This window comes from Mytilus galloprovincialis, chromosome 7 (assembly GCF_965363235.1).
Source record: "Mytilus galloprovincialis chromosome 7, xbMytGall1.hap1.1, whole genome shotgun sequence".
NCBI lineage: Eukaryota > Metazoa > Mollusca > Bivalvia > Mytilida > Mytilidae > Mytilus > Mytilus galloprovincialis.
Window position 1 is genome coordinate 32,208,259 of NC_134844.1, and position 72,089 is coordinate 32,280,347.

General features: G+C 31.8%; 4 protein-coding genes across 5 annotated transcripts; 3 read left to right on the top strand and 1 right to left on the bottom strand.

Annotated features, from left to right (window-relative positions):
• Positions 1-612: 612 nt before the first annotated feature.
• Positions 613-27,680, top strand: LOC143082778 (fatty acid-binding protein 1-like). Its single transcript, XM_076258633.1, has 4 exons — positions 613-771; positions 13,865-14,040; positions 14,518-14,634; positions 27,331-27,680. Exons 1-4 carry the CDS (start codon positions 696-698, stop codon positions 27,385-27,387), a joined length of 426 nt encoding a protein of 141 aa, XP_076114748.1. The 5' UTR covers positions 613-695; the 3' UTR covers positions 27,388-27,680.
• LOC143082775 (uncharacterized) lies at positions 17,112-26,995 on the bottom strand. Of its 2 annotated transcripts, none has more exons than XM_076258629.1 (10): positions 26,270-26,995; positions 24,576-24,756; positions 24,215-24,280; positions 23,711-23,794; positions 23,313-23,390; positions 22,503-22,588; positions 21,253-22,067; positions 20,449-20,641; positions 19,786-19,923; positions 17,112-19,264 (listed from the first exon to the last, which is right to left on the bottom strand). In XM_076258629.1, exons 1-10 carry the CDS (start codon positions 26,736-26,738, stop codon positions 18,435-18,437), a joined length of 2,940 nt encoding a protein of 979 aa, XP_076114744.1. In that variant the 5' UTR covers positions 26,739-26,995; the 3' UTR covers positions 17,112-18,434. The 2 variants fall into 2 exon arrangements, with proteins under 2 accessions (XP_076114744.1, XP_076114745.1); XM_076258630.1 differs by lacking the exon at positions 26,270-26,995 and adding an exon at positions 25,843-26,263.
• A 5,207-nt stretch (positions 27,681-32,887) lies between the features above and the next one.
• Positions 32,888-39,112, top strand: LOC143082779 (fatty acid-binding protein 1-like). Its single transcript, XM_076258634.1, has 4 exons — positions 32,888-33,049; positions 34,912-35,087; positions 36,818-36,934; positions 38,738-39,112. Exons 1-4 carry the CDS (start codon positions 32,974-32,976, stop codon positions 38,792-38,794), a joined length of 426 nt encoding a protein of 141 aa, XP_076114749.1. The 5' UTR covers positions 32,888-32,973; the 3' UTR covers positions 38,795-39,112.
• A 2,165-nt stretch (positions 39,113-41,277) lies between these two features.
• On the top strand, positions 41,278-49,006 carry LOC143082780 (fatty acid-binding protein 1-like). The gene is made up of 4 exons (XM_076258635.1): positions 41,278-41,468; positions 44,054-44,229; positions 44,805-44,921; positions 48,688-49,006. Exons 1-4 carry the CDS (start codon positions 41,399-41,401, stop codon positions 48,745-48,747), a joined length of 423 nt encoding a protein of 140 aa, XP_076114750.1. The 5' UTR covers positions 41,278-41,398; the 3' UTR covers positions 48,748-49,006.
• The last annotated feature ends 23,083 nt before the right edge of the window (positions 49,007-72,089 follow it).

Sequence of the window (72,089 nt, forward strand, 5' to 3'; positions counted from 1 at the left end):
TTCCATTCTGAAGCACCCATTCTATTGCTTATTTATAGACCTGGAAGCATACATTTATTATTTTATAGATAGACGAGCATGTATACATAGTCAGATATCTTTCTATTTCGAATGAAAGTATTTTCACCATTTTATGAATGGATTTTTTTTATAGAGATGACCTGACATGCCACGCCGATCTGAATTCTTTTATCAACTCTATAATGATAACAAGGACAAACAAGCACTCCTTACATACACCATTTAATATAGAACGTTAGCATATTGGCTTGGCTAGACATGTCCTGTGCTAGCTCGCCATTCCATGCTTGATATGATTTGTGACAAAACTACGCAAGGAATACTTAGTCTTGTTATCCAAATTATAATTAATATTAAAATCTTGGGTAGATTTTATGTTTCATTTACGCTGTATCTCTATAAAAATTTTTAATTTCAATATAGTATCAATTCCGGTACTTAATGCAAAAGGAAAATATTATAAAGGATTATATACAATTGAATAAAAATTATAAAAGATTATGACCTCACAAGATTTGAAAAACAGAATTGACCTTTGTGCATGTACACATTAAAATCACATAGGAGATTATAAGTACGATAAGTGATGTCGTAATTACATTTAAACCACACATAGTGCAACACTTTGAACGGTCAGCATTGATATTATTATATACAGAAATTCAACTAACAAAATGGCTCAATTCATAGGAACATGGCAGGCTGGCAAAGGTTCAATGTCAAATTTTGAAGCATTTGGTAAAGCTATGGGTAAGTTCTTTGTTCAAATTCAACGGATATAACGTCTAGATGTTTTATTTGTAAATAAATTTATTAACTTGTTCTTCACATTTACTATATCACCAGAATGTCACAAAATAAGATGTTAATCTATATGGTTTGAATAACTATCTGTAAATTGCAAGATACCTTTCAGATCTTTGTTAGAAATTGTTTTTGACATTAATGCTGTATATGTATTTATGTATATACAAACTGTATAAATTGTGTATATGTTTAATCCTATGAGATATATATATACGTACGGAATCAAGTATTATTATACAGAACTTAACATAACTGAAAACTGATTAATTACTTACTCTATTGACTACAAATCCCCTCAATTAAACAAAGGTTTATACATTTTTGTTCAAGGGCTTGCTGAAGGATGCCTCTGGGTTGGTGAGTTTCTCGCTACATTGAAGACCAATTGTTGGCCTTCAGCTGTTGTCTGCTCTATGGTCGGGTTGCTGTCGCTTTGACACATTCCCCATTTCCTTTCTCAATTTTATTGATTATTGGAAGGCTCGCGCTTTAACTAAATAAAATTGCTGTCCTTTTCAACCATTTCCTCAATTTTACATTTCCTTGCTTAAAATAGCGTCACCAATAAACGAGATACATACACAGCAAAGACACTAAAGATTAGCAATACTAATAACAACCACCAAATATACAAATAAAAGAGATACACAAACAGCAAAGACATTAAAGATTGGCAATACTAATAACAACCATCAAATATACAAATAAAAGAGTTACACAAATAGCAAAGGCACTGAAGATTGGCAATACTAATAACAACCATCAAATATACAAATAAAAGAGTTACACAAACAGCAAAGGCGCTTAAGATTGGCAATACTAATAACAACCATCAAATATACAAATAAAAGAGTTACACCAACAGCAAAGACACTAAAGATTGGCAATACTAATAACAACCATCAAATATACAAATAAAAGAGTTACACAAACAGCAAAGGCACTACAGATTGGCACTGATAATAACAACCACCAAATATACAAATAAAAGAGATACACAAACAGCAAAGCCACTTAAGATTGGCAATACTAATAACAACCACCAAATATACAAATAAAAGAGTTACACAAACAGCAAAGACACTAAAGATTGGCAATACTAATAACAACCATCAAATATACAAATAAAAGAGATACACAAACAGCAAAGACACTTAAGATTGGCAATACTAATAACAACCATCAAATATACAAATAAAAGAGATACACAAACAGCAAAGCCACTTAAGATTGGCAATACTAATAACAACCACCAAATATACAAATAAAAGAGTTACTCAAACAGCAAAGACACTTAAGATTGGCAATACTAATAACAACCGTCAAATATACAAAGAAAAGAGTTACACAAACAGCAAAGGCACTAAAGATTGGCAATGCTAATAACAACCACCAAATATACAAATAAAAGAGATAAACAAACAGCAAAGACACTTAAGATTGACAATACTAATAACAACCATCAAATATACAAATAAAAGATTTACACAAACAGCAAAGACACTAAAGATTGGCAATACTAATAACAATCATCTAATATACAAATAAAAGAGTTACACAAACAGCAAAGGCACTAAAGATTGGCAATGCTAATAACAACCATCAAATATACAAATAAAAGAGTTACACAAACAGCAAAGACACTTAAGATTGGCAATACTAATAACAACCACCAAATATACAAATAAAAGAGGTACACAAACAGTCAAGACTTTTAAGATTGGCAATACTAATAACAACCACCAAATATACAAATAAAAAAGATACACACACAGCAAAGACACTTAAGATTGGCAATACTAATAACAACCACCAAATATACAAATAAAAGAGATACACACACAGCAAAGACACTTAAGATTGGCAATACTAATAACAACCACCAAATATACAAATAAAAGAGATACACAAACAGTAAAGACACTTAAGATTGGCAATACTAATAACAACCACCAAATATACAAATAAAAGAGATAAACGAACAGCAAAAACGTTAAGATTGGCAATACTAATAACAACCATCAAATATACAAATAAAAGAGTTACACAAACAGCAAAGACACTAAAGATTGGCAATACTAATAACAACCACCAAATATACAAATAAAAGAGTTACACAACAGCAAATACACTAAAGATTGGCAATACTAATAACAACCACCAAATATACAAATAAAAGAGGTACACAAACAGTCAAGACTTTTAAGATTGGCAATACTAATAACAACCACCAAATATACAAATAAAAGATATACATACACAGCAAAGCCACTTAAGATTGGCAATACTAATAACAACCACCAAATATACAAATAAAAGAGATACACACACAGCAAAGACACTTAAGATTGGCAATACTAATAACAACCATCAAATATACAAATAAAAGAGTTACACAAACAGCAAAGACACTTAAGATTGGCAATACTAATAACAATCACCAAATATACAAATAAAAGAGTTACACAAACAGCAAAGGCACTAAAGATTGGCAATACTAATAACAACCACCAAATATACAAATAAAAGAGGTACACAAACAGTCAAGACTTTTAAGATTGGCAATACTAATAACAACCACCAAATATACAAATAAAAGAGATACACAAACAGCAAAGCCACTTAAGATTGGCAATACTAATAACAACCATCAAATATACAAATAAAAGAGTTACACAAACAGCAAAGACACTTAAGATTGGCAATACTAATAACAACCACCAAATATACAAATAAAAGAGGTACACAAACAGTCAAGACTTTTAAGATTGGCAATACTAATAACAACCACCAAATATACAAATAAAAGAGATACACGCACAGCAAAGACACTTAAGATTGGCAATACTAATAAAACCACCAAATATACAAATAAAAGAGATAAACGAACAGCAAAAACGTTAAGATTGGCAATACTAATAACAACCATCAAATATACAAATAAAAGAGTTACACAAACAGCAAAGACACTAAAGATTGGCAATACTAATAACAACCACCAAATATACAAATAAAAGAGTTACACAACAGCAAATAACACTAAAGATTGGCAATACTAATAACAACCACCAAATATACAAATAAAAGAGATACACAACAGCAAAGACACTAAAGATTGGCAATACTAATAACAACCACCAAATATACAAATAAAAGAGATACACACACAGCAAAGACACTTAAGATTGGCAATCCTAATAACAACCACCAAATATACAAATAAAAGAGTTACACAACAGCAAATACACTAAAGATTGGCAATACTAATAACAACCACCAAATATACAAATAAAAGAGATACACACACAGCAAAGACACTTAAGATTGGCAATACTAATAACAACCACCAAATATACAAATAAAAGAGTTACACAACAGCAAATACACTAAAGATTGGCAATACTAATAACAACCACCAAATATACAAATAAAAGAGTTACACAAACAGCAAAGACACTTAAGATTGGCAATACTAATAACAACCACCAAATAAACAAATAAAAGAGTTACACAAACAGAAAAGACACTTAAAATTGGCAATACTAATAACAACCACCAAATATACAAATAAAAGAGATACACACACAGCAAAGACATTTAAGATTGGCAACACTAATAACAACCACTAAATATACAAATAAAAGAGTTACACAACAGCATAGACACTACAGATTGGCAATACTAATAACAACCACCAAATATACAAATAAAAGAGTTACACACACAGCAAAGACACTTAAGATTGGCAATACTAATAACAACCACCAAATAAACAAATAAAAGAGTTACACAAACAGCAAAGACACTTAAGATTGGCAATACTAATAACAACCACCAAATATACAAATAAAAGAGTTACACAAACAGAAAAGACACTTAAGATTGGCAATACTTGTAACAACCACCAAATATACAAATAAAAGATATACAAAAACAGCAAAGCCACTTAAGATTGGCAATACTAATAACAACCACCAAATATACAAATAAAAGAGATACACACACAGCAAAGACACTTAAGATTGGCAATACTAATAACAACCACCAAATATACAAATAAAAGAGATACATACACAGCAAAGACACTTAAGATTGGCAATACTAATAACAACCACCAAATACACAAATAAAAGAAATACACACACAGCAAAGACACTTAAGATTGGCAATACTAATAACAACCACCAAATATACAAATAAAAGAGATACACAAACAGCAAAGCCCCTTAAGATTGGCAATACTAATAACAACCACCAAATATACAAATAAAAGAGATACACACACAGCAAAGACACTTAAGATTGGCAATACTAATAACAACCACCAAATATACAAATAAAAGAGATACACACACAGCAAAGACACTTAAGATTGGCAATACTAATAACAACCACCAAATATACAAATAAAAGAGATACACACACAGCAAAGACACTTAAGATTGGCAATACTAATAACAACCACCAAATATTCAAATAAAAGAGTTACACAAACAGCAAAGACACTTAAGATTGGCAATACTAAAAACAGCCACCAAATATACAAATAAAAGAGATACACACACAGCAAAGACACTAAAGATTGGGAATACTAATAATAACCACCAAATATACAAATAAAAGAAATACACAAACAGCAAATGCACTTAAGATTGGCAATACTAATAACAACCACCAAATATACAAATAAAAGAGTTACACAAATAGCAAAGACACTTAAGATTGGCAATACTAATAACAACCACCAAATAAACAAATAAAAGAGTTACACACACAGCAAAGACACTTAAGATTGGCAATACTAATAACAACCACCAAATATACAAATAAAAGAGATACATACACAGCAAAGACACTTAAGATTGGCAATACTAATAACAACCACCAAATATACAAATAAAAGAAATACACACACAGCAAAGACACTTAAGATTGGCAATACTAATAACAACCACCAAATATACAAATAAAAGAGATTTACAAACAGCAAAGCCCCTTAAGATTGGCAATACTAATAACAACCACCAAATATACAAATTAAAGAGATACACACACAGCAAAGACACTTAAGATTGGCAATACTAATAACAACCACCAAATATACAAATAAAAGAGATACACACACAGCAAAGACACTTAAGATTGGCAATACTAATAACAACCACCAATATACAAATAAAAGAGATACACACACAGCAAAGACACTTAAGATTGGCAATACTAATAACAACCACCAAATATACAAATAAAAGAGTTACACAAACAGCAAAGACACTTAAGATTGGCAATACTAAAAACAACCACCAAATATACAAATAAAAGAGATACACACACAGCAAAGACACTTAAGATTGGCAATACTAATAATAACCACCAAATATACAAATAAAAGAGATACACACACAGCAAAGATACTTAAGATTGGCAATACTAATAATAACCACCAAATATACAAATAAAAGAAATACACAAACAGCAAAGGCACTTAAGATTGGCAATACTAAAAACAACCACCAAATATACAAATAAAAGAGATACACACACAGCAAAGACACTTAAGATTGGCAATACTAATAACAACCACCAAGTATACAAATAAAAGAGATACACAAACAGCAAAGCCCCTTAAGATTGGCAATACTAATAACAACCACCAAATATACAAATAAAAGAGATACACACACAGCAAAGACACTTAAGATTGGCAATACTAATAACAACCACCAAATATACAAATAAAAGAGATACACAAACAGCAAAGACACTACAGATTGGCAATACTAATAACAACCACCAAGTATACAAATAAAAGAGATACACTCACAGCAAAGACACTTAAGATTTGCAATACTAATAACAACCACCAAATATACAAATAAAAGAGATACACAAACAGCAAAGACACTACAGATTGGCAATACTAATAACAACCACCAAGTATACAAATAAAAGAGATACACACACAGCAAAGACACTTAAGATTGGCAATACTAATAACAACCACCAAATATACAAATAAAAGAGATACACAAACAGCAAAGCCCCTTAAGATTGGCAATACTAATAACAACCACCAAATATACAAAAAAAGAGATACACACACAGCAAAGACACTTAAGATTGGCAATACTAATAACAACCACCAAATATACAAATAAAAGAGATACACACACAGCAAAGACACTTAAGATTGGCAATACTAATAACAACCACTAAATATACAAATAAAAGAGTTACACAACAGCAAAGACACTACAGATTGGCAATACTAATAACAACCACCAAATATACAAATAAAAGAGTTACACACACAGCAAAGACACTTAAGATTGGCAATACTAATAACAACCACCAAATATACAAATAAAAGAGATTTACAAACAGCAAAGCCCCTTAAGATTGGCAATACTAATAACAACCACCAAATATACAAATTAAAGAGATACACACACAGCAAAGACACTTAAGATTGGCAATACTAATAACAACCACCAAATATACAAATAAAAGAGATACACACACAGCAAAGACACTTAAGATTGGCAATACTAATAACAACCACCAATATACAAATAAAAGAGATACACACACAGCAAAGACACTTAAGATTGGCAATACTAATAACAACCACCAAATATACAAATAAAAGAGTTACACAAACAGCAAAGACACTTAAGATTGGCAATACTAAAAACAACCACCAAATATACAAATAAAAGAGATACACACACAGCAAAGACACTTAAGATTGGCAATACTAATAATAACCACCAAATATACAAATAAAAGAGATACACACACAGCAAAGATACTTAAGATTGGCAATACTAATAATAACCACCAAATATACAAATAAAAGAAATACACAAACAGCAAAGGCACTTAAGATTGGCAATACTAAAAACAACCACCAAATATACAAATAAAAGAGATACACACACAGCAAAGACACTTAAGATTGGCAATACTAATAACAACCACCAAGTATACAAATAAAAGAGATACACAAACAGCAAAGCCCCTTAAGATTGGCAATACTAATAACAACCACCAAATATACAAATAAAAGAGATACACAAACAGCAAAGACACTACAGATTGGCAATACTAATAACAACCACCAAGTATACAAATAAAAGAGATACACACACAGCAAAGACACTTAAGATTTGCAATACTAATAACAACCACCAAATATACAAATAAAAGAGATACACAAACAGCAAAGACACTACAGATTGGCAATACTAATAACAACCACCAAGTATACAAATAAAAGAGATACACACACAGCAAAGACACTTAAGATTGGCAATACTAATAACAACCACCAAATATACAAATAAAAGAGATACACAAACAGCAAAGCCCCTTAAGATTGGCAATACTAATAACAACCACCAAATATACAAAAAAAGAGATACACACACAGCAAAGACACTTAAGATTGGCAATACTAATAACAACCACCAAATATACAAATAAAAGAGATACACACACAGCAAAGACACTTAAGATTGGCAATACTAATAACAACCACTAAATATACAAATAAAAGAGTTACACAACAGCAAAGACACTACAGATTGGCAATACTAATAACAACCACCAAATATACAAATAAAAGAGTTACACACACAGCAAAGACACTTAAGATTGGCAATACTAATAACAACCACCAAATAAACAAATAAAAGAGTTACACAAACAGCAAAGACACTAAAGATTGGCAATACTAATAACAACCACCAAATATACAAATAAAAGAGTTACACACACAGCAAAGACACTTAAGATTGGCAATACTAATAACAACCACCAAATAAACAAATAAAAGAGTTACACAAACAGCAAAGACACTTAAGATTGGCAATACTAATAACAACCACCAAATATACAAATAAAAGAGTTACACAAACAGAAAAGACACTTAAGATTGGCAATACTTGTAACAACCACCAAATATACAAATAAAAGATATACAAAAACAGCAAAGCCACTGAAGATTGGCAATACTAATAACAACCACCAAATATACAAATAAAAGAGATACACACACAGCAAAGACACTTAAGATTGGCAATACTAATAACAACCACCAAATATACAAATAAAAGAGATACATACACAGCAAAGACACTTAAGATTGGCAATACTAATAACAACCACCAAATATACAAATAAAAGAAATACACACACAGCAAAGACACTTAAGATTGGCAATACTAATAACAACCACCAAATATACAAATAAAAGAGATACACAAACAGCAAAGCCCCTTAAGATTGGCAATACTAATAACAACCACCAAATATACAAATAAAAGAGATACACACACAGCAAAGACACTTAAGATTGGCAATACTAATAACAACCACCAAATATACAAATAAAAGAGATACACACACAGCAAAGACACTTAAGATTGGCAATACTAATAACAACCACGAAATATACAAATAAAAGAGATACACACACAGCAAAGACACTTAAGATTGGCAATACTAATAACAACCACCAAATATTCAAATAAAAGAGTTACACAAACAGCAAAGACACTTAAGATTGGCAATACTAAAAACAACCAACAAATATACAAATAAAAGAGATACACACACAGCAAAGACACTAAAGATTGGGAATACTAATAATAACCACCAAATATACAAATAAAAGAAATACACAAACAGCAAATGCACTTAAGATTGGCAATACTAATAACAACCACCAAATATACAAATAAAAGAGTTACACAAACAGCAAAGACACTTAAGATTGGCAATACTAATAACAACCACCAAATAAACAAATAAAAGAGTTACACAAACAGCAAAGACACTTAAAATTGGCAATACTAATAACAACCACCAAAAATACAAATAAAAGAGATACACACACAGCAAAGACACTTAAGATTGGCAATACTAATAACAACCACCAAATATACAAATAAAAGAGATACATACACAGCAAAGACACTTAAGATTGGCAATACTAATAACAACCACCAAATATACAAATAAAAGAAATACACACACAGCAAAGACACTTAAGATTGGCAATACTAATAACAACCACCAAATATACAAATTAAAGAGATACACAAACAGCAAAGCCCCTTAAGATTGGCAATACTAATAACAACCACCAAATATACAAAAAAAGAGATACACACACAGCAAAGACACTTAAGATTGGCAATACTAATAACAACCACCAAATATACAAATAAAAGAGATACACACACAGCAAAGACACTTAAGATTGGCAATACTAATAACAACCACCAATATACAAATAAAAGAGATACACACACAGCAAAGACACTTAAGATTGGCAATACTAATATCAACCACCAAATATACAAATAAAAGAGTTACACAAACAGCAAAGACACTTAAGATTGGCAATACTAAAAACAACCACCAAATATACAAATAAAAGAGATACACACACAGCAAAGACACTTAAGATTGGCAATACTAATAATAACCACCAAATATAGAAATAAAAGAGATACACACACAGCAAAGACACTTAAGATTGGCAATACTAATAACAACCACGAAATATACAAATAAAAGAGATACACACACAGCAAAGACACTTAAGATTGGCAATACTAATAACAACCACCAAATATTCAAATAAAAGAGTTACACAAACAGCAAAGACACTTAAGATTGGCAATACTAAAAACAACCAACAAATATACAAATAAAAGAGATACACACACAGCAAAGACACTAAAGATTGGGAATACTAATAATAACCACCAAATATACAAATAAAAGAAATACACAAACAGCAAATGCACTTAAGATTGGCAATACTAATAACAACCACCAAATATACAAATAAAAGAGTTACACAAACAGCAAAGACACTTAAGATTGGCAATACTAATAACAACCACCAAATAAACAAATAAAAGAGTTACACAAACAGCAAAGACACTTAAAATTGGCAATACTAATAACAACCACCAAAAATACAAATAAAAGAGATACACACACAGCAAAGACACTTAAGATTGGCAATACTAATAACAACCACCAAATATACAAATAAAAGAGATACATACACAGCAAAGACACTTAAGATTGGCAATACTAATAACAACCACCAAATATACAAATAAAAGAAATACACACACAGCAAAGACACTTAAGATTGGCAATACTAATAACAACCACCAAATATACAAATTAAAGAGATACACAAACAGCAAAGCCCCTTAAGATTGGCAATACTAATAACAACCACCAAATATACAAAAAAAGAGATACACACACAGCAAAGACACTTAAGATTGGCAATACTAATAACAACCACCAAATATACAAATAAAAGAGATACACACACAGCAAAGACACTTAAGATTGGCAATACTAATAACAACCACCAATATACAAATAAAAGAGATACACACACAGCAAAGACACTTAAGATTGGCAATACTAATATCAACCACCAAATATACAAATAAAAGAGTTACACAAACAGCAAAGACACTTAAGATTGGCAATACTAAAAACAACCACCAAATATACAAATAAAAGAGATACACACACAGCAAAGACACTTAAGATTGGCAATACTAATAATAACCACCAAATATAGAAATAAAAGAGATACACACACAGCAAAGATACTTAAGATTGGCAATACTAATAATAACCACCAAATATACAAATAAAAGAAATACACAAACAGCAAAGGCACTTAAGATTGGCAATACTAATAACAACCACCAAGTATACAAATAAAAGAGATACACAAACAGCAAAGACACTTAAGATTGGCAATACTAATAACAACCACCAAATATACAAATAAAAGAGATAAACAAACAGCAAAGACTTTAAAGATGAGCAATAATAATAACAACCATCAAGTATACAAATAAAAGAGATACACAAACAGCAAAGACACTAAAGATTGGCAAGACTAATAGCAACCACCAATATACAAATAAAAGAGATACACAACAGCATAGACTATACCCTAAAGATTGGCTATGCTAATAATCCCGAAAGAGACATAACTAAAGTGCTAGTCATTATGAAACATCAATCTGAAACCGATCGACCGAGCATCAAAAACGCTGTAGCTATAATAATAGATTAAATACAGTTAACCGTGTCTGAGGATCAAAAGAATAGTAAGTTTGATGAACAAAGGTAATTTATGGATTTTAATAAAATTTAGAATGAAAATGTGACAAACGAAACAATTCTACCAAAGAGCAGACAGCAGCCGAAGGCTACCAATAGGTCTTTAATGCCGCAACACATTCCGGAGGCGTGCTACAACAGACCCCTAAACAAAAACGTATACTAGTTCAGTAATAATGGACGTGAAACTAAACTCTGAAAGAAACTAAAATTTAAAATCACACAAGACTAACGAAGGCCAGAGGCTCCTGAATTGGGACAGGCGGTGTGAAACATGTTTTTTTGTAGATATAATCCCTCCCCTATACCTCTAGTCATTGTAGAAAAAAACAAACAGACAACAATACGCACGCACAGTAAAACTCGGTTCAAAAGAAGTCCGAATCCGATGTTAGAATAGGTAACAAAAAAAAATAACAAAATGACAATGATACATTAATTAAGAAAGGACTACTAACAGTTACTGACCATCTCCAGACCTCAATCAAACTGATTGAAGATTATGTCTTCAACATATGAATGTCAAGTACAATCCCTCCCGTTAAGGGTTTAGTATTATACCATCATAAAATGTTTGAAAAAAAAAACATAACCCGTATCATGTCAACAACTGGTTTTAGAATAAAAGTGTTTTTCCGATGCAAAGACCCTATAAGTGAATCAATATTAAAGCCAAAATAAGTAATCTTTAATGAAATGACAACATTATCGTAACTTTATCCCTTCTAAAAAATTGTTTAAAGGTTTTGTTTGTTTTTTAAGAGAATGCCGGCATTTTTGTGCTTTGTAAAGAATATTACCATAAAAAATTTGATGTGAAATACCTCAACGTATAAGATGTCTGCATGGAGAAATACATTCACGAATGATGTCCTTGTACCGATGAGAAAATTTAGAAATGTGTTGACTAGTTTAAGATATCGGAAACCCTTGTGTAGTAATTTTTTCAGTAATACACAAACTTTTAACTCTTAAATCTAATACGTTGTTACATACACGAACGAATCTTACAAGTTGAGATAAATACACACCATAAGATGGTGACAAGGGAACGTCACCATCTAAATATAGATAATTAACGATAGGAAATGAAAAATCAACTCTTTTATCATAAATATTTTGGTCTTGAGTTTCCCGTTAATGATATATATATATATCAAGATCGAAGAACGGACAGTGTTCTTTATAAGTTATAGCTTTATTTAAAGTTAGTTCAACAGGAGAAATTATTGACAGCCAATATATTCATCCAAATATCTAAAAGTATTGTTAAATGTTTGTATCAGATGTTGTTTCGATAGGTCTTTTAGTCATACATTATAACTCATAACAATATAGAAACATGTCCGCAATTAGTGGTGCACTGTTAATCCCCCATTGGAATTCCGATATTTGACGATGTGCGGAATCACCAAATCGAACAAAAAATTCCAGGGCAGTTATAGTAAAGTTTTGAAATGTATAAATCATAAGGAGACAATTTTGTAACCCGGCGTAACTATCAAAGTATTAAAAGTATGGAAAGTAAAATCTTCAATCACATATTGTATATAGACAGATGAAGATATGGTATAAGTGCCAATGAGACAACTAATTCATAAAAGTAAACCATTATAGATCAAAGTATGGTCTGTAACACGGAGCCTTGGCTCACACGAATAGCAAGATGTAAAGGGTCCAAACAACTGCTAGTGTAAAACATTCAAAAGGGAAAACCAACGGTCATATGTATGTATAATTCGAGAAATGAGAAACACTTATGAACTACATTAACAAACGACAACTACTGAACATGAGATTCCTGACTTACAACAGGTTCAAACAACTGCAGTATCTGTTTTTTTTTATAAAAATTCAGGCCTTCCTGCTGAAATACTTGAAAAGTTTGAAAACGCCACCTGGACTGCTACATTCACTAAAGATGGAGACACTTGGTCAGTTGAATACGGTTCAGATGTTTCACCGAAAAGGACGTATACTTACCAAGAGGGGACGGAACTAGTTACAACAAATATGTTTGGAAAAGGTCTTAAGGTACAAATATATACAAGTTACTGTGTACTTAATAAGAAAAAATCAAAATGCATACAAACAAAGTTTATATAAACAGGCATATGTGAAGGCATACATACTATATGTTCCAATAAGTTAAAAGTTATATAGATCTCAGTATTTAGAAACAATTTGAAAAAAAAAATATATTGCGCATAACATTCTAAACAAAACTTTATAAAAAGGTTGTAACAAATCCATTCAGCTTGGGAATTAACTAGTAATAATAGTCACAATTAGTTTCAATTAATTTGAATGGCATGCTCACTAAAATTTATCTTTTAGTTTTATTTGTAATCCTACAAAAGCTCAATTGTTTTACATTCTTATCAATCAACTGTAGACAATTCATATAATATTAAGATTAGGTAATGTAAAGAGCGAATATTTTCAAGAAATATTTAGCGCGTTTGCTTGAATTTTTACATTCTGTAACCCAAACATTATTTTATATTTTAGTTAACAGCTACATTTGATTCAGATACTAAAATGACAGTTATGGAACAAACTGAAAACGAAAATGGTTGGAAAAGCCTGAAAGTAATCCGAGAAATAAAGGATGACAAGATGATAGCTGTAAGTACATGTATGTCCAGCCGTTACATTTCAGAGGTTTTAGCTGGTGGCTGTTTTTCGTTAATTGTACTTCCATAAATCCGGTTATTATCAGAGATTTGTTTGAATTATTTCATATTTTGTCATGTTAGGGCATTATTCAGCTGGCTTTGCAATATGTGTATTGCTCATCGTTCAATGCTGTGTGGGAATAGAAACATATGTCTCTGATTGGGATATAGTCGCTTAAACCTGCATCATTTGCTGGATATTTGTCTCATAGGCACATGTTCCTATTTTGTCAAAGTATAAACAGCTTGACAATTTATTTTAAAAATTTAACATATTATTACTAGTACTTAAAGCAATTTGAATGTTAATTCTCTTGTAAATGTTTTCCGTTCTTGTTTCATTGTCATTGATAGTAAATACTTCCTATCTATTATATAATGTTGACTCGTTAACATTTCGCATTCTTGATCTAATTTCATCAGAGTGACAAAAATATTGACGCTGCAGATGTAACAAACACACTGAATAAGCTTCAATTATATGATCAGAATATTAGTATTTAATGGAAACAGAATGGGTATATATTTTATGTTTTGGCTTTTCAAAGACGTTGGTAAACTAAAATTCAATTTGTTGGTATGACATGATGTTTATCAACGTAATAGGTATTAGAACGAGTCTGCTTACCGGACAATTTATTTTCATTTCATGTAGACTAATGCATGTTCTTATCAATCAATACAGTTATATTTTCAATGACTTCCAATTCAATTATCCGATGAATGAATCACGATTCCCTGTGTTTTAAGGTATCCGACCCATAATTAGAAAATAAACAACATGCAAGATAGTTCACATTTTTATCAAGGAATGTAAGAAGGGGGGTCTAAGAGTTCTTACTTTAAAAAAAAAATCCGCAAAATATTTGTGGTTAACAACAGATCTGGGTTACAGTGCCCCCCCCCCCTTTTTTGTCCTCAAATGCCAAATTAGGGGTATAAAAAGTATGTAACTTTAAAAAACCTATGTAGTATAATTTACTAATCTATCTTTCAAAAGGAACCTTACATTTAAGCTTGTCAAATAAAACAAAAAAAATAATTTGTATTTTTGCAATTCTATTTTTAGAACTATGTTATTGTTACTAATAATAGAAAAAGGAGAAAAGTCTAAAATTTGTCAATCTTATATCTTTACCAATTCAAAAATAAATATATTAACTGAGCATTCAAAATTGACACTAAAATTAACTTTACATATTGTTCCAGCCTAAAAAAATTTTTTAGAAACTTTTACCGTACCAATTTAGAGAAATTTTGATTTATAGTGTCAAGGTCATAGTTTCTAAATGGATACTGGATTTCAGAGTTCTGCTGTTTTTTTGGTATAATTCATGTAAATCTTTATTAAAAGTCACCATACTTCATATTTACTTATAATTAGAATAAATTCTGATGTTTATGGTATGTAAAGTTCTAAAGGTCAAAGGTCAAGGTCATTTTTTAAAGCAAAAATAAGTCAACAATCTCCTTTTTTGGTAAATTTTCAAATGTATATCAACCTATTGGTGCCATAATCTTCATTATCTTTGTTAATAATGACCATTTGATGATATTCTAAACATCAAGGATTGATTTCAACCTTTAGGGGTCAACAGGTCAACGGTCAAGGTAATTTTAGGAGCTAAAATTAGACAGTGACCTCCTTTTTTGTTAAATTTTCAAAAAGTAAACCTACCTTTAAGTACTGTAACCTTGTATTACATTTGTTAATTATGATAATTTTATTATATGCAACAGATAAAGAATTACCTTCAACCTTGAGGTCAAAAGGTCAAAGGTCAAGGTAATTTCAGGACTAGAAATTAGACAATTCCCTCCGTTTGCTAATTTCTTTGAGAGTAGGTAATTGAAACATGTTAAAAGTAGGATGAATTAAAAGTATAGTACTTAGTATACATATTTATTTTATTTCATTTCTTTATGCCCGTGAAATTTGACCCTTTGAGCTAAGGGTTGAAGCCTGTCCTTCATCTATTGAATGAATATCATCGAATAGGACCTATTGGTAAAACATTTATTTTAGCAACATGGTAAAAATACATGCATGGATATATTTCATATTTGTATATGTATGTGAAAAATGAATATTGTGTTTTGTAGTGGTAAAGTCATTTGTTTATGGTTTTTGAAGAATGTAATCATAGACAATATTTATGGTTTTGCTACATATTTCCGATTTTGTCAAATGTGTAACACCAGAAATCACATAAACAGCATCAGGCTTTATTGAATGCAGAGGATGCCTATTCTTTGATTTCATACCAGCATTAACTAGAGCTCACTAAAGGATACCCATCATTCCTTTCCAACATTGAACTCAGATAGGTCAATTATCTCCCTTGAAATATTTTTGATCTGGTTTATACTCCTTCATGCACAAAGTAAAACATAGATATCTTCTATAATGAAATTCAATAAACTCAATCCCATTTCAATATTTATTAGCACATTATCATGATTTTTTTAAAAAGAAAGTATACATGGTATAACATGGTCATGATGGTTCAGAAGATACAAATAAATATGGTCATTTTTAAACAATCAATATTAAGACTTTTATCATGAAATATGTCAGTAAAGGAAATTCTGATTGAATACAAATAAATCTTCAGTTAAGAAAAATAAAGAAAGAAAGTTTACAAGAGAGGACGCACTGAAATGTCATACCTTATGTTGAAGTTAAAAAAGAATATTACAGAAAAAGTAAAACATTAAATAAGCATTCCAAGGATCAATGTATAATTTGAGATCAAGGTGAGATAGATACATGTAGGCTTGACAATCATTTCATACAAGAAATTTGGTTTAGAAAAAAAACACATCACCAAAACTGATCTTTCTTTTACTAATGAACCACACAATGAGATCAAGACAGACCAATATGTCACTACACTATCACTAATATTATCTGAGAAATTAGCCAAACTTTAAATACAATACAATACAATATGCTTTATTTTCAAAAACACTCCAGCACATTGACACGCGAAACAAGAGGTAAATACATACTAAATACTAAAGATTAACAAGGATAACTTATCTGTGAAAATCAGGTCAAGATAAGAATACACTTGCCAAAATGGACATACACACTTTACCACACTTATTACATACAACAGATATGGTTCACATTGAACAATGAACCATTAAAATAAAGTCACGGTCAGATCAGATATATACACCTTACAAACAACATGTAAACAAATTAAATATAGTTTACCTAATTAGCTATTACCAACTAGTAATTGAAAGAAAAAAAACCATGAAAAAATTAACATTGATCAATAAACCATGAAAATGAGATCATGATCAATCCTGTAATACACCAAATATTGCATTTTGTATCTGATATATGGACTTGATCATTAATGATTAAATAAGTTAACTGATCCATGAAATTTGGTCAATGTCAAGTAACAACTATTTCATAGACATGAGGAACTTGCAATGCATGCTCATATACCAAATCCTATCCAAAGATATCCTATTATTCATTCATATATAAGAGAGAATTAATATTACAAAACGTTTTTAAAATTGTCACTAGTCAAGATAAATTAGTTGAAACTTTCGTAAAATACAGCATTTACAATCTTTTTTGCAAAAATAATTTATATTTTGTCTTAATTGTCACATTATTCCCAAAATGGCATAACATTATTTTGACTTCTTTTTCTATAGAGATATGTCACTTGAAAAAATGGAACTACATGTATAACATCAATTTTGTGTTTAAAAGTATATAAATTAGTCAAATGATGTGTCTGCAAAAAGCTGAGACAGCTTCTGAACAAATGAGCATACAAGTTTTTTGTCGCTAGAAACTCTTGGTTTACCAATACTGTTTTTGGCAGATAAAACATTTGAAAGTCCATCCTCACCTTCACGTTTCCAGATAAGTTTCAAGTGTTCAAAATTTAAACCAGATCCTGAAATATTTTCTGCAGTGGTCATTTTCACCACACCCTGACCAATTAAAAAATGCAGGCTGGGTAAATTCTTAAGCTTATTCATATTAAAGTTTTCTTGTAGCAAATGATCACCAGGTGAGTATGTATGCTTTAAGAGGTCAACTGAAGAAACCTTTGCTGCTTTTAATATTTCATTTAACATTGACACGTCGTCCAGTGCATTATGTGCATTATAATTTTTATTGCAAACATGTTCTGCCAAGTAGGGTTGAGAATATTTTGGAAGTTTTGGAATCTTGGATTTCATAACAGCAATACTGTCAATACAGCCAACACAGCTTTCCAAGTACAGATTGAATAATTTACATTTGTCAGCTGCATTTGACAAAATACGAAAGTCAAACTGTTTTCCATTATGGGCAATAAGAATAGCATTATTGAATTTCTGCAGCCATAAGAAAAAATTACTGAGCGCTTCAAATATTGGTAATGCAGCAACAACTTTGCCATTTAGTCTCAGGTTCGTCCCATCCCACATAATTCCTGTTATGTCTTCAGCTCCTGATGACATTGGAGCTTTTGGTACCACATAACAGGAAAACTGGCTGCCAGCATCATGTTCTACGGCGGCTATCTGAGTTATATGAGGAATAACATTTTGCCTAACTGTAAGAAAAAAAAAGAAAATTCATTTTACTTCGAAATTTAGCATGCTCAAGAAGAAGAAAAATCATTGTAGTATATTGATGTGAATAGCAGAATTTTAAGACTGTCATGCATTAAGAAAGTAATTGTGATATGATATATATGTCATTGTCAGATCTAGATAAATTATATAATTTGATTGTTATCTTGTGTGCATTTTCCCAACATTTCTGTATTTTATTATCTAGAATGCAATAAGTTCCAAATGTGTTTATGTGTAACAACACTTAAACAGATGTTCTGTAATAGCTAACTATGCTGTATGGGCTTTGCTCATTGTTGAAGGCCATACAGTGACCTATAGTTGTTAATTTCAGTGCCATCTGGTCTCTTGTGAGAAGTTGTCTCATTGGCATTCATACCACATTTCTTTTTTATATTAGGGATTTAATAATAATATTTAAAAGCTTTCTAGATTTATAGAAGTCATTGCTTTTCATATATATGTTCAAACATAATTTATTATATGTCAGCTAACATACTCAAGTCAGTTGTTTCTAAGTCCATTATAATGAAGGATGTAGTAGTGTTTATAAGTCCCTCAACTTTTGAAAATGTTGGCTTTGGTGTGGCATTTGGTATCTGGTGGATATCTGCATCTTTATCTCCAAGGCTAATTTCTACAACAAGCAAATTATATTTACAAACATGTACACACCAGAATACACTCAGTAATTAGTATCAAAAGTTTGATAATGGGTCATTTTCTAATAAAATTCAAAATTTCAATTGAACATTTTCATCTGGAATGTGAAAAATGGTGCATGGTTTCAACTAATCTCAATCAATGTACACTTTTTGTATGAGATGAAGTGTACAGAAATAGATTTCATACTTATTTCAGAACTGAATGCTTCTTTTTATAATTAATTATGGTAGACCGATTCACACCTTTCAATAAAATTTGATAAGCTTAAACAGTTCATGAGTAAATGGTAATAAATTAGGCCTCTAGTTATCTCATTTGAACTGTTCTACATTTCTTGTTTCTTGGTCTTTTATAGCTGACTTTGCATTAAGGCTTTGGTCATTGTTGAAGGCCATAGGGTGACCTAGAATTATTTATTTCTGTGTCATTTGGTCTCTTGTGGAGAGTTGTTGCATTTGCAATCATACCACAACTTCGTTTTTATAATAAAACAAACCTGAGTCATAGGTTGCTCCTTCAGATGCTTCACATGCTCCTTTGGATGTCATTCTTTCTTCCTTGAGCTGAAGGCGTCTTAACTTTTTATCTAGTTGTGTTGCTTTCTGTTGACGACATTCTCTTTCCATATCTTTCTTTAAGTTGTATGGTACAGTGTAACTGCCTGGAGACAGACCATGTTCTTTAAAAGTCTGAAAAATTAACAAGGTAAATAATGACATAAAAATGTGTTATAACATGTATATGCATTATCAGTATGTATATAATATATGTAATTATAAAAGAACAGGCCAACAAGCAATTTTAAAGATATGCATCTATTTTAATCCTGATATTAAGGGCTGTTGTGTTAAAGATTTTTTTCAAACATCTCCAGTTAACACATAATTATGTTCATCAAAAGTTAAACATTTATAGTTTTCCCCATTGTAATCCAAAACTCCCAGGTACAATTAATTATTACAACTTGGTGCATTTTTCAATAAGTAAATAGTTCACTTTATAATAATACATTTCATTTTCCAATTGTCTTTTTTTTTATATATGAATCAAATGTTCAAAAAAGGAAAAACATTTTTGAATTTAAAATTTTTTAAAAACAATTCATGCATAGGAACAAACACACAAAATAGAACTAATGTATCCATAGGACCTTGTTGCCTCTGCCTTAAAATAACAAAAATACTCCAGTTCGAAAACTTCTTTGTCTCTATCAAAGCCCTATATGAGCATAAATGAATAATCATGCACATTAAGTAACTAAACAAAACTGGATAAAACTTTTTTGTCACGAATCATTAACCTCAGATAAGTAGCTTCGTCCTTCATTTATGCAAGCAGCTGTGGCTTTTAATCTGTAATCTAGACTTTCACTTTCACCATAATGTAAGTGTTTTGGAGCCCGAAGGGTTGCTGCTCTATGGGCAGCTTCACAAGCTTGGCTTGATCCAAGATCTGAATAAACAGTGGCATTTCCAACTATTGGCTCAAACAAACTGACTAACTTTTCACATAGGGCAGGGTTTTTCAAAGGAGCTTTATAAGGCAAACTTCTGTGAAGATACTTCACTCCTGGCTTCCGTTTGTATCCACAAAACCTAGCCTCACACTTACTGTGGTCTCCAAACTGGTGTGGGATAAATGCAGCTAAGTTCCTTTGAAGAGCTTCTGGCTGGCCTTGGTTTTTAGCAAATATATACTTAATTGTTTTGGATAAATGTTTAACAACATGGTTGGTCAGTTTCAAATCTTTCTGGTTTTTTTGGAGGTCATAAAGCTTTTTTACAATATTTTTGACTGAATGGTTCTTGTCAAGTTTCTTCTTTATATTCACACCAAGCTCTGATCTAATCCTTGCCATCAAAGTGTTGTCACCGTCACCCTCAATAGTCTTGATTGGAGTTCCTTGTTCCATCATCTCTCTGACTGCCTCAAGGCCTGCTTGGCTCTCCATCAACCTTGCTGATCCTCTATGGTTCCAGACACATCTATGAGGTTTAGGTTTCCTGCCTGGCCTGTTTCTCCTCCACCATTTGCAAGTTGCACAGGTTCTGTGTTTAACAACTGTCTTACAAACTTTATTTCCATACTTACGCTTAGTCATCAGAAAAGTATGACCTGCATATTCAAGGAACAAGGAAATGTTATATACTTGTACGGAAACAAATGTTAGCGTAAGTCTTTACTGACTAAATTCAAAATGTTTTAGAAGATTAAGAGTTAAAAAAAAATCCAGCACAATCTAAGCCTGCTAAATTGCCTTGTACACCTTGAATAATAAAATTACCTTTAATTGGGTTATCTCCCCTCGCAAGCCTCCAACCCAAAAATCTTTGCTTTATTTGCAATTTACAATTGACATCAGGATGTAATCTTATATACTAAATAATATAGATGAAGTTAACTTACTTTAATGAATTTTACTTTAATAGTCCATGCCAATAAATTTGTCAAAAATAAGTGAACCTAACAACATTTAAACTAGATCTATAACCCATCAAGATTAATTTCCATACCAATTATTTGGGGATGAACAGAGGTTTAAGTAATTACCTGTTAAACTATCAAATCCTCTTTTCTGCCACCCATGATCTGCACACACTGTCATCCCAAATGGATTTCTGTCAAGTATTTCAACACTGTATAAAATAGAACAAATATTTTTTATATCTTTGTTTCTGCATTGAAACAAAACACTTAAAAGAGAAGATAACTATAAACGCTAAGCCTTCAAACTAGTTTATCACTGCCACATTCTGTATACATGCGCCAGTTCAAAGTCAGGAACCAGTAATTCAGTAGTTGAATTTTGTTGCTATATATATCATGCTCGTTTTTCATTAATTATTTTGTACATTTATCAGACAGTTAGTTTTCTCCTTTTAATTGTTTAATATAAGTCATATCAAGACCTTTTGTAGCCAAGTATGCAGTATTTTTTTTTTTTGCATTGTTGAAGAACATGTGGTGACTTATAGTGATTCTTAAAGTGATTCATTTCTATCTTATTTGGTGTCTTGTGTAGAGTTGTCTCATTGGCAATCATACCCCATCTCCTTATTTTCAAATTGGCTCTGTACCATTGGAAGCATTAAATCATTTTATCCAACTTTATAGATTAAAATTTCAAACTCTATCCTGTACTTAATAAATTATGGACAAAAAGGGAAACAAATAGACTGCAGATCTGGTCCACTGGTAGTAGCTGTCATTTTTAAACAGGGTAGATAACTCTCTAATACTTGTAAATAAATTGTATATATATGTGTAAATGCTTCAAATCTATCTTTTTCAAGACAAAATATAATATAACAATTAACACATACATGTACATGTATCTTAGAAAATTGTTCTATTTATTACCTATTCCCATCTGTGTTTGTCTGTGTATTACTATTAGGTATCACAAATTCTCCAGAATCAATAACAAGGTTAGCATCTCTGAAATCAAAGAAATTATTTGTCATCATTTATACCTTGATATACAAATGTAAATAAAATTTGGTTATAAATTGTATCTATATAAGTTGGAATCAGACAGATATGCACTAATAAAAGTGTGCTTAACACATAGTTCACAGTTTATTAGTGTTTTTTCATTTGACTTGTTTTACATTGTCAATTTGAGGCCTTTTATAGCTGACTATGTGGTTTTGCTCATTATTGAAGGCTGTCGGGTTACCAATAGTTGATATTATTTTGGTCTCCTATGGATAGTTGTCTCATTAGCAATCATACTTCATCTTCTTTTTTATATTCACCTGGTTTCAGACTGTGACACTGCTATTACATCTATCATTTCAGGATAAGAACATGTATTTTCAGATAACTCTTCATGACCAGTGCTGTGAATCATAAAAAAATATTATATAATATGTGCATGATGATGTTTCAAATAATTTTTGGTACAAAATCCATTTATTTCACTCATTTATCAAATACAATACAACAAAATTGCTATCAATCTGAACCAAAAAAAAAGCCTGTGAGCATCATGTTTTAATCATTTCCTGCACCATAAATGTACATGTACTTTAAAATTATTTTTTTGAAGAATGAGAAAATCATGTTCATCAATACATCATTTTCCATAACAGTACCCTTGGTTTAATATATACTGGAAGTTTCAAGTAATGCCTCTCACTAAACAAAGTTTGGATTTGTAATCATTACTTATAAATAATGATCAATAATACAGAATTTAAAAAAGAAATTTGGCATTTGGGAATGATTTAAAAAAAAAAATATCATTCATTGCAACTTACCTAATCAATTGTGTGTTTTGTACATTTGGAGGGACCAATGTTACATCTTCTACAAGGTTGGAATCTCTGAAAAATTAAATATAAATTTCTGTTACAAAAATATACTTTTTCATTTTGAAAGCACATGTTTATCTGTACAATGTTCATGTATGTATATAATACAAAATTTCTTACCAAATACAATGAGGTGAAAAATGTTCTCAATTAAAAAAAATAGGTTGAAATTCTTTATAGAAATACATTATTTCAACTACATGTACATGTACCATACATTTTGTAGCTATTAATAGCCTGCAAATCAAGAATCACAACCCAACCTTAATATTAACTGACTAATTTTTATGTATTTATAAATCCAAACCTCATTTCTGCTGCAAAAGCTTCTCGCCCTCTTCTTTCCATACTCATGTTGGCAAAATCTTCAATCATGTCTCCTGCTCTTCTTTCCATGACTTTCAGGTTTTTATGGGAAATGGATGGCAAGTTAAGTGTAGTGAGAACATTGTTCACCCTCTGTGGACCTCCTAAAGAATCTATCATGGCTAAAAAAAAGTTAAGAATGTATTAAATCTTTGTATTGAGTATGGAGTGATGTATTTAATTTATATTGATAACAGTTACATTAATAATTAAAAAATAATATTAAAAGTATGGATATCAGATTGAAATGGGAAATAAATATAGAATATCAACTTTTTTTTTTACATTCATAAAAATTAAACAGAAACAACTCCAATAGATACAGTCGTTAGTTTTTTCACTCTTTATTTATGTTTCTTTGTATCCTACATGTACATGAGCTAATTCCAATATTTTTACAATTTAAAGTAAATTTTAAAATTATTAGACTGATGCAACAGCCTACAGGTCCTTGAATAAACTTGACTTCAATGATTTGATGTTTGTTTCTGAATTATTACAAAATTGAACTGACCTGGATTAAAAATAATCTAGCTTTTCATATCATCATATCATCATGTTCAGTGCAGGCATGTTGATATATCATTTATAGGGTTGTTCAATGTGTACATGAGGGTGGTAAAGGGGGGTGCTTGAACGGAAAAAACGTGAAATAAGACATAATTTCACGTTGAACGTGAAATAATTTCTGTAATGAACATTGCACGAAAAATAAATACTTTTATGTGTACCTTTTGTGACTGAATCACTGTCTTTTTGTATATATTAACTCTTTGTTTTACTTGATATTCCCGATTTAGTATACACATTTACGATTTAATTGGTTTACAGCTTTTTAAAAAGTATTTCTTGACGATCCCTGCCAAGTGTTTGAATTTTATTTGAAAATACCGAGCGCACAAAATAACACTGAAAATCACGATGCATGTTAAATTAAATAAGCAGAACACATTGAACGAGGCACCCGTCTTGCACGACTGAACGTCAAATAAAAAAGTAAAAACATGTTGACTCCAATTTCACGATCCAGTGAACATAGAAAATTATAGATTATAGACCAGATTGAATTTTTTTTTATCTCAAGACCTCAGGATTTCTCTTACTTGTGTTTAAAAGCCCAGGATTTTTGGATCAGGACCCACTTAATCCCTCTTAAAATACATGTATGGGGTACCCGTGTGTGAGCGGGTGAGTGAACTAAAACTTACATGTATTTATTTATCCTGTCTTGATATTATGACAATGAAATTGAAGGAAAACCAACCATTTTTCTGTTTCATGAAAATCAAACCGGAAATTGATAGATACAAATCTGGGTCTGTTCGCCCTGTTACACATTCGTCCTAGATCCATTCGCCTATTTTTTTTTTGGCATTGTTGTTAAATTGCAGAATATTCATTGGTCATGTTCAAAGTTTGTTGAAAAATCGCAGAATATTTGCATTATATAACTAATAACTAGTAACGAACTCAGGGTGGAAAAAACTAGGACGTACCAACCTACGGCAAGTATGTAATCAGGGTGAACATACCAGATACATGTACAATGTTAAATGATGAATCGGAATGAAGGATAGATACAAATAATAATTAATAATAAATAAATACTGAAAGGCATACTAAATTGTTTCTTACCTGCCCCAAGCTTAGTATTCACACAGAAACTTGGCATGCCCTTGGAACTTGGGTTTTCTTTGTGCGTTGATCCATATGGAACCCTGTTCAATTCCTGGCACGATGTGCACTGGATATAAAGATAGCCACCCAGTCCACACTTCATCTCTCCTTTTATAGTCTCGTGGCTTAATATAAGAGGGCCGTTATAACACCTCGAACAAAATTTAAGATGGTCCAGCAGTGTTCCCCATTCCACCAATCTTCTCCCCGAATGCCAGGAGGTACTGGTATTTATCTTTGTACTCCCCAGAAGTTTGTCAATGCCGGGGCAGCAAACGGCACAGCCTGTTGCTCCGGCTATACATAAGTGTCCCACACCATAATTGTGGTCAATTTCAATGTTTTCTGCAACTGCAGGTTCACTTGTTTCTTGTTGTGTCTTTGAAAATCTCCCCCGTTTGTCGCGACAGACGACCGAGTCGGCCATTTTGTGTTATTGTTTACATTGGATATGATTATTACGTTACTTCCAAAACACATATTCGGACTTAAAATTAGATATTTCAACTAAATTAATCAATTTAAAATGGAAACTGAAAGAATATTTGTATTTGTCAAATTTTTTAAATGTGAAAAATAAAATTATGGAAATCGCCGGAAAATACCGAGGTGAAAAGATAAGATCGACCTCGGTAGACTTCGACTAATTTTAGTCACGTGGTCTATTATGGGTCGGATACCTTAAGTATAAAATATTTTAAAGACTTCGATGTTTTTACAAATTGAAGACATATAGTTAAAGAAAAATCACTAGTTCGATAATATGACACCCTTGAAAGATTCTACAATTCCAAAATTTTTGTCAGCAGCTACCTTTATTTTCAAAAGCCTCAATAAAGATAAATAATATTTTTATCATATTAAAAATCCGCATAGAAAGAATCAAATAAAAAAAACCCGCATATAATTAATCATACTAAAGCTCGTACAGATTTGTATTTAAATAAAAAATGTCCAACAAACCTTGAACACTTTATAATTATATTCTATGATAAAATTACGTTCAACTTATTTTGTAGACAGTTCAGGAACTTGAAAGTGGAGTAACGATGACACAAGAATTCACAAGATGCTGATTTATGAAATATTGTAACAGTAACGGATCAACTATAATTTAGACTAATACGTCGATCTAATACGTTGATCTTATAACATTTGAAAAACGTTTTCCCAGATGTACTTTCAATTAATCAGTAACCAGAGAATCAGTTGAAAATGAAAGGGATGACATTCAAGAGTCGGTTGCTGAATTACGTATCAGTACGACTTTAAAGCAAACATACGTCTTTTGAATGATAGTGATTTATATGTTGTTGTATCCTAGACATTGGTTACAGTGCATAAAATTTTAATAAAATACATATAACAACTGTATTAAAAGAGGGACGAAAGATACCAAAGGGACAGTCAAACTCATAAATCTAAAACAAACTGACAATGCCATGGCTAAAAATGAAAAAGACAAACAGGAAAACTATAGTACACATGACACAACATAGAAAACTAAAGAATAAACAACACGAACCCCACCAAAAACTAGGGGTGATCTCAGGTGCTCCGGAAGGGTAAGCAGATCCTGTTCCACATGTGGCACCCGTCGTGTTGCTTATGTGATTACAAATCCGGTAAATAGTCTAATTCGGTAGGTCACATTCATGAAAGGGAAGGGGATTGTAGTTACGACGTAAGGAACATATCCGATATCATTTGTGAAACGGTTATTCCATAACGGTCAACCAACTCGTGATGGCTTCCGTAAAATTTACGAAGGGATGATTTCAACTTCACCATTTGGAACTCTTGTGAGCAGTAACCCTCTATCAAGAAAATCATGATAGAAAATACAAGCACGGGAATATCGTATCAATTGGGAGATATATACCCCGTATGCAGGCGCTGCTGGAATGTTGCTACTTAGAAATGGAAAGTTCACAATTGGAAAGCTGAAATCATCTCTTTTGTCGTAAAGTTTTGTTTTCAACCGACCCTCATTGTCAATTTCTAGATGTAAGTCAAGATATGAAGCCGACTTAACTGTATCTGTAGTATCCTTTATCTCCAATTCGATGGGATAGATGCGTTCCACATAGTCACCAAATTTTGAATTGTTTAGTGAAAGAACGTCATCTATATAGCGTAAAGTAGAGTTAAAGGATATTGCTAACTTCTTATCTTTCTTCCTAAGAAGTTCCTGCATGAAGTCAGCCTCATAATAATAAAAAAACAAGTCTGCAAGTAGAGGGGCACAGTTTGTTCCCATTGGGATGCCGACAGTTTGTTGAAAAACACGTTTCGAACGTTACAAATATGTTGTCAATCAAGAAATCAAGCATCTTGATAATATCGGTTTCAGAGAATTTTTTCTTTGAATCAGAGTGATTCTTTACAAAGTATGATTTAAAATAGTCCAAACGAGATGCAAGACCTTTTGTCATGTCAAAAGCACAGAGTGTCTGTAGGACCATTACTGGTCATAACTATATCGCAGATTATATGTAGTCTCCATGTGTCCTTTAGATTACACGTTAGTATTACATTTCTGTGTTCAGTGAGCTACTAAATCACGGGGAAAATCCAATTCAGTATGTAGTCTTCAACTTTTAAATCTCATGCAAGATGCCTTATGTTCAGACATTGTTGTTTTTAAAAAGTATTTATCAAAGTCAAACGACAATCGTTTAATTATTCTTTTCGTACAATGCAATTTGTGATTATGGCCAAATAAAAGATATTTCAATGAGGGTGTAGTTCCCGATAATTGAATTTATGCTGACGATCGGATCGATGCGAAAAATAATTTGGACGATTATACGCTAAAAGTTTTTAGCGATCGAAAGGGGGAGGGAATACGCCCTCTATCCCTATGTCCTCGAATGCACATTAAGGTATACATTGACAAAAACCTCGTCCCATACATTAGTATCGGTAAAGTCAAAAATATCTTCAATAAATTATAGAAAAATAATTAAAAAAAGTCGAGTACACCTTTTACATTCGGGTGTGTTGGAATCTACTTTAAACGTTAAAAATTGTAAAAACAATAAAAAGTCAACCATCTCGCTTTGGAATTCATTTTTAAAAAAATTTTCAAGCTAATTTTGTCTTGGTTAGGTTTTAAAATTTATAATTTGAGAAGAACTTAAATATGGGTCAAATGAAATTACAAAAAAAAATATGGGTGTATTTGATTACAAGTTGCTAACTTACTTATTCACAAGTCTCCCCTCTATAAGAAACACTTCTCTCCCCTCTATCAGGCCAAATATATTTTTTGTATAATCATTGAATCTTTTTCTTTACTCAATTCAGACAAATAATTTTAACGTTATTATACGCTAAAATACACAGAATATCGAACAAAATTAATGATACATGAGTACTAGATTACTATTTTAAAGATATTTCGAAAATCAATTCTACATCTAGAAATAAGGTCACTTCTTTTATCATGCAAAGCTCTGATTCCTTTCACGGATTTGGCTATACTTTTTGGACCTTTTGAATTATAGCTCTTCATCTTTTATATAAGGTTTGGATTTTAAATATTTTGGCCACGAGCATCACTGAAGAGACATGTATTGTCGAAATGCGCATCTGGTGCAAGTAAATTTGTACCGTTAATTTTATTACTACCACTTGGTCGATGCCTCTGCTGGTTGACTATTAGTCCAAGAGGGAATCACCAGCCCAGTAGCCAGTACTTCGGTACTGGCATGAAAATACGGATTTTTTGTGTTATTCAAATTTGCTGTTACAAAATGATAGAAATTATTATAAATTAAGGAATGTATCTCCCTTATGCAAAGCTCTGATTCCTTTCACGGATTTGGCTTTACTTTTTGGACCTTTTGGATTATAGCTCTTCATCTTTTATATAAGCTATTTGGCCAAGAGCATCACTGAAGAGACATGTATTGTCGGAATGCGCATCTGGTTCAAGAAAATTGGTACCGTTAATTTTATTATCTTGTTGTGATTGTTGGAAATTAATTGATATTCAACTTTAAATCATAATAAGATTTTTAATATTATAATATGTCGAAAAGGAGAGAAATGTCATTCTTGTGCGTCAGTGCATTGAGCAAACGACATGATCTGTTAAAACGAAAAGTGTTTTAATATCGTTTTAGACATATGATAGTCCTTGTTTATTATTTGCACCTACACGTTAAAAACCATTCAATCAATCAACTATAATAATTGATTTTGTACTGATTCTTGAGACTTAAGATTTTTTTCATAAAGTTTTGACATGAATCATCAATCGACAAGGACATATTGAAAGATTTCCAAGGATAAATTTTATGAATGAATATTGTTGTGACTAATCTTACAACCATGGCAACGACAAATATCTGCATCACCTAAACGATAATATAAAACATGAACAGACACCCCACAGACAAATAATTTAATCTCGAGGGTACATCTATTGAATTAGCTCAAATATTGGTTTGAACAGACATATCCTGACCTCACTTGTCCTTTTAAATATAGAAATATCTGGGTCAAAACAACACACCGAAAAAATTGTTTGGGTTGAAAAACTGTGTTCATGTTGCTTTTGATTGATTGCACATTTTTTTATTTATTGGTAAAAAGACGCGCTAGCAAAATGTTATCCTGGTATCTTTGATTAGTTTATTTACAACCACTGGCTCGATGCCACTGCTGGTGGAGTTTTCTTTCCCCGAGGGTATCACAGCCCGGTAGTTAGCATTTCTGTGCTGACATGAATTATCATTGACATGGTCGTATTTTTAACTGTTTAAAAAAACTTTTGATTTTTTGAAATACTAAGGGTTTTCTTCCTCAGGAATAGATTACCTTCACTGTTTTTGGCAAAACTTTCAGGAATTTTGGTCTTCAATGCTCTTCAACTTCCTAATTAATTTAGCCTTTTGAACTTGTTTGGATTCGAGCGTCACTGATGGGTCTTTTGTAAAAGAAACGCGCGTCTGGCGTAAATACGAAATTTTATCCTGGTATCTATGATGAGTTTATTTGCATACAAAGTTCGATATCTTTTTCAGAGTTTCCATCCTAGCCCGTAAATATAAAAAAAAAAAAGAAAATGTGGTATGATTGCCAATGAGAAAACTCTTCACTAGAGTCCTAATTTCACAGAAATTAACAACTACAATTATAGGTCGCCATGAGGCCTTCAACAATGAGAAAAAACCATACCGCATAGTCAGCAATAAAAGGCCCCAAAATGACAAATTTAAAAATTCAAACGAGAAAACTAACGGCCTAATTTATGTACAAAAAATTAACAAAAAACAAATATGTAACACATCAACAAACGACAATCACTTCATTACAGGCTCCTGACTTGGGACAGGCACATACATAGAGAGTGTGGCGGGGTTAAACTTGTAAGTGAGATTCCAACACTTGCCCTTACTTGGGACATTGGTGTATCAGTACAACATAAGAACGAACTATAAAAATCAGTAAAGTCCAGGTTTTATCAACCCTTAAAAGCATATAATTATTTATGTCTTTTCTATTTCGAATGAATGTATTTCATCATTTTATGAATGGAAAATTTTGAAAGCGATGGCCTGACACGCCACGCCGATCGGGATTATTCCGTCATCTCAACAATGATTAAAAGGACAAACAAACACTCCATACACAAACCATTTAATCTAGAACGTCAACCTATAGGTTTTGTTCAAATATTGGTTTGGTCAAACATTTCCTGTCCCTGCTCGCCCTTCCACGTTTGATATGATTTTTTGACAAAACAATGCAACAAATACTAAGTCTTATTATTATCCAAATTCTTCAAGTAAGACCTTGAAATCTAGTAGACTTTTGTATTTGTTCTCTCTAAACGACACTGTCCTGGTTACAATATATGTTACATGTTTAATATGCTTTGAACAAAAACTGACAAAACACTAAGACAAAAAACAAAATCTGACGAAAAGTTTAACGTGACAACAAAAACCTATCAGTAATGTTTGGAAGTAATATACTTTTTTTTAAATTTCGATACTCCGTTATACTGGATATTCTGATATGACGTCCTTATACGCTTTGTAAACAAAGCCGTGTTTTAGTTAAAAAAAAATATGTTTGACACGTGTGCACAAATTTACTGTTATATTCTTGCTATTTTCATTGTTATTCTAATCAAATATACACATTTTACAAATTACATAAATTTTCATTATATATTGTTAAACATATATTTACACTGCTTTTAGTTTTTATACTAATAAAATATGAATATGTTATGTACATACTCCACGGGGAGGAAATGAGAACAAACAAACATTTCTATTGTGTTTTCGTACACTTCGACCTATATATATACTGTAAAATAACGACACATATAATGCCTAGCCATGTTAAAATGAACATAGAGCATGACATAAAGGAATTATTTATTAACTAATAATTATTTATTGTAACATATAATTGAATAAATTGAATTAGATAATTATGACAAGAACTGCTCCTCATAAAATGTGGAAGAAAAGTATTGACCCTTGTGCATATAAATATTTGAGTCGCATAGGAGATTGTAGGTATATCAGTTACGATTAGTGAGGTCGTAATTACCTTTATCTAACCTGCAAACCACACAAAATGCAACACTTTTGAACAGTCAACATTGATATAATATACAAAAAAATTACTGAAACAAAATGGCTCAATTCATAGGAAAATGGCAGGCTGGCAAAGGTTCAATGTCAAATTTTGAAGCATTTGGTAAAGCTATGGGTAAGTTCTTAATTGTTTTATTTTTATTTTTTTTTCAACATGTTCTTCACCTTTACTGTATCACAAGAATTTTATATCACACAATAAGAAGTTAATCGTTAGGGTTTGTATAACGAACTGTAAATTGCAAGATACATCTTAGAATTTTGTTAAAAATTGTTAATGACATTAATGCTGTATATGTATATGTAGACTGTACATGTATAAATTGTGTGTCTCTTTCATACTATGAGCTGTATTTTCCTTACGGAATAAAGTATTAATATCATACAAAATTGAACATAACTGAAAACTTATTAAACCTCTATCCGTTACTCTACCGACTACTCATTCACCACGATTAAACAAGGGCTGCAAAAGTTTATGAATATAAATGTAATGTGCATTTGACCAAATATGTAAATAAAATAAGGAGGCTTGAGCTTTTTAGCTTAAGAAGATCGCTGTTCCTAATGTTAACAACCGTTTAATAACGTGTCCTATTATTAAAATAAAATATCGGCTACATTCATTTAGGCGTGACGGATCCATAAAGTTAGGGATTGGAGAAGGGGAAGGGGGGGGGGGGGTGGAGAATCAGGGGGTTGGACTATCAATACATTTGAATGAAGACATATGGTTGGAAACCCACCTCCTTTTTAAAAATGATTGGATCCGCCCATGAAGACGTATTTACAACTTGCATGCAAATTTGTCCACCATTCCGTGAAATCAAACAAGTTTCCGTAAAATTTGACGTCACAATTAAAATGTGATTGTTGTTTGACGTCAGAGGGTTAATCAGAGCATATTCAATGTCATTCGGAGAAAAATGTCAGCTAAATACCAAAAATATAAATACGTGGAATATGCAATATGGTAAATGAGAGAAAGCCAGAAAACCAAAAAACACATGCAATGAGATCATTAAAAGAGATATACCAGCAATAAAGACGAAACCCATAAAGATTGCTAATATTAATAGCAACAACGAAAAATAAAACCCCTAAAGATTGCATTGGCAATACTTTTAATAACAACCAACAAAATTATCAATAAAAGAAATACACAACCACCAAAGACAAAAGCCTTAACGACTGGTAATACTAATAACAACCGCAAAAACGGATAGAAATGTAGTGTTCATCAGCCAAATCTTTCAACATTGTTCAATGATCAGTAAGGAGAGTAGTTTGGTACGGAAAAAAAATAAGTAATTAAACGTAAAGCACTTACGGAAATATATTATACCTGAGTATAATATCACGGCCATTATTCAAGTTGATTAGTTAACTTGAAAGGTTATATGAGCCAATAGTTATAAAGGTACCAGACTTACAAAAATGTATCATTTAATTCTCCAGACGCGCGGTTCGTCTTCATCAGTGACGATCAAATTAAAATAGTTATAAAGCCAACCAAATACAAAGTTAAAGAGCATTCAGGACCCCAAAATTCCAAAAAGTTGTGCCAAATACAGCTATGATAATCTTTATCTGGGCTTTACTTATTGTTGAAGGCCGTATAGTGACCTATAACTATTAATTTCTGTGTCATTTGGTCTGTTGTGGAGAGTTGTCTCATTTGCAATCATAGTGATACCACATCTTCTTATTTTATATATAGTCTGCGATGCGCTATGAAGAAACAATCTGATGACGATCGACCATACTGCAAAAACGCTGTAGTTATCATAATATATTATTATTTTACACTAAGGAAGTTTATGGAATTGACACACTCCTGAGAATCTACGCATTTCTGAAATATATAAATATACGGAGACGATTGAAGCATTTTGTAATTTGGAGAATAACTAATTAATAGTATCGGAGGTAAAATCTTCAACCACAGACTGTATCTGTTTCATGATATAATTGTAGGACTTCCTGCTGAAATAACTGAAAAGTTTCGAGACTCTACTTGGACTGCTACGATCAGTAAAGATGGAGACACGTGGTCGGTTGAAAACGAATCTTCTGTTTCACCGAAAAGGACGTATAGTTACCAAGAAGGGAAGGAACTAGTTACAACAAATATGTTTGGAAAAGGTCTTAAGGTATAATACATTTGTTCTATATGTATTATCGTAGAAAAATGCATACAAGTACTATGTCAGTAACCTGTAATTCAGTTGTTATCGTTTGTTTACTTTTAACATCTGTTATGCTATGATTAAGGGCAACTATGTCAATAGGTACACACACTCAGTTTTAGGTAATTGTAACCTTTGCGCTTTGTGTGTGTTTTGCAGTTTATGTGCTTATTTTGCGTCATGTATGATAGAAATTATCCCCAGTGACAATTTTGATAGCACACAAAGTAAAATCACAAAAATACTGAACTCTGAGGAAAATTCAAAACGGAAAGTCCCTTATCAAATGGCAAAATCAAATGATAAAACACATCAAACGAATGGACAAAAACTATCATACTCCTGACTTGGTACAGTTATTTTCAAATGTAGACAATGGTTGATTGAACCTGGTTTTAAAGCGCTGAACCTCTCACTTGTATGACAGTCGCATCAAATTCCATTATATTTACAACGATGCGTGAACAAAACAGACATAATAGGTAAATAGTCAAAATATGGATACAGCAGTCATCACTGTGTCACAATGGAAAGAACATCATCAATATATCTGAAAATAAAATTAAATAATGTGGCTTCTTCGATAATAGAAAATGGCCCCAGTGAGTATGATAGAAATTCGCCTCATTGACAATTCTGATAGTATGATTGTGCCCCAACTGAAATATCTGAAGTACATTTATTGAATCTGGATAATTTGGGTACTGAATTGGAACAGTTGTAGCAATTTTAAAATATATGTAGAGAAATCAAATTGAAGCTACTTTTTAAACGTTAAAGACACTGTTGTCTTTATTCGCAGCAACAGTTCATGAGCTTCAATTTTCAATACATGAAGCAGTTAAAAAGCTTTCCAAAACTTGTGGTCAGGTGTCTTTTCCATGTAAATGCAAAAGGGGTGCAGCATTTCTAAATGTAAAAAATTTAAATATGTTGTGCAATTACCGCAGGCATAATTCACTCACGTGCTCAAACAAAGGAAACAGAACTATTTTTGTATTTTGTAAAATAACGTTTACTATGTGGTCATTGAATAAAAATTCAATAGTGTGTATTCATGCCTTTTTTATAGTTAGATATATACTATAAATTGCTGTACAAGTTATAAGTGATTTTTAGTCAAATTTTGTACAAATTGTAATTTGAATAAGCACTTTTTGTACAAATAACAATTTGTTAAAAGTCAAAATACAAATTTTAATTTGTACAATTTGTTTGTACAAATTATAATTTGTACAAAATGATAACTTGTACACAACATATATAAGCTTATGATTTCTCATCAACAACACCCATTTCATATATTTTCGCATATGTTATAGGTCTCAATCTTTAAAAACAATCAGAAAACCAAAGAATTGCAAAATATATTTAAGACCAAACTTACAAAAGTTGTAACAAATATGGCAAATCCATTTAGCGTTGGAAACACTAGTAATAAGTGTCACAAGGTTTTTCAATTAATTTGAATGACATGCTCAGTAATATCAGGTTTGTTCATTGAAATTTATATAATTTACAAACATACTAGTACCAAATCTCCATTTTTCACATTATTACCAATCAAAATTTTACAGTAGACCGATCATATAATATTTAGACCAAGAGATTTAAAGACCGAGTATTTTCTAAAATGATTAGCACGTTTGTTTAATTTTCTGAATTCTGTAACCAAAAGATAATTGATATTTCAGCTAACAGCTACGTTTGATTCCGATACAAAAATGACTGCAATGGAACAGACTGAAGGCGAAAATGGTTGGAAAAGTCTTAAAGCAGTCAGAGAAATAAAGGGTGACAAGATGATAACTGTAAGTCTTTACAAACAGTTCACCACAATGGCTGTCGTTGGTTGCTGTCTATCATATTTGTTTTTTCGTTAAATGACTGCCAGGAGTCAGGCCATGGGAGATTTGTTTGAAATATTTCATACTTTTGTCATGTTGAGGCATTCGTCAGCTGACTTTACAATATGTGTATTGCTCATCGTTGAATGCTGTGTTGGGATCTATAGACGATTAAACCCACATCAGTTGAACTCTGTTGGATAGTTGTCTCATAGACACATCTCCTTATTTTGTCCAAGTATTAACAGTTTGACAATTTTGTGCAAGATTTTATATATGAATACTAATACTTAAATTAATTTGAAAGTTCATCTCTTGTATTCTTTAATGTTGATAAGATAACATTCCTCATCGACGAGCAAAATAATTGATAATAATTTACTTCAAACGAATGATAAGTGCTGTCTTAAAAATTGTGATGTGAGAATGTTATGTTCCGGCTAAAATCTTCTTTTACTTGAGATTAAGATTGGGAATGAAATCGCATTTCCGTTAGATTTTAATTAAGTCAAATGCGTGAAAGATATTTCAGTGATAAATTAATATACAAACATGCTTTGTTTGAACAGTGGTATACTACTGTTGCCTTTATTGCCATGCATTCATTGCAACACCTCTCTGTTTCAATGTACTAAGATTTATTCAAATACCCTTACTGAAATGGTTAAATTCAAATGTACATACCCTAGCACTAAATTAGATGATCTATTCGAATTCTCAACAACTATTACAAGTTTGAAATTGTACAGGTTTTTCATGTAGATAGAACAGAATATTTATAATGTCTATCAATGCATTAAAATTTTTTATTATGAAGCAATTATTTTTTTAAATAAAACCAAAATAATTCAAAGATGGCGACAGAATTTCATAATTTCATTATGATCAAAACAGGGAGACTGCAGATGTAAAAAAACAAAATGAATCAACTAAAATTATTTGAACAGGGTACTAGTATTGAACCGAAACGGAAAGTATATAAACTTATGTTTTGGCTTTTTCAAAGACGTTGTTAAACTAAAATTTATGTTGTGGGTATGACGTGATGTCTATCAACGTAAAAAATCACCAACAGGACAAATATTATTACTACTTGTAGACTAATGTTTGTTCTTGCCAATGACTACATATACAGTTTCTATGTCTTCCGTTTCAACGTTTTACCTTGTGCGTAAAGTTTAAAAACAGACTATAATTTGAAGACTCCGACGTTTTTACGAACTGAAGGCACATAGAGCAAAAAAATTCAAAGAATGAATAAAAAATACACGATTGAAATACTCTACGATTCCGAGATTTTCTAGTCATACAGTCACATAATTAGCTATTTTCAATTTCGAAAACTTCAAAAAAGATAGATAAATGTTTATTAATCCTAAAATATCCGAACAGAATCAATAATATTAACAGGGAGATAACTCTGTAAAAGCAGCTAAAAGTTTTAATCACGTTGTATCGTTAAGGAAATATTAAGATTCTCAATAATCAAATCAGTGTTGTTCAAACTGCTATATATTCAATGAAATTTTTTTCGAAAAAGTATGTGGTTCAAGGTTTTAGATTTTTTTTTCTATTTTTGTGAAAGGATCAAAGTAAATGATTATTTTATCAAAATGTTATGAAAATAAAGGAGCCAAATCAATTTAAGTCAAGGTGTTTGGTACCACCTTAAAAACTCGTACATAGTTTTATCAAAATAAATAACGTTCAATAACTATTTAACTCTTTAGAATTCTATAATATAGTTATATTCATCTTATTTTGTAGACAGTAACAGAACTTGAAAGTGGAGTGTCGATGACCCAAGAATTCACAAGATGTTGATTGATAAATCATTGTAATTATAACAGCTACGGATAATCTATGTTTGAAATAAACAGTAGAGACTAAAACATCAAACTAGTACGTTGGTGTTACCGCATTTGAATCAACATTTTCTTAGATGTAATTTTAATTGGTCAGTGACCAGGGAATCATTTGAACATGAAAAGATGACAATTAAGAGTCGGCTGCTAAATTACGTATAAGCATGACTTTAAAGCAAACATTTTTCTTTTAAATGGTAGCTATTAAAATTTTGTTATATTATTATATTTTTGATACGTTGTACAAAATCCAAATAAAATGGACAAAACAACTGAATTATTTTCTAAAAAAAACTCAGCAAAAGTGTTTTTAAGAAGGTAGGACCCTTTTAGTTGATGTGGCTTTCAAAGATAAATAATAATTGAAGAGAAAATTCCATATTAACAAATCATTTATCAGACCTTTTTATATATGGTATATTTATCGGTTACTGACATGAACTTGGATAGATAAGAGAATCGATGATGTCATCGCAAAACAAATATTTCTGTTTCTGTTATATTTTACGCTAAAAGGCATCTTTGTGGCAATATAAATCGTTAATAGTAATATATGTTACTACTTCATGTAGTACTACGTGTTACTTGAACTTTCATATTGTAGTAACAGTATAGCAAGGTTCCCTAATTCTTTTGAATTACTCATTTTGCGGGACAAACTTAGATGAAAATAAAACTAATTTGATTGAAAATAAGAATTCTATTTCATATTATTGTTGCATAAATTAAAGGACATTCTACTTTTCTGTAGAATAAGTACGAGAACGTTCTACTTAAAATTTAGCGTAACCCATTTAAATTGTATTTTCAACTTGTATATTGAATAGAAATTCTACCTTTTGCAGGTCATATTTTATAATGTTCTACTTTATAATTTGTAATAACATGAGCAACACGACAGGTGTCACATGTTAAGCAGGAGTATATATATCCATATTAGTATGATCCATTTTCCGTTAAACAAACCCATTATGTTGGTCGATTCTTCGAGTTTGGCATAATTTTTTTTAACATTTTCTGGTCATGTAAATATATTGAATATCTCCATTACAAACTCAATTACACTTTTATATTCTCTTTTTAAAAATTAACCAGCGATAAAATAAACGTCACAAAAATACGTCACTTTTTGTGATGGCGTTGAATCATTTGTGTGACAATGTGTGATGCACAGTTTATAATTCTATTGTGGTATCCTGTTATACTGTCGTAAATGCATGGAACATGTCTGTTTTTATTCTGTAGTTTACATGTTTAAATAAACTACAGTTACTATATTATTTATTTGTGTATTTATCTGTCCTGTGTCTTCTTGTGTTAAATTGTATAATATTAGTATACTGTCATATGTAATTTTGTCATTTTAGCGTTATTTAGGTTTAGGTAGCTATAAAACCAGGTTCAAGTGACAATTTTTCTTAAAATGTATTCTATCAAGACAGAAATATTGCAATTGTTATCAAAGAGTCCGTTTATATGAATAATGGCGTCAGTTTGTTTGTATCAGTTCAGTGTTTATGATGTTTCGCTGTTTCCCTCTTATAGTTGATGTATTTTACACGGTTTTGGTTTGTGACCCAGATTTGTTTTCACTCGATACAATAATTCGTGATAGAGATTTCAATAAGTTACCACGAGTATTTTAAAATTTGAGATCTAGCTTTTAATACGAATTTATAATTTAGGAAGATCATAGGTGAGCTCCTTAGATTTTGCAATAGTTTTTAGCAGATTTCAATCTGTATTGCATGTAAATTACGCATCTGTCATACAGAAAACCGGTTAAAGATTGTCTATTGGTATTATTAGATGGTAAAAAATGAAGAAAACTATTTTCTAAAAAACTCAGCAAAAGTGTTTTAAGAAGGTAGGACCCTTTTAGTTGATGTGGCTTTCAAAGATAAATAATAATTGAAGAGGAAATTCCATATTAACAAATCATTTATCAGACCTTTTTATATATGGTATATTTATCGGTTACTGACATGAACTTGAATAGATAAGAGAATCGATGATGTCATCGCAAAACAAATATTTCTGTTTCTATTATATTTTACGCTAAAAGGCATTTTTGTGGCAATATAAATCGTTAATAGTAATATATGTTACTACTTCATGTAGTACTACGTGTTACTTGAACTTTCATATTGTAGTAACAGTATAGCAAGGTTCCCTAATTCTTTTGAATTACTCATTTTGCGGGACAAACTTAGATTAAAATAAAACTAATTTGATTGAAAATAAGAATTCTATTTCATATTATTGTTGCATAAATTAAAGGACATTCTACTTTTCTGTAGAATAAGTATGAGAACGTTCTACTTAAAATTTAGCGTAACCCATTTAAATTGTATTTTCAACTTGTATATTGAATAGAAATTCTACCTTTTGCAGGTCATATTTTAGAATGTTCTACTTTATAATGATTCAGTTTACCTTGTAACTAACCATGTATATTGATTAATGGCGAGTGTATCTAGTATATAAAAGAAACGTAAAGCCACTGAATAACACACAAATATTCAACCAGCACGCCAGGTTAACCTCTACATACTATTTCGATATGGCTCAATTTTTAGGAAAATGGAATTCAGTATCTATAAATAATGCCGAAGCTGTAGGAAAAGTTTTGGGTAAGTTTGTGTTTTATTTTATATTTATTCTGCATATTTGCGTATGTCCTGAATAGTTACGAACACTCGTTTCGGTCTTATCATATTATTGTTTTTTCTATCAAATATAAAGCCACAATAATTTAAAATTGACTTGAGTCCTCAGAACGACAAAAAGCATCAAATACAACTAACACAAGACTTTTAAAGACACAAATAACCAAAGTACAAGTAACAGCAGTGAGTATGCTCAGAATAATAATTAAAGGCAAATATTGTTACTAAAATAAATATCATATAAAATAATTTGTTATCTAAAGTAATATGATCGCTCAAAATACTTAAAAAGTTTAATATGTTTTATGTATAAAAAGTATTGGCGGAATTAAGTTGTGGCACAGACGGGTTACGTTTTGGCGCAAAAAGATATCGCCCCATCACAGTACTGCTACAAGAAATCTAAATGTCAAAAGGAGAAGAGAAAAATAAAATGATTAATTATCACTGGGGCTATGTCATTGATACTACTAGGACATAATCTTAAGTCTAGATATATACTTTCAGTCCTGTTGAACTTACTTTCAATAAAGCTAATACTAACAATGACCACTGCCCTTTCCTCAATCTTGATATCTATATCATTAACGGGAAGCTTAATACAAAAATTTATGATAAAATAGATGATTTTTTTATTTCATATCGTTAATTATCCATTTTTAGATGGTGACGTTCCCTTGTCACCATCTTATGGTGTTTATATATCTCAATTTTTAAGATTCGCTCGTGTATGTAACAACGTATTAGATTTTAGCGAGAGAAATTTATGTATTACTGAAAAATTATTACACCAGGGTTTTCGATATCACAAACTGGTCAAAACATTTACTAAATGTTATCACCGGTATAAGGAAATAATTCGTAAATATAACTCAACATGCAGACATCTTATACGTTCTGGTATTTCACATCCAATCTTTTATGGTAATATTTTTAACAAAGCACAAAAATGTCAATATTCACCTCAAAAGCTTACAAAACCTTTAAGCAGACTTATTAAGAAGAGATATAATTACGATACTGTTGTCAGGTCATTAAAGATTGCATATTTTGGCTTTAATATTGATTCACTTATAGGGTCTTTGCATCGGAACTAAACACATTTTTTTTTTAAACCGTTATTGGCATGATATGGGTTATGTTCTTCTCATATATTTTATGATAGTATGATCCTAAACCCCTAACGGGAGGGATTGTGCCTGATATTCATATGATGAAGACATAATCTTTCAATCAGTTTAATTGAGGTCTGAAGCTGGCATGTCAGTTAACTGCTAGTAGTCTGTTGTTATTTGTGTATTATTGTCATTTTATTTATTTTCTTTTGTTACATCTTTTGACATCGGATTCGGACTTCTCTTGAACTGAATTTTAATGGTCGTATTGTTATGCGTTTACTTTTCTACATTGGCTAGAGGTATAGGGGGAGGGTTGAGATCTCATAAACATGTTTAACCCCGCCGCAATTTTGCGCCTGTCCCAAGTCAGGAGCCTCTGGCCTTTGTTAGTCTTGTATGATTTTTAATTTTAGTTTCTTGTGTATAATTCGGAGTTAAGTATGACGTCCATTATTACTGTACTAGTATGCATATTTTTAGGGGCCAGCTGAAGGACACCTACGGGTGCGGGAATTCTCGCTACTTTGAAGACCCATTGGTGGCCTTCGGCTGTTGTCTGCTCTGTGGTCGGGTTGTTGTCGCTTTGACACATTCCCCATTTCCTTTCTCAATTTTATTTGAATTCACTCAACGTTAAAATGATGTATTCCCATTTTCAGTCAAAATAATAGTGAGTGCAGGTAAGCTATACCCACGCTCACATTAAATTGAAAGTAGTGGGAATAGCATGAATTCAAAACTTGTGAAACAATGTCCCTCAATTCCAAAGTTGTATTCACCATAAGTCATAACTTAAGACAAAACAAAACCATCAATAATATTATTTAAAAAACGAGGTGCGACAGATACCAGAGGGACCTGCAAACTCATAGATCGAAACAAAAATTCCAACGCCGAAAAAGAAAAAAAACCTAGACGAATAAAAGTACACTAGACACAACATAGAAAACTAAAGACTAAGCAACACGAACCCAACAAATAACTGGGGGTTATCTCAGGTACCGGTGCTATAGAAGTGTCAGCAGATCCTGCTTAACATGTGACACCTGTCGTGTTGCTCATGTTATTACAAAATCGGTAAATAGTCTGATTCGGTAGGTCACATTCATGAAAAGGGAACGGATTTTAGATACTACATAAGAAACAAATACGATATCATTGTAGACGTTAAATGAAGACAGTTAAGGTTTAAATAGTAATTTAAGAATCTTTGTCAATTTACTATATAGGGATTAATTTACGATGACGACCAAATAATTTTTGTATTTTTTGCCAAAGAAGATTGCCGGTTACAAATTAAAGATATAAAATCAGTAGAATGACAACTGTATTTAACGAAATCCTAGTTTAAGTTTTCCAAATAGTTAATATGTTTGTTTTGTCTCTTATATTTTTTAACGTGTTGAATATACATGTAAAATGAACTTTCAGGCTATACAGATGAAGGTATTAAAAAGTTCAAAGAATCTAAATGGACATTTGAATTCACCAAAGATGGAGATAAGTTTTCAATTACAAATCAATCAGACAACACACCTAAAACAACTAATACATACGAAGAAGGGAAAGAATTGGTGACGAAAAACTCATTTGGACAAGGTCTTAAGGTATCTTTTAATGTGTTTGAGCTTTTGATTTTGTCGTTTGATTATGGACTTTCCTTTTTGAATTTTCCTCGGAGTTTAATATTTTTGTGATTTTACTATTTTCTATGCAAGATTGAGGAATTGGAGACTGTTAACAAATTTGTTCATTTACAAATATGATCTATGATATTCAGTTGATCAAACAAATAAGTGATGGTATGAAGGTTTGTAATTAATTTCAGGCCATGTAAAACCGGAATCTAATGGTTTTTTTGTCCGATATGCACCACGGAGGTAAAGCATAAAACCACTTTGCCGACTTTGAATATTATTTTTTTCCAGAATGGACGTTAAGCACACATTGATTAGTAAATTCAGTTTAAGGTACTGTAGCACAAGAAAAAAGTTTAAAACGGAAAGTGAAAACAAAAAGTTTGTCCTCCTCCCCCCAGGATTATAATTAAGTACGCCAGAATGTGAAAATATAATCCAATTGTCGCTCCGCTCCCATTTCTATATATGACACCTTGTAAATGAGCTATTCGCTTGAAAATAAATAACCTTTTTACGATCTTCATATTTTTTTTGTATTTTAGCTTACTCTCAAATTTGACTCGGATTCCCAAATAACTGTATTGGAAAAAATGGAACTACCAGGTGGTTGGAAAAATGTAAAACTTGTTCGAAAAGTTGAAGGAAATAAAATGACAGCAGTAAGTATTCATTAATGTTTATGAACCCTTCCGCAGCCATCAGTATGGGAATAGTCTCATTACCAATCATAACACATGACATTAATGTTTATGAACCCTTCTGTAGCCATCTGTATGGGGATAGTCTCATTACCAATCATAACACATCACATTAATGTTTATGAACCCTTCTGTAGCCATCTGTATGGGGATAGTCTCATTACCAATCATAACACATGACATTAATGTTTATGAACCCTTCTGTAGCCACCTGTAAGGGGATAATCTCATTACCAATCATACCACATCACATTAATGTTTATGAACCCTTCTGTAGCCATCTGTATGGGGATAGTCTCATTACCAATCATAACACATCACATTCATGTTTATGAACCCTTCTGTAGCCATCTGTATGGGGATAGTCTCATTGCCAATCATAACACATCACATTAATGTTTATGAACCCTTCTGTAGCCATCTGTATGGGGATAGTCTCATTGCCAATCATAACACATCACATTAATGTTTATGAACCCTTCTGTAGCCATCTGTATGGAGATAGTCTCATTACCAATCATAACACATGACATTAATGTTTATGAACCCTTCTGTAGCCACCTGTAAGGGGATAATCTCATTACCAATCATACCACATCACATTAATGTTTATGAACCCTTCTGTAGCCATCTGTATGGGGATAGTCTCATTACCAATCATAACACATCACATTCATGTTTATGAACCCTTCTGTAGCCATCTGTATGGGGATAGTCTCATTGCCAATCATAACACATCACATTAATGTTTATGAACCCTTCTGTAGCCATCTGTATGGGGATAGTCTCATTGCCAATCATAACACATCACATTAATGTTTATGAACCCTTCTGTAGCCATCTGTATGGAGATAGTCTCATTACCAATCATAACTCATCACGTTAATGTTTATGAACCTCCTGTAGCCATCTGTATGGAGATAGTCTCATTACCAATCATAACACATAACATTGATGTTTATGAATCCTTCTGTGGCCATCTGTTTGGGGATAGTCTCATTGCCAATCATAACACATCACGTTAATGTTTATGAACCTCCTGTAGCCATTTGTATGGAGATGGTCTCATTACCAATCATAACACATAACATCGATGTTTATGAATCCTTCTGTGGTCATCTGTTTGGGGATAGTCTCATTGCCAATCATAACACATCACGTTAATGTTTATGAATCCTTCTGTGGCCATCTGTTTGGGTATAGTCTCATTACCAATCATAACACATAACATTGATGTTTATTAATCCTTCTGTGGCTATCTGTTTGGGGATAATCTCATTACCAATCATAACACATCACATTAATGTTTATGAACCCTTCTGTAGCCATCAGTATGGGAATAGTCTCATTACCAATCATAACACATGACGTTAATGTTTATGAATCCTTCTGTGGCCATCTGTTTGGGGATAGTCTCATTACCAATCATAACACACGACATTAATGTTTATGAACCCTTCTGTAGCCATCTGTATGGGGATAGTCTCATTACCAATCATAACACATCACATTAATGTTTATGAACCCTTCTGTAGCCATCTGTTTGGGGATAGTCTCATTGCCAATCATAACACATGACATTAATGTTTATGAACCCTTCTGTAGCCATCTGTATGGGGGTAGTCTCATTGCCAATCATAACACATGACATTAATGTTTATGAACCCTTCTTAGCCATCTGTATGGGGATAGTCTCATTGCCAATCATAACACATAACATTATTTAATAATATTAACTAACCATATAAATGACATCTTACTTTCAATATGGATATCGTGAAGCACTATAAAGCTTTATCGAATGCTTTTTTTCATATATTAAGTGAAACTGTATCTGTATTTCACACTTTTGTAATTGGATTCTGTATGGCACAGATTCCTTTCGGCTATGTTTTTACATATACGGTACCTAAACTATCTACTTGATAAGGATTTATTGAAACACCGTCGTTTTTAATCTTAAGAATATTCTATTTGAACGAGTCTTGGTAAAGATTATTTTGTTTGGTTTCTAGGATTATTTTACCACTCAACTCCACCCTACCCCATCACGAATATCAAATAGTCATCCCATTGGTAAAAACTAAAGTTAATAACCTATTTTATTATACCTCACTTATCATTATCATTTTCTATATAAAGTAGGAACACAATATTTTGACTATTTTTTCAAATTGCAAGCTTTTAACTATTGGACCACGATGAAACTATTTGACCGCAAGCATATTTATATTTCGAGGAATTGCCAATGCAGCAGCGTGATTGGAGGATGTTTTAAATACTTCGGGAGTAACGACGTCGCGGTTTGACTATTTTATCTAAGTTTGATGTCAGTGCAGGACATAGCCTTAGCATTTTCGAATATTTATGAAGTAAATGTTAAACAATATGCTTGTGTTTCTGTTTTTTTATTTATGTAACGATAATGTATCCCCCCCCCCCCCCCCCCATTTATTGTCTGTTGTCTTCTTCGATATAATAAAACACTTACTGATTTGATATTCGTGACATAGAAAGTTTATTGTCCCTTCGGAGTACAACTACTGCCGTCGGCTTCGCCTCAGGGCAATAGTCGCACCTCGGGGAAATACACTTATACTATTCCACTCATACCCAGTCAATAATTAGAACATACTCACCCCTTCTCGTCCAATGAAAAGTCAGTTTTTTGCCCTCTAATTTTCATAGTACATGGTTTTCCATGCACTATGAAATGCTATACATGAATGACTTTTCATTGTCAGTTAATTATGAAAGTGAACTCTTAATAGCTGCACTAACGAAGTGTACAATCCCCTAAGGCATTTTTCTTGGGAAAATAGACTACTGATTAGAAACGAAAGAGCAAAGATTAAAATAAAAATATTTTGAATTTTGCAAAATTTCATGCATTTTTTAATGGTACACATATATAGAATACACAAAAAAATAATAAGGATAAATAAAATGATATTTATTTCATTTATATACCTTACATTTGAGGGAATTATTTTCTTTTTCTATCAAAAAACACATTGCCAGACTGCTGATATATAGCAGAGGATTGTTTTTGGAGAAACACAATACATTTAAATTTATCAATAAAAAGTAAACATTTAATGTTGTATGGTCTGAATTCAAATATTCATACAGAGAGTTTCATATTTATAAAAAAAAAAATCAAATTTCAAAAAGGGGATTTATATAACATTGTGTTGCTTTTTTAAATAAAAAAAATCTAAAGATATAGAGGTATTGAATTTTACCTGAAGCAGAAGAAAAACAATTTATCCATCACAAACTATGTCAGTGCTATTTCATTTCATCCATTGAAATGACCATTACCTATGTATTATATTTAGTTCGATTATAAAAAGTGAACTCTTATTTAGGTTTGACTATTACAATGGGAAAGGATAGTTTTGTAAGGTCACTCGAAAGTGTGAATATGTTCTAAATTGGTCAGACAATACTTGGTCATGTTTTATGAAGATTTAAGCCCAAGTATTGTCTAACCTATAAGTATACAATGTCACTATATTTGATCTTTGAAACAAATTGCACTATCCTAATTATCTGCCACAAAACCAGTTTTATTGTATAGCTGTATCATATACTAATTACCTTTTACTGTGTCTGACGTATGTTGGTGTAAGAAACATAAATGATGAATATTTACTAATCAACTATTACGAATGAATCATAATAATTTCGACAATGATGTCATATCAACTGATTGTCATTTAAGGTTTTTGAAGACCTGGAAAGTGGCACAAAGATGACCCAAACTTTCGAGCGATGCACATAGTCTGAAGAACAAACAAACGGAGTGGTAGTGAACGTCATTCATAAGTGTTGTTTGAATGTCTGAAAACGTCTTGAGATGCCTAATGAATGTAAACACAAGATGTATGTGTGTAATAAAAACCGACAAAACAGTTTTTAAAAGAACAGAAGAGCACAGAAGTGTTCTGCGAAGATAAGACAATCAATTTAGTTTAACCACTAGAATATTTGTCGTAAACAAACAATTGTTGGCAGCTTTGCAATAAAACTTTAGATAGTTATCTCTTATTTTATTTTGTTCTCATTACACCTTAAAGCAATTCCTTCAGTGTACATATATATCATTGGAGTAAAAGTTCAACAGTGTGCTTCAAAGGAAGAAAAAATACCCCGGGAAAAAAATACGCAAAATCAACCAATTCAAAAGTCAAAATCCCTATAAAGAGAAGAACAAACAAACAGACAAAACATTCCACCCAAACATGCACTAGACATACAAACTATGACCCTGCACAAATGAATCCAAAACAGAGACCGAGGATGCAATAAGGTATTTTGGAGTGATCAGAAGCTTTTGCGTCACGTTTGATAATTATATATAACTGTGTTACAAAAACAGATGTGGCATGATTGCCATTTATGCAACTCTTCACAAGAGATCAAAATTAATGCCACAGAAATTAACAACTATAGGTCATCATACGGCCTTCAACAACGAGCAAAGGCCCATATCGCTTAGTCTTAGTTCTGGACAGTGGTGTAACAGTACAACATCAGAACGAACTATAAAAATCATTTGATAAAGCTTAATTCAACTGATGGATACAAATAGAAATACTGGTACATCTAACAAAAACACAGAGTGGATGTTACTCTTGTTGATAATATTAAAGCGGATATTAATAATTGTAAACTTCTGGATATACAATTTGTAGCAAAGTTTTCTTTTGATGGCATTTTGGATTCTACATGTATATGACATTCTTAAAAAACCTTCTATTACAAGAATATAAATGCATGAACAGGTTGGCAGCCTGAGATTTAGGGTTACGGGGAGGGAATAACACGGCTTTTGGTCTCGCGCTAGTTTAATTTGTTCTTTCAGTGGAAAGCCAATAATTTCAAGCATATAGTATTTTTTTACCGTACATGGTAAGTTTAAAAATTGCAGGTATCTAAATAGGGTTTTGGTCTGAAATGGGTTTTTCAAATTATCTCAAGTCATCTTTCTAATGCTGCACCATATTTTATATGCGATGTCCTATGTTGGTTCCATATGAATATAATATCTACCGAATTATGGACAAAGTCATTATTTACTTCAGTAATTTTCTAACTATATCTACTTTATAACAAGAACATACTTTTGAAATTTCCAGGTAGTTGCATGTAAATTATAAGTTTATTCCCCTCCATATGGTCCAGTGACTACAGAACTTGACTATTGAGGGTTCTTGAGTATTGATAAAATGACATTAATGCATACAAAGGTTTGGCCACACACACATGTAAGTTATCTCCCATCTTAATAAATGCATGCTTTGACAGTGTAATAAAGATGGGTTTTTATTTTATTTTATGCATCTTATATACGAGTTTTTACTTGGATTATTATTAGTATGGAGCTTCGAGATATTTGTAAACTTTTAGATTATGATATAATAGAGAATTATTCATAAAAAAATTGATTGTGGCAGGTTCAAATCATAGTGGATCTTTTCTATACAAAGCATAAATTCCGCCGGAAAACAAATCCACAGTAAGATTATAGATTGATCTTTGTAAGGCAGCAACCATTTGATTTTCGCGACAAGTTGAAAACAATTTTTTTCTTTCAATTTTAGCATTACATATAGTGGCAGCTGAGGGTGAAACAAACAATTTTTTTTCTCAGAATGAAAAACAAATTATTTTTTTTTCCAAAAACTGGAAACAAACTTTTTTTTCCAAAAAAAAAACCATAGGCCCCCCAGAAAATCAAATGGTTGCTGCCTAAAGCCTTAATTTGCATCTGTGCCCACAGTTTTTGCTTCCAGTCAACTTAAAACTATTGTCTCATTGGTTTACAGGTGGAATTGTCGCAAGTTTATGATCATAGTTACATGATGCCTAATACATGTAGCTAGCAGATACATTTGTCTAATAAAATACAACTGGCATATCAGGATCGTAATGATGCTATTAGGATAAGTTAATCGGCTTTCAAGAGCTAGATTGGCAGCGCAGCCGTCATCCAAACAATTCGCTTCCATTTTTACGAACGGCGGAATGGGGAGATAATTTTGAGGAACTAGAATCCTAACTGTAAAGGGTTGTGCCTCTTAGAATTAAAGATTAATAGAAATTAACACTACATTTTTTGTTAGAAATTCATAGTTAAAAGGTTACATGAAAATAAGCGGTGGACATGATTAATACATATCTTTGTTTTCATTATTTTGTTTGAGATTCGAACTAGTCTTAGCTTTAGACAAAGAAACCTTTTTGCCGACCGTGCGAGGGCTATAAAGCCAGCCAATTGCAAGGTCGTTAAAAACTCCCATCGTCATAAGCAGATGGAAGAAAGGTCCGCTGATGTAGGTCCTAACGTAATCGGTGCCTGATCATCAACATTATCATCAACAAACCTTTTCAATTTAAGTAAGTGCAACCCCTTAAGAAACGTTAAAATGGTTTACTGTTAAGTAATTCAGAAATGTCTTCCATTGGAGGTTCCTGTTATACAAATCACAGTAATTGTCTAAGTCTATTAAAAATAGTATGTCAGACAATGAAAAATACATTTGCAGCAAAAAAAAAAAAAAAAAAAAAAAAATAAAAATAATAAAATCGGAGTGTTTTCCCCGCAGTACAATGTCCTGTTAATCATGTTAATTGATCATTGTCATCAAGACAAATACAATTATAATTTTGGAAGTATCAAGAAAATGATTTTTTTTGTTTATATTGTACATGTAATAATCTCTTTAAAGTTCAAATATTGTTAATTTAAAGTTTAGTGTTTTCAAGTAGAACTACGTTTACTATTGTTTAGTTCATGTCATTTGCAGAAATGGAATATCTGTAAAAATAATAAATACATTCCAGGGGCCGGTAACAAGAAATTTATTTCAGAGAGGTCATAAGTATTGAATTAGGGGAAGATAAGATAATTCTAAGAATAAGAATATTTTATTTCCAATTAAAGGGCCCTATAAAGAGCTTTCATGACATTACGCACAAGTACATAAGATTAGACATTAATTAGAGACATATAAGAAAACAACATTGTTTAATACTATTTAAAAAACCATAAAAGGCCAGAACAGAACCAGATAATACAATTTGCATCTTTGAAATATACCACTTAAAATCATATACATTGTACCACTCAAAATATGTATTTTTGATGCTAATTTGCATTTATTATATTTGAACTTCTCCTTATCTCTAGATTTTTAAATAAATACTTTCCTAAACATTTATACACATTTAAATGTTCTTGTGTAAATAGCCATAAAAACTTTGAAAAATTGTCTAAAGATTGAAAATTATAACAATTTAGAGAAATTTCAGTAAAAAACTCATTTCTCCATATATAGTGGACATTCAGTTACAAAGTGTATCCAATCTTCAACTTTATTTGAAGTACAGTATAAACATTTTCTCAGTGTCCTATTCACATAAAGTTTGGCATATCTATCAGTCTCAATCCTTAATGGATGAGCACTTATTCTAATTTTAAAGATTGATTGCCTTAAACTAAAATCTTTTAGATCCAAATATTTTTCAAAACAAAATAGAGTTTTATAGGAAAAATAGGTAGTAAGTCACCTTGATCGGATTGTAAAACTCTATATTAAATTGTTATTTGGATGGATAGTATGTCATTGACACTCATACCACATCTTCCTATATCTTTTCACTTTAAACAATATTTTTTTTTCAAATTTAAAAAGCCTTCTTACAAAAAATAAAATCACAAAACTACTGAACTCCGAGGAAAATTCAAAACAGAAAATCCCTAACCAAATGGCAAAATCAAATTATAAATTGACAACACTTGTCATATTCCTGACTTGTTACAGGCATTTTCAAAGAGTTCAAAAATGTTGGATTGAACCTGGTTTAAAGAGCTAAACCTCTCACTTGTATGACATAAAATTGAAAATGGAAATGGGGAATGTGCCAAAGAGACAACAACCCGACCATAGAAAAAAACAACAGCAGAAGGTCACCAACAGGTCTTCAATGTAGCGAGAAATTCCCGCACCCGGAGGCGTCCTTCAGCTGGCCCCTAAACAAATATATACTAGTTCAGTGATAATGAACGCCATACTAATTTCCAAATTGTACACAAGAAACTAAAATTAAAATAATGCAAGACTAACAAAGGCCAGAGGCTCCTGACTTGGGACAGGCGCAAAAATGCGGCGGGGTTAAACATGTTTGTGAGATCTCAACCCTCCCCGTATACCTCTAGCCAATGTAGAAAAGTAAACGCATACCAATACGCACATTAAAATTCAGTTCAAGTGAAGTCCGAGTCTGATTTTAGAAGATGTAACCAAAGAAAATTAACAAAATGACAATAATACATAAATAACAACAGACTACTAGCAGTTAACTGACATGCCAGCTCCAGACTTCAATTAAACTGACTGAAAGATTATGATTTCATCATATGAACATCAAAAACACTCCTTCCCGTTAGGGGTTTAGTATCATACCATCATAACATATATGAGAAGAACATAACCCGTGTCATGCCAACGACTGCTTTTTGAAAAATGTGTTTAGTTCCGATGCAAAGACCCTATAAGTGAATCAATATTAACGCCAAAATATGCAACCTTTAATGACCTGACAACAGTATCGTAACTATATCCCTTCTTGATAAAATTATTCAAAGGTTTTGTTAGTTTTTGAGGTGAATACTGACACCTTTGTGCTTTATAAAGAATATTTCCATAAAAAAAAAATGAATGTGAAATACCTGAACGTATAAGAAGTCTGCATGTTGAGCTATATTTACGAATGATGTCCTTATACAGATGATAAAATTTAGTAAATGTTTTGACTAGTTTGTGATATCGAAAACCCTGGTGTAATAATTTTTCAGTAATTATACATAAATTTCTGTCGTTAAAATCTAAAACAATGTTACATACACGAGCGAATCGTACAAGTTGAGATATATAAACACCGTAAGATGGTGACAAGGGAACGTCACCATCTAAAAATGGATAATTAACGATAGGAAATGACGAATCATCTCTTTTATCACGATATTGGTGTCACTTTGGAAATATGGGTTAGAAGGCGGGTTATTCAAATCCAAGCTCTTATACTATACAATAAATATCCATGTTATGCATATCATTCGAAAGGAAAGTTAATTATGAAAGTGAACTCTTAATAGCTGCACTAACGAAGTGTACAATCCCCTAAGGCATTTTTCTTGGGAAAATAGACTACTGATTAGAAACGAAAGAGCAAAGATTAAAATAAAAATATTTTGAATTTTGCAAAATTTCATGCATTTTTTAATGGTACACATATATAGAATACACAAAAAAATAATAAGGATAAATAAAATGATATTTATTTCATTTATATACCTTACATTTGAGGGAATTATTTTCTTTTTCTATCAAAAAACACATTGCCAGACTGCTGATATATAGCAGAGGATTGTTTTTGGAGAAACACAATACATTTAAATTTATCAATAAAAAGTAAACATTTAATGTTGTATGGTCTGAATTCAAATATTCATACAGAGAGTTTCATATTTATAAAAAAAAAAATCAAATTTCAAAAAGGGGATTTATATAACATTGTGTTGCTTTTTTAAATAAAAAAAATCTAAAGATATAGAGGTATTGAATTTTACCTGAAGCAGAAGAAAAACAATTTATCCATCACAAACTATGTCAGTGCTATTTCATTTCATCCATTGAAATGACCATTACCTATGTATTATATTTAGTTCGATTATAAAAAGTGAACTCTTATTTAGGTTTGACTATTACAATGGGAAAGGATAGTTTTGTAAGGTCACTCGAAAGTGTGAATATGTTCTAAATTGGTCAGACAATACTTGGTCATGTTTTATGAAGATTTAAGCCCAAGTATTGTCTAACCTATAAGTATACAATGTCACTATATTTGATCTTTGAAACAAATTGCACTATCCTAATTATCTGCCACAAAACCAGTTTTATTGTATAGCTGTATCATATACTAATTACCTTTTACTGTGTCTGACGTATGTTGGTGTAAGAAACATAAATGATGAATATTTACTAATCAACTATTACGAATGAATCATAATAATTTCGACAATGATGTCATATCAACTGATTGTCATTTAAGGTTTTTGAAGACCTGGAAAGTGGCACAAAGATGACCCAAACTTTCGAGCGATGCACATAGTCTGAAGAACAAACAAACGGAGTGGTAGTGAACGTCATTCATAAGTGTTGTTTGAATGTCTGAAAACGTCTTGAGATGCCTAATGAATGTAAACACAAGATGTATGTGTGTAATAAAAACCGACAAAACAGTTTTTAAAAGAACAGAAGAGCACAGAAGTGTTCTGCGAAGATAAGACAATCAATTTAGTTTAACCACTAGAATATTTGTCGTAAACAAACAATTGTTGGCAGCTTTGCAATAAAACTTTAGATAGTTATCTCTTATTTTATTTTGTTCTCATTACACCTTAAAGCAATTCCTTCAGTGTACATATATATCATTGGAGTAAAAGTTCAACAGTGTGCTTCAAAGGAAGAAAAAATACCCCGGGAAAAAAATACGCAAAATCAACCAATTCAAAAGTCAAAATCCCTATAAAGAGAAGAACAAACAAACAGACAAAACATTCCACCCAAACATGCACTAGACATACAAACTATGACCCTGCACAAATGAATCCAAAACAGAGACCGAGGATGCAATAAGGTATTTTGGAGTGATCAGAAGCTTTTGCGTCACGTTTGATAATTATATATAACTGTGTTACAAAAACAGATGTGGCATGATTGCCATTTATGCAACTCTTCACAAGAGATCAAAATTAATGCCACAGAAATTAACAACTATAGGTCATCATACGGCCTTCAACAACGAGCAAAGGCCCATATCGCTTAGTCTTAGTTCTGGACAGTGGTGTAACAGTACAACATCAGAACGAACTATAAAAATCATTTGATAAAGCTTAATTCAACTGATGGATACAAATAGAAATACTGGTACATCTAACAAAAACACAGAGTGGATGTTACTCTTGTTGATAATATTAAAGCGGATATTAATAATTGTAAACTTCTGGATATACAATTTGTAGCAAAGTTTTCTTTTGATGGCATTTTGGATTCTACATGTATATGACATTCTTAAAAAACCTTCTATTACAAGAATATAAATGCATGAACAGGTTGGCAGCCTGAGATTTAGGGTTACGGGGAGGGAATAACACGGCTTTTGGTCTCGCGCTAGTTTAATTTGTTCTTTCAGTGGAAAGCCAATAATTTCAAGCATATAGTATTTTTTTACCGTACATGGTAAGTTTAAAAATTGCAGGTATCTAAATAGGGTTTTGGTCTGAAATGGGTTTTTCAAATTATCTCAAGTCATCTTTCTAATGCTGCACCATATTTTATATGCGATGTCCTATGTTGGTTCCATATGAATATAATATCTACCGAATTATGGACAAAGTCATTATTTACTTCAGTAATTTTCTAACTATATCTACTTTATAACAAGAACATACTTTTGAAATTTCCAGGTAGTTGCATGTAAATTATAAGTTTATTCCCCTCCATATGGTCCAGTGACTACAGAACTTGACTATTGAGGGTTCTTGAGTATTGATAAAATGACATTAATGCATACAAAGGTTTGGCCACACACACATGTAAGTTATCTCCCATCTTAATAAATGCATGCTTTGACAGTGTAATAAAGATGGGTTTTTATTTTATTTTATGCATCTTATATACGAGTTTTTACTTGGATTATTATTAGTATGGAGCTTCGAGATATTTGTAAACTTTTAGATTATGATATAATAGAGAATTATTCATAAAAAAATTGATTGTGGCAGGTTCAAATCATAGTGGATCTTTTCTATACAAAGCATAAATTCCGCCGGAAAACAAATCCACAGTAAGATTATAGATTGATCTTTGTAAGGCAGCAACCATTTGATTTTCGCGACAAGTTGAAAACAATTTTTTTCTTTCAATTTTAGCATTACATATAGTGGCAGCTGAGGGTGAAACAAACAATTTTTTTTCTCAGAATGAAAAACAAATTATTTTTTTTTCCAAAAACTGGAAACAAACTTTTTTTTCCAAAAAAAAAACCATAGGCCCCCCAGAAAATCAAATGGTTGCTGCCTAAAGCCTTAATTTGCATCTGTGCCCACAGTTTTTGCTTCCAGTCAACTTAAAACTATTGTCTCATTGGTTTACAGGTGGAATTGTCGCAAGTTTATGATCATAGTTACATGATGCCTAATACATGTAGCTAGCAGATACATTTGTCTAATAAAATACAACTGGCATATCAGGATCGTAATGATGCTATTAGGATAAGTTAATCGGCTTTCAAGAGCTAGATTGGCAGCGCAGCCGTCATCCAAACAATTCGCTTCCATTTTTACGAACGGCGGAATGGGGAGATAATTTTGAGGAACTAGAATCCTAACTGTAAAGGGTTGTGCCTCTTAGAATTAAAGATTAATAGAAATTAACACTACATTTTTTGTTAGAAATTCATAGTTAAAAGGTTACATGAAAATAAGCGGTGGACATGATTAATACATATCTTTGTTTTCATTATTTTGTTTGAGATTCGAACTAGTCTTAGCTTTAGACAAAGAAACCTTTTTGCCGACCGTGCGAGGGCTATAAAGCCAGCCAATTGCAAGGTCGTTAAAAACTCCCATCGTCATAAGCAGATGGAAGAAAGGTCCGCTGATGTAGGTCCTAACGTAATCGGTGCCTGATCATCAACATTATCATCAACAAACCTTTTCAATTTAAGTAAGTGCAACCCCTTAAGAAACGTTAAAATGGTTTACTGTTAAGTAATTCAGAAATGTCTTCCATTGGAGGTTCCTGTTATACAAATCACAGTAATTGTCTAAGTCTATTAAAAATAGTATGTCAGACAATGAAAAATACATTTGCAGCAAAAAAAAAAAAAAAAAAAAAAAAATAAAAATAATAAAATCGGAGTGTTTTCCCCGCAGTACAATGTCCTGTTAATCATGTTAATTGATCATTGTCATCAAGACAAATACAATTATAATTTTGGAAGTATCAAGAAAATGATTTTTTTTGTTTATATTGTACATGTAATAATCTCTTTAAAGTTCAAATATTGTTAATTTAAAGTTTAGTGTTTTCAAGTAGAACTACGTTTACTATTGTTTAGTTCATGTCATTTGCAGAAATGGAATATCTGTAAAAATAATAAATACATTCCAGGGGCCGGTAACAAGAAATTTATTTCAGAGAGGTCATAAGTATTGAATTAGGGGAAGATAAGATAATTCTAAGAATAAGAATATTTTATTTCCAATTAAAGGGCCCTATAAAGAGCTTTCATGACATTACGCACAAGTACATAAGATTAGACATTAATTAGAGACATATAAGAAAACAACATTGTTTAATACTATTTAAAAAACCATAAAAGGCCAGAACAGAACCAGATAATACAATTTGCATCTTTGAAATATACCACTTAAAATCATATACATTGTACCACTCAAAATATGTATTTTTGATGCTAATTTGCATTTATTATATTTGAACTTCTCCTTATCTCTAGATTTTTAAATAAATACTTTCCTAAACATTTATACACATTTAAATGTTCTTGTGTAAATAGCCATAAAAACTTTGAAAAATTGTCTAAAGATTGAAAATTATAACAATTTAGAGAAATTTCAGTAAAAAACTCATTTCTCCATATATAGTGGACATTCAGTTACAAAGTGTATCCAATCTTCAACTTTATTTGAAGTACAGTATAAACATTTTCTCAGTGTCCTATTCACATAAAGTTTGGCATATCTATCAGTCTCAATCCTTAATGGATGAGCACTTATTCTAATTTTAAAGATTGATTGCCTTAAACTAAAATCTTTTAGATCCAAATATTTTTCAAAACAAAATAGAGTTTTATAGGAAAAATAGGTAGTAAGTCACCTTGATCGGATTGTAAAACTCTATATTAAATTGTTATTTGGATGGATAGTATGTCATTGACACTCATACCACATCTTCCTATATCTTTTCACTTTAAACAATATTTTTTTTTCAAATTTAAAAAGCCTTCTTACAAAAAATAAAATCACAAAACTACTGAACTCCGAGGAAAATTCAAAACAGAAAATCCCTAACCAAATGGCAAAATCAAATTATAAATTGACAACACTTGTCATATTCCTGACTTGTTACAGGCATTTTCAAAGAGTTCAAAAATGTTGGATTGAACCTGGTTTAAAGAGCTAAACCTCTCACTTGTATGACATAAAATTGAAAATGGAAATGGGGAATGTGCCAAAGAGACAACAACCCGACCATAGAAAAAAACAACAGCAGAAGGTCACCAACAGGTCTTCAATGTAGCGAGAAATTCCCGCACCCGGAGGCGTCCTTCAGCTGGCCCCTAAACAAATATATACTAGTTCAGTGATAATGAACGCCATACTAATTTCCAAATTGTACACAAGAAACTAAAATTAAAATAATGCAAGACTAACAAAGGCCAGAGGCTCCTGACTTGGGACAGGCGCAAAAATGCGGCGGGGTTAAACATGTTTGTGAGATCTCAACCCTCCCCGTATACCTCTAGCCAATGTAGAAAAGTAAACGCATACCAATACGCACATTAAAATTCAGTTCAAGTGAAGTCCGAGTCTGATTTTAGAAGATGTAACCAAAGAAAATTAACAAAATGACAATAATACATAAATAACAACAGACTACTAGCAGTTAACTGACATGCCAGCTCCAGACTTCAATTAAACTGACTGAAAGATTATGATTTCATCATATGAACATCAAAAACACTCCTTCCCGTTAGGGGTTTAGTATCATACCATCATAACATATATGAGAAGAACATAACCCGTGTCATGCCAACGACTGCTTTTTGAAAAATGTGTTTAGTTCCGATGCAAAGACCCTATAAGTGAATCAATATTAACGCCAAAATATGCAACCTTTAATGACCTGACAACAGTATCGTAACTATATCCCTTCTTGATAAAATTATTCAAAGGTTTTGTTAGTTTTTGAGGTGAATACTGACACCTTTGTGCTTTATAAAGAATATTTCCATAAAAAAAAAATGAATGTGAAATACCTGAACGTATAAGAAGTCTGCATGTTGAGCTATATTTACGAATGATGTCCTTATACAGATGATAAAATTTAGTAAATGTTTTGACTAGTTTGTGATATCGAAAACCCTGGTGTAATAATTTTTCAGTAATTATACATAAATTTCTGTCGTTAAAATCTAAAACAATGTTACATACACGAGCGAATCGTACAAGTTGAGATATATAAACACCGTAAGATGGTGACAAGGGAACGTCACCATCTAAAAATGGATAATTAACGATAGGAAATGACGAATCATCTCTTTTATCACGATATTGGTGTCACTTTGGAAATATGGGTTAGAAGGCGGGTTATTCAAATCCAAGCTCTTATACTATACAATAAATATCCATGTTATGCATATCATTCGAAAGGAAATAAACCACAGAAATCAATAACATAGATGATTTTGTGCTTTGTCTATTTTTTAATGAAAAACTTTGCTCATTTCGATGCCTATAACGTCATTTCAAGGGTGTCCCGCTGTTACAATTTTGTTTGATGTGAGTCTTTAAAATCCCAGTGCGAATTCATTAGTAAGTAGAATGGTTAAAAATTTTGCAATTGTTTTGTATACATTTAACCTAAAATGAAGTAACAGACGTTTTTGATTTTAAGAGAAGGAAGGTCGTCAAAAGAGTTTAAATAGAAAAGAGAAAAAATGTCCCAATTAGCTGCTCAACCCGTATTTTTTTTTCTGTCTTCACTTTCATAAGATATTATGGACGAAAATGGATTTTAATAATATCAGAAAAATTACACATGTCCCGAAGAAGCTATCTGAAGTCATCATTAAGTAACTGCGGTCTTATTTTAAAAACATCGTCATTTTTCCCGTGTCCAATAAAATGTCCCGATGGACAAAATAACACAAAGAATAATTCAGAGGCTTTTTATCAAACGAAATTCTACTATATCTCAATTTTTTAACACCTGTTTACTGATATGAATGGAAAATACATTTAATTTCCTTTAAAATGATATGATATGTACTTTAATTTGTTTGAGTTGCTGTTAAAAAATCCGAAACGATCTAAGATGTCCAATGAAATGTCCCCGTAACCGTAATTTGACGTTCGCGTTATAATAACGTTAAACTGTATACGAATTTTCTTGCATATTTGGCATAACATAATTTCATGATATTGTATGATCTACATGTATATAAAATAAAGTTCTCGTTTAATATGCATTAAAATATAGATCTGCATTGTTTCAAGGATATAAGATGTCGAAATATTTAACTCGGATACGTCATAAAGACGAACATGATTACACCAAACCTTCAAGAGAATTATTTCACGAATGTAACATTGTGCCAATCACACAAAGAATACTTTATCACAAATCATTACTAATGTATAAGGCAAAACATGGCTTAGCTCCAGAATATATGTCCAGTCTTATTGTATCAGCTTCTGCAAACCAAAAATATAATACGAGATTCTCATCCTCAGATAATTTTATTATTCCAAAACCAAATACAGAGTTGTATAAGTCTAGTTTCTCGTACAATGGACCAAAAGTGTGGAATGCTCTTCCTAATTCAATAAAAAAATCAAATACAGTATCCGAATTTAAACATAAATACAAATCTATGTACTTTTAACATTACCATAATATTTTTACTGTAATGCCATATCATAATTGTTTATTGTATTTTAAATTGTACATAATCTTTATTTACCATTATTATTGATGCATTGTTTATTTGTAATGTAATTATTATTGTATTAAGAGAGCCTTATTGAAAATTGGTGTAATCCAAATGAGTTACTCTCTCTAAATAAAGATATTATTATTATTATTATAAGGCCTCGGAGCTATAACAAAGAGATAACTTACTAATGACCACACTCCCACTTTATAAAAGCAAGATACATTGAAAAAGAAAATGCGATCAAAAGTGAAATCTTCTTAATTATCCTCCTAAGCCAGATAGTATCTGTAATTCGAAGCTATACACATGAATGAAAATTCTCACAAAAATTGTATGAGAAAAAGTACACCTTAGTCGTGAACATTTCAGTAAAACGTGCCATCATTTTTTTTTTTGTCGCATCGACTCATTTAACAAATGTTTTATCAGAGAAATACTTGTATGTCATAAACATTTCAGTACAGCTAACGATAATTTTTTATCTACTGTGAGTAGAACAATTCCTAGTCATCTACCTAGCAATATGTGTTTGAAAAATAAGGTTATTACGCTTAGGAGTATTATGGCAGAATGAAGATTATTTTCTCGAATCTCCAACAGAATTGCCTGGTACATAGGCATATGATGAAACTAGTATATTGAAATTTGAAACTTTTCTTTTACCATAATTTGAGAAAGAACGAAAGAGAGAGAGAGAGAGTGAGAGAGTAGTTGTCCGACATATATGATGGATGGCACACAAACATGTAGCAGCTAGCTCCAAGGTATTAATTTACAGACACTCCCAACTCATTCTAGAAAAAAAAAATCAACCAATCAATCTGCGGTGTAAAGTAGATCTTTTTTTTTTTTTTATCTTCGCAGAACGCCACAAAACATAGCTTGAATTTTAATTTTTGCATCGCGATGACCGTGAGGGCATTCCGATGTATTGTTGCCATAGAGATTTGACTTTAGTTTTTAACTGGTAACCGATCGTATAAATACGCGGATATCATCGAGTGCAAAATAACATTTCTTATCGCTTGTTATAAATTCACTTCTTCAATTAATACTCATAAGAACAGAAATTTATAATACCAAAATAGTATGTCGTTACAAATATTTATATGCATTAAAAAATGCACACGTACAGAAAAATTGTGTTAACGCATGCGGAAGAATATCAGAAGAAAGTTTTTTTTGGGAAAATATGAATGTCTACTCAAATCCAATCTATTGGAAAAATCGAATTGTTATAGAAGAGTGTCCACCATGCACTTGTACTGCACTTTTATTAGAATCGTAGAATAGAGCATTTGATATACAATTGGATGAACATTATACATACATGTAACTGCTATATACAATTATAAATATAATATATAACAACAAACCAGAGTATACGTATTTGTATCGCCACAATATAATAGATATTAAAGCAGTGAAGTTGAATTCCTTGTCCTTTATTCATTATCCACGCACGAACTTGTCTCAGAAAAAATATATCTCTGTACATAAGCCTCCGTTTTCCGGTATAGAAATGTGACTTTTTTTCTGAGACAAGTGCTTGTGACCATCCACAAGAACTTGCGGTCATCCGAGGTTCAGTACTTCAGTACTTTGATTATACTTTTAAAACAATGTAAAAACGAAACCAAAAAGATTGAAACCGAAAACATAAAAATAATCAGATGAATGTCAAAGAAGATTTTGTGTAAACCGATACTCAGTTATATGTTGAAAATGGAAGCGCGAAACCAAAAATATTGTTGAGTATAAAAAATGCATGAAATGCATTCCTGACGGTCCATAGTTGTTCGCTTGAGAAAACACTGAACTATGTAAACATGCACATATAGCAGTTACTTAAAAAAATCACTACTAGTAAAAAATATAATTGTATTATTCAAAATCGGATTTCGACCTGCTGGTAATCTGTGATGTAGGTATTGGTCTGTGTAAAAGTTTTCCATACTTTGCCAAATTCTATAATTTCAAATATTAAAAAAAAAGTATTGATTGCCGACCCTTTTTTGAAGCTTGAGTTTGTGAAAAAATATCAGATGAAAGGATAGCTTGCTAAATATGTTTCCGAAAGCAAGAACAAAACAATACAGAATCACGGTTCTCATTTTCACAATTAGGTAGAAGATGTGGCCGTGTAAGACCAATTAATAATTTATATATGCAAACAACAATGAGCAAAACCCTTACCTGATAGTCAGCTATGAAAAGCCCCGAAATGACAAATGTAAAACAATTCAAACGAGAAAACTAACGGCCTGATTTATGTGCAAAATGTGTAAATTCCTACATAACATGAATTTTCTTAATTATTTGCCTGGTAAAACAATCCTGATTTAAAAAAAAAATAATCAATGAAAACGTTTTCTTTTTAAAAAAAATAATCTAGACCCCGACCAACTTTAAATCATTGAAAGTTGGCAACGGCAACATAAGAGCACGTATTTCTTTTTCAAACATGATGCACATTTTGTAAAGTTTTTTGTTAGAGATTTTTGAAATAATGATATAGTAAACATTTTCCATAAAATCGGGATTGATGTTAAGATTGTGGACTTACTTATACGTAAAAATAAATAATATGAATTGTAATGTAATTATAAGTCACTGTTTAAGAAAAATTAAATAAAACCAAATTCTTGGAATTTTATATTAACGTTAGTATAATAGTCTTAGTATTAAAGTGTTGATAAAATAAGATTATGAAAAGAAAAATAGCTTGCGATATACTACCTACATCATTCACATAATCAAAGACAAATCAAGAAGCATTTGAATATTTATTGAGGGAGCGAAATTACCAAATTACAACAAACATATACAAACGTGTAATTGGGGAAAAGAGACAGAAACAAGAAACGAAATATTTACAATTTCACTAGCAAAGATAGGAGACGTCTTCTGGCAGAGAGAGCGTTGCTTAATTTTAAGAAATAAAAGAAACTGATTGTTGAAGGCCGTACAGTGACCTATAGTTGTTAATTTCTGTGTCATTTTGATCTCTTGGGAAGAGTTGTCTCATTGGCAATCATATCACATCTTCTTTTTATATATTTAAATCATTTTACAAGACATCAAATTGTCATTTTGTGCTATTGTTGCAGACAATTCTTCGCAAAAATAAAAAAATGTTCATGTATCTAAAATTTTGTTTTAATTCAATGGAATTTTGCATTTGCACCGGCTTGAAAAAATAAAACCATATAAAGAAGCAACTTCGGACATCTCTTTACTTTAAGCGGCATTTTCAAATGAGTAGAATATAAGGTCAACGTTTGAAACTTTCCGTGGAACAACGTCAAAATCGTTGTTTTATTATTAGGAACGTCGTGTAACGCTGAGTGGCACCAATACCGTGCGTAACGTCCATAAATTTTAGTATTCAGCTTTCCGTTAGTGATATAGATATCAAGATCGAGGAAAGGGCAGTGGTCATTGTTTGTATTAGCTTTATTTAAAGTAAGTTCAACAGGATAAATGTCTTATCAAATTCCATTATGTTACCTTTGTCTTGTTAACATTAATTTTAAGTTTCCAGTTTTCACAATATTGAGAAAAACTATTTAGAAGTAATTGCAAATCTGTGCTTGACTCAGCGAGTAAAATCGAGTCGTCAGCATACAATAAGACAAATATCTTAAAATAAATATCCAGTTCATCTTCTATATCAGATGTAATTGAATGTATACCTTTTAAATCACTATTTTCTAAAAATTCATGAAGATCATTTTAGTATAAAGAAAATAATAAAGGAGAAAGATGTTCCCCTTGGCGGACCCCAATATCACTAACAAACATGTCAGATGCTTCATTATTATGTACAACTCTTGATTTTACATCTTTATACAAATTTTTTACAATTCTGAGAAATTTACCAGTTATCTTATTTAAAACAAGCTTATACAGAAGCGAGTTTCTTTGAACAAAGTCGAAGGCTTTTTCAAAGTCAACGAATGCACAATGTGATTTTTTTCGTTTGACACATAGCAACTCAAAGAGTGCATACAATGAAAAAACAGACCCAGAGCGACTGATGAAGTAAATTCAATTAAGAAAATAATAATAATAATAATTGATAATAATAATAATAATAATAATAATAATTAATAATAATAAATTATAAATATCCAATTGAAAATCAAAATAAATCAAAAATGAAAAATATTTAATATATCATACAAAACAAAATAAAAACACAATAAATACAAAATAAAATATTATAAAAATTGGCGTTACGGGCAACATGCTTATGATTGATATGTACTTAAAAAATAAATAAAATACATATATCAATCAAGAAATTAAATTCACATTATTCGAGCATCTATCGCTGCAACTGCAATAGACGATAGAGTTTAGATGTATAAATTTGACTTCAAATAACTTAGATTATAAGGAGAAAGTTACGAGTCGCTTGGTTATACATCTATCAGAAACATAACTCGTAGAGTTTTGAATGAAACCTCAAACAATGTGAACTTAATAGCAAAGAGAGCCTTTAAAACAGAGTATTGGCAAGAGCTTGAAGCATAATTCGAAGAACACTTGTTACTTCGAAATATTATACCTCTCTACGCGTGACATGTTGAGCGCTGGCCCATCCCATGTCAAACATAGGTAACTCAAGTATATTAATACCTTAGTCCTACTCTTAAATTTTATACCTGCATGTTGAGCGCTGGCCCAGCCCATGCTTAGAGGGTATGGGCTCACTTTGCAACCTGAGACGGATAACCTCGAGTGAAAAAACCATTTGCACACTAAATCATGTATCCAAAAGAACTGTCAAATGGACAAACAAATGATTAGTTCACCCGAAGAGAGGGCTGCCTAGTTACCCTTTTTATTCAGGGCTGCCTGAGAACTCAGGTAATAATTTTGTGACAAGTAAAGAATGGGTAAAATCCATTATTACATTGCCCTCATAGCACGTTACCAAAGCACAAACCACAATCTCGGAGGTGTAAAGGGGCGGTTGGCGGGTCAATAAATACAAATAAACTTGTTACAAAAATAAACATGTATATCTATCCTATACAAAGTTTCAACTGCTACTATAACAAAATTTCTGATAGCTATAGACGATGTTGGGAAGGAGTGACCTCCAGTTTGACGCGTCTGATTTATCAGATTATAACATGACAAAGTAGAATTTTAAAACACTGCGGTTAAACAATTGCAGACATCATAAATAAGTCAAGAATAAGAGATAAAGATACAAATGGCAGCTGCAAGGAAATAAACACTTACATAAACTTTAATTAATGAACATTAATACGCATTAAATATACTGTTTAAAGATGTCAATGTTACCTACAAAGCTTGAATTAACGTTTATTCAAAAGCAAGCAAGCCTACCAAAGTTTTACTCTACACGCATCAGGAAATTAGTCCACTCATATTGTCGGGTGCTTCGGGTATAAGATTTATTTTAAATATCTGTCGTAAATTGTCAGTTTAAAGATTTATTTTTGTTAGGGAGCGTAGGTTCCAACTACCTCAGGCACATTTACCTAAGTTACTTAAATTTGACTATTATTTATGTCCCTTTTGTTCATATAGCTCTACTCGTATTTCGTTACGTTTTACATCCTTCAAATATTCGTGGTATTCTAAGTTTTCTAGTCTACCAGTTCTTTTATTGGTGGTTGAATGATTGTCGATTTAATACAGCTTAAAAATAATTATTGTTTGGCCTAATTTGCCGTCTTTCCTTTATCAACTTAATCTTGATCTTGTTGTTTTCCAGACTTCAAAAATATAACTTTTGTATACAAATTTTACGGTTTGAAAGTTCAAATAACAGTATATGGCACTCATATCACTTCTTCCTATATCTAGATATGGAAAATCAGATATGAAACTGAACATAAAGGTTTTAGCATAAATCAAGAATTTGACAAAACGTAAAAATAATGTAAATTAAAAACCAATTGTTCAGATAACAATTGAAGGTCTTTCCTCTAGTAAAGATCCATTTTGATATTAAAATATGAAAAATCAACATATAATGTTAGTTCCTATGGCTTTCTGATGTATTAATATGAATTTGAAGCAAAGGTCAAAATCAAAACGTCCAATAAGCCTATGACCTTGACCTAAATTTCAAGGTAACAAACAAAGGACCTTACATCAAAAGACCCTAGGTCTGTAATTTTGTATGGTTAATGAGTTATATTACTTTACGGGTAATACTGAATAAAGAATGGGTGAACATTTCCATTAATTGTCTACGTTCCCGTTCAACCAAAATATATAAGTAACGACATGTCGCAACTAACAATTTAGTAAAAATAATTTGTCGATATGTTATGCAGTTTTTTAAAATTAGTGAAAATAAGCCAAAAATAAAAATTTTGAATATGACCTTGACCCTTGACCTTGACCTTGACCTTATTTTCATTTTTTTGGACCAAGGATCTCAAATCTAAAGATCCTAGGCCTCTATCACTTATGATTTACCAGTTAGAAATGCAAATCACTTATAACAAATACGTAAGGGGGAATAACTCTCATATGGAGTCTCCGTATAGCTTCAGTCTTAATAGCCAACCTAATCCTGAAGATGTAACGAGCAATTTGGTAAAATAAATTTTCGTAATCTTTTACGGTTGCGATGGAGTAGTGACCACAAGCAAAACAGTGTTTGGGGAGATAACTCTTACAACGTAAAGTATTTGGTTACGCTGTTGTCAGTTTTTAAAGCGTATAAACTATACGATATCATCTTCCAAAAATCTAAGCGACAACTTATGAAACAACCATACTTTGCAAGAAAAAAATTTGGCGGAAGAAAAAAAAATATATAAATCAATTGTTAAAAAAAACCAATTGTTAACGGTCTTTCCCCTCTGAAACATGATTGATTGGTTTTTATTGATTTATTAATTGATAGTTTTAATTGGTTGGTTGGTTGGTTGGTTAATTAGTTGATTGATTGATTGATTGATTGATAGCTGGAAAGATAAATTTATACCCTCACGGAACACTGATTTTTATAGTTCGTTCTTATGTTGTACTGTTATACCACTGTCCCAGGTTAGGGGAGGGTTGGGATCCCGCTAACATGTTTAACCCCGCCACATTATTAATGTATGTGCCTGTCCCAAGTCAGGAGCCTGTAATTCAGTGGTTGTCGTTTGTTTATGTGTTACATATTTGTTTTTCGTTCATTTTTTTACATAAATAAGGCCGTTATTTTTTTTTTTTTTGAATTGTTTTACATTGTCTTATCGGGGCCTATTATAGCTGACTATGCGGTATGGGCTTTGCTCATTGTTGAAGGCCGTACGGTGACCTATAGTTGTTAATTTCTGTGTCATTTTGGTCTTTTGTGGATAGTTGTCACATTGGCAATCATACCACATCTTCTTTTTTATACGTTGTAAAGGAATTGATAGCGTAGTTTCCGTGTTTAAACACTTGAGACGTAGCCTCTAGGAACACATGAAAACGGCATTGAGAGCCAAGTGTCCGTGTTCAAACACTTGAGACCTAGCCTCTAGGAACATGTGAAAACGGCATTGAGAGCCTAGTGTCCGTGTTTAAACACTAGAAACCCAGCCTCTAGGAACACGTAAAACAGGCATTGAGAGCCTAGTGACCGTGTTTAAACACTTGAGACCAAGCCTCTATGAATGTGAAAACGGCACTGAGAGCCTAGTGTCCGTGTTTAAACACTAGAGACCCAGCCTCTAGGAATACGTGAAATGGGCATAGACAGCCAAGTGTCTGTGTTTAAACACTAGAGACCTAGCCTCTAGGAACACGTAAAACAGGCATTGAGAGCAAAGTACCCGTGTTTAAACACTTGAGACCTAGCCTCTAGGAACACGTGAAAACGGCAAAGAGAGCCAAGTGTCCGTGTTTAAACATTAGAGACCTAGTAGCCTCTAGGAACACTTAAAACAGGCATTGAGAGCAAAGTGCCCTTGTTTAAACACTTGAGACCTAGCCTCTAGGAACACGTGAAAACGGCAAAGAGAGTCAAGTGTCCGTGTTTAAACATTAGAGACCTAGTAGCCTCTAGGAACACTTAAAACAGGCATTGAGAGCAAAGTGCCCGTGTTTAAACACTTGAGACCTAGCCTCTAGGAACACGTGAAACGGCAAAGAGAGTCAAGTGTCCGTGTTTAAACATTAGAGACCTAGTAGCCTCTAGGAACACGTAAAACAGGCATTGAGAGCAAAGTGCCCGTGTTTAAACACTTGAGACCCAACCTTCTAGGTACACGCGAAAACGGGTCTGTGAAACATTTTAGTTCTATTAAAATTATGACATTTGTAGGAACATGCAAGGATATATGCACGCCTACAAAAAAATCATTGCGTAATACTCTCTTTATTTTTTTTTTTTAATAGGGCTTTCCATAATGTGTGTCTTATTTACTTATTGATCTTATTGTGTGTTCATTGTATTCAATTTTGTAAAGTTTAAAGGAAATCGAACCTGACTTGCATGGTTTTAAATGTACGTACACATTTTTTTTTTTCGAAAAGGGGAAAACCCCTATTTCATTTTAGGTCAGGGTTGTCAATAAGATTTACAGTAGGAGGCTAAATAATAAAAGTAGCAGGCAACACTGGCGGACGGCGTAGCCGTTCGGCGCGACGAGCTTGCTGTACCGGATGCAGTGATTGTGACGTCATCAAGCTGATATAGTCAAAAAGAGACGTCGTCCTGAGCACACCTATGTATAAAGAATGTGAAAACGGATTTAATTTTCTTTCATTTACAGGTCATTGATGTCGGATCGTGCATGCTTTTTTCGTACACGTATCAACGGAACACAGATTTGTTTTTTAATACATATTTGGAAGTTTGATTCTATGATTTTGCTACTATTTACGAACTTTGGATTGATTTCTATGTCATTGATTTTAATTTCTCAATCCAGATTGGAACGTTAAGCGGACTGCACGTGATTTATACTGCTAACGGAAAATAAAGTTTTTTGGTTTATTTTACAAGTAAACTATTGTCCAATCGCTGACCGCTGACCACTGGCCAACTCTTTCATTGCATGCACACAAAAATAATATTAATGCTGGTGTTATAGTACGGTTCATCATAACCTTTTGGCTAATATGGCCGTTTTTACACCCCAAATTTCACTCTTGAGTACAGACTAACCTATGCCTCTGCAACAGTTTTAAGGGATGGCAGGAACTAGATATATAAATTTTAAATGCATTTTATGTTTTAGAAAATTATAAACTTTTCTAGATTTTGACTTCCAGTTTTTTTCGTTCCTGCAGAAGGTGCAAAAATTAACTAAGTAGTGAAAACGATTGAGAAGCTCCCCTCATATAATCAATGTTGTGAGTAGTATTGATTTAAATGGACAATGGATGGACAATAGACACCTGTAAACAATAGGTGATTTAAACTGTGTAACTGAGTGGACCGTATCAAATGAAACTCGGGTGTTTGTTTATTTTGCTATCTTCTGCAGACTGAAAAAAACTGGACATGAAAATCCAGTTAAGTTTTTAATTTTCTGAAACGTAGACATCGTATAACTTTTATATATCTAGTTCCTGCCATGCCTTAAAACTTTCCTGGATGTACCAGTTTGTCTGTACTCATAGTAATTTTTTAGGTGTAAACACGGCCATATTTTTCAATTCCTTATGATGAACCTTTAACAAAACGTTTATCGATCAATTTTCAGAAATATATGTACATGAAATGGAGCAGATATTTTATTGTGCAGGAATAGATTTGTATTTCGGAAAGAAATTTATTCATAAAAAAGACGGATTAGCATTTTTATAATAAAATAGAAATGGGATTCCTAAAAAAAAAAGGGGGGAGGGGTAGATGGGTAGATTTGGGCATTAGATGATTTACAAAGATAAATTGCATGTACGCATCATGAGAGCTGTAAAGTTTGAAGCTATAATTAGTCAATTAGTGGATTTTTCCATATCAGTGGCATGAAAACCCCCAAAATATTACATGTATTTTTTCGACAAAATTTCACAACATAAATAATGTCGCGACTAACATTTTGCTCACATTTTTTTTCAATGTTACCCCGGACTTTTTTCAGAGAAAAAGCAGTTTGAAGTGAATGCCATTATTTAGAACATGACCTTGACCTTTGTCCTTGACCTCATTTTTTAAGTTGGGACCCAAGGACACCAAATAAAGCGGTTCTAGGTTTATACGCCTAAAGGTTCATGAGTTCATATGCATATCACTTATCTCAAATGTAAAAGGGATAATAACTCTTATATGGAGTCTCTGGATAGCTTCGGTCAAATTAAGATCCTAATCCTGAAGACGTAATGGGCAAATTGGTA

What these genes read in the sequence shown, in the direction of transcription:
- LOC143082778 (XM_076258633.1), top strand. Translation starts at nt 696, where the DNA reads ATGGCTCAATTCATAGGAACATGGCAGGCTGGCAAAGGTTCAATGTCA. An exon ending in TGTTTGGAAAAGGTCTTAAG is followed by an intron (nt 14,041 to 14,517) that starts GTACAAATATAT and finishes TTTATATTTTAG; the next exon opens with TTAACAGCTACATTTGATTC. An exon ending in AGGATGACAAGATGATAGCT is followed by an intron (nt 14,635 to 27,330) that starts GTAAGTACATGT and finishes CTTATTTTGTAG; the next exon opens with ACAGTTCAGGAACTTGAAAG.
- LOC143082779 (XM_076258634.1), top strand. Translation starts at nt 32,974, where the DNA reads ATGGCTCAATTCATAGGAAAATGGCAGGCTGGCAAAGGTTCAATGTCA. An exon ending in TGTTTGGAAAAGGTCTTAAG is followed by an intron (nt 35,088 to 36,817) that starts GTATAATACATT and finishes TTGATATTTCAG; the next exon opens with CTAACAGCTACGTTTGATTC. An exon ending in AGGGTGACAAGATGATAACT is followed by an intron (nt 36,935 to 38,737) that starts GTAAGTCTTTAC and finishes CTTATTTTGTAG; the next exon opens with ACAGTAACAGAACTTGAAAG.
- LOC143082780 (XM_076258635.1), top strand. Translation starts at nt 41,399, where the DNA reads ATGGCTCAATTTTTAGGAAAATGGAATTCAGTATCTATAAATAATGCC. An exon ending in AGCTGTAGGAAAAGTTTTGG is followed by an intron (nt 41,469 to 44,053) that starts GTAAGTTTGTGT and finishes ATGAACTTTCAG; the next exon opens with GCTATACAGATGAAGGTATT. An exon ending in CATTTGGACAAGGTCTTAAG is followed by an intron (nt 44,230 to 44,804) that starts GTATCTTTTAAT and finishes TTTGTATTTTAG; the next exon opens with CTTACTCTCAAATTTGACTC.
- LOC143082775 (XM_076258629.1), bottom strand. Translation starts at nt 26,738, where the DNA reads ATGGCCGACTCGGTCGTCTGTCGCGACAAACGGGGGAGATTTTCAAAG. An exon ending in AGGATTTGATAGTTTAACAG is followed by an intron (nt 22,068 to 22,502) that starts GTAATTACTTAA and finishes TTGAATATGCAG; the next exon opens with GTCATACTTTTCTGATGACT. An exon ending in GACGAAGCTACTTATCTGAG is followed by an intron (nt 20,642 to 21,252) that starts GTTAATGATTCG and finishes TTAATTTTTCAG; the next exon opens with ACTTTTAAAGAACATGGTCT.